Source organism: Beta vulgaris, chromosome 4 (assembly GCF_026745355.1).
Source record: "Beta vulgaris subsp. vulgaris cultivar EL10 chromosome 4, EL10.2, whole genome shotgun sequence".
In the NCBI taxonomy this organism is placed as follows: Eukaryota; Viridiplantae; Streptophyta; class Magnoliopsida; order Caryophyllales; family Amaranthaceae; genus Beta; species Beta vulgaris.
Window position 1 is genome coordinate 34165731 of NC_079205.1, and position 72089 is coordinate 34237819.

At 35.4% G+C, this 72089-nt stretch overlaps 3 protein-coding genes and 2 long non-coding RNA genes across 6 annotated transcripts; all 5 read left to right on the forward strand.

The window, feature by feature from the left end:
- Positions 1–4079: 4079 nt before the first annotated feature.
- Positions 4080–5130, forward strand: LOC130590973 (uncharacterized). The gene is made up of 2 exons (XR_008968862.1): positions 4080–4345; positions 4899–5130. It is a non-coding gene; the product is annotated as an uncharacterized LOC130590973 (long non-coding RNA).
- A 5556-nt stretch (positions 5131–10686) lies between these two features.
- Positions 10687–15068, forward strand: LOC104884752 (probable inactive leucine-rich repeat receptor-like protein kinase At3g03770). Its single transcript, XM_010669440.4, has 7 exons — positions 10687–12371; positions 12724–12857; positions 13010–13250; positions 13335–13528; positions 13628–13674; positions 14252–14363; positions 14501–15068. The coding sequence occupies exons 1-7, from the start codon at positions 11045–11047 to the stop codon at positions 14753–14755; spliced, it is 2310 nt and encodes a 769-aa protein (XP_010667742.1). The 5' UTR covers positions 10687–11044; the 3' UTR covers positions 14756–15068.
- Positions 15069–17637: 2569 nt separating this feature from the next.
- LOC104884753 (protein FAR1-RELATED SEQUENCE 6-like) lies at positions 17638–20906 on the forward strand. The gene is made up of 4 exons (XM_010669442.1): positions 17638–18925; positions 19371–20503; positions 20590–20679; positions 20775–20906. Exons 1-4 carry the CDS (start codon positions 17638–17640, stop codon positions 20904–20906), a joined length of 2643 nt encoding a protein of 880 aa, XP_010667744.1.
- Positions 20907–52838: 31932 nt separating this feature from the next.
- Positions 52839–55682, forward strand: LOC125496944 (uncharacterized). The gene is made up of 3 exons (XR_007273390.2): positions 52839–53631; positions 54641–54703; positions 55576–55682. It is a non-coding gene; the product is annotated as an uncharacterized LOC125496944 (long non-coding RNA).
- Positions 55683–55764: 82 nt separating this feature from the next.
- On the forward strand, positions 55765–62132 carry LOC104884751 (60S ribosomal protein L10a). Of its 2 annotated transcripts, XM_010669439.4 has the most exons (6): positions 55765–58646; positions 58746–58775; positions 59819–60038; positions 60702–60867; positions 61125–61330; positions 61507–62132. In XM_010669439.4, the coding sequence occupies exons 2-6, from the start codon at positions 58771–58773 to the stop codon at positions 61558–61560; spliced, it is 651 nt and encodes a 216-aa protein (XP_010667741.1). In that variant the 5' UTR covers positions 55765–58646; positions 58746–58770; the 3' UTR covers positions 61561–62132. The 2 variants fall into 2 exon arrangements, with proteins under 2 accessions (XP_010667741.1, XP_048499001.1); XM_048643044.2 differs by having other exon boundaries at positions 55765–58775.
- Positions 62133–72089: the final 9957 nt, after the last annotated feature.

Consider the following 72089-nt stretch of genomic DNA (forward strand, 5'->3'; position numbering starts at 1 on the left):
TGAACTTAAAGTTTATTAACAATTGGGTAAGCTAAAAAATGTCATAGGATCATCTCCAAGTCTTTGGTGTTAGATTATTTTATAAACTTCGTGTAGCCTCACAAAGGGGTTTCATGAATCAGGATATGAGGGCATTTATCAAAGTCAATCTATAGGCTGTTCTTAAAATCCTTGAGGTGTTTCCAGGATGGACTTGGACTTTACCTCTATACTGCTAATTTTATTGTAAATTAGTGGTCTCAGGTAGGGGTGTGCAAAAATATTCGATCCGAAAATCCGCCGATCCGATCCGAAATTGCGGATATCCAATTCGATTTTAAGATTTCGGATATTTCGGATCGGGTATCCGGAAAAAATTTCGGATTTTCGGATCGGGATTTTTCAAAAATTTCAACGGACCCGATCCGAAAACCCGGTGATCCGATCCGAAAAGTTCGGGATTTTCCCGATCCGAAATTTTCGGATCGGATCCGATCCGATATCCGACATTGAACACCCCTAGTCTCAGGCAGTGAAATACTGAAATATATGCTTGGTTGGTGTAATAGAGCTTGGTTGGGTAAAGTGTGCTTACCCCGTCATTTCTCCTCTATGCTAAAGTCACAAGTGTAAGAATCATTGTTGTGACTATGATATCTGTGAGGAAGCAGAATGTTAGAAATATGATATGTGCAGTTGTTCCTCATTTATGAAATTGTAAAAAAAGAAAATGGAAATATTGCCCTGTTATATTAGATCTAAAGTTATGCATGCAATAATGCAGTTTTTCTCACTTGTTCTCCTAGTTATATGCTAAATAATCATTTGCTATATTTGTAGAAAGGGTTCACAGTACAAAAAGACAGTAGAAAATGGATATTTTCTCGTGCTAATGATCGATGGAGGATTTTCAAGACAAGATTAAGAAAGTTATGGCTGTACAGGAAGTCCACTGGAAGGTTGAGAAAAAAGCCACCATGGAAATATCCTTTTTATCCTTCAACCTACTTGGGATAAATTTAAGGAAATGTGCACTACCGAAAATTTCAAGGTTTCATAATTTTTAATATTTTTTCATAGTCTTTATTTTGGTTATGCAAATAGAATATTATGTGTTCTAAGTTCTAACTTTGTATCTATACTATTTCAAGGAGCTTAGTGAAGAAAGTCAAAGACGATCAAGTCTGAAAGTTTCAAGCTATCAAGGAAGCTTGGTACCAATACTATGAAGATAAGATTGTAAGTTATGTGAATATCAGTTATATTATATGGCATTAATTTTGTTTAGTATTCTAAATATTTTTATATATAACGTTAGGCGAATGAGCTTCTGAAACAAGGGATCCACGTCGATCAAGTGCCTCGCCATGAGTTATGAATTAGAGCTCATTCACTTGTGAAAGATGGAATAGTAACATTTGAAAATCCAATCGACCATGAAACTGCCAATGCAATCGTAAAATAGATTTCCTTTTGACATTTTGTAAAATCTAAAATCTTTGTCCTATATATATACTATAACTTGCTTTTGTTTCTTCACTGTTATCTTAAGAATGCATTGAAGGAGCAATCGAAAAAAGGTGAAGTTGTCATAGAGGGTGGTCGAGATGATATTTTGGCTAGAGCACTCAAGAAGCCCGATCATGGTGGACGTGTTAGAGGTGTTGGATCAGGTATCACAAATACAGAGTACTTTGGATTTTCTAGACCAACACCACCCAGCCAAATGCGAGCCGAAATAACTAACTCGAGGTCAGAGATTAGACATATGAAAGACAACCAACAATTTATGATGACTTTTATGATGTCATGCTTAACCCAAGAGCAGATGAAACAATTTATGGCCGGTGCAAGTCTAATGGGGACTTTTGGTGGCCAAGGTGGTGGGCAGTTTAGGGGTTTAGGTGGTCATAGAGATGGCCAAGTATCTGAAGGGAAACAACAAAGAAGCTTACCATCGACAAGGGTAAAAAGATGGCTTCTTCACTCAATTACTAACTAGAGGTGATGGGTTTTCTATATTGTCTAAATGTATGTTAAGCCCTTTGAAATCTCAACCTCAAAACCAAGAGTGAGAGCCCAAGATCGAGCCCGAGCCATATGTTGTTCTTTGGCCTGAGGATGTTGTGAGTCAACAAGAACCTGAGCTTCACTATTAGATGCCCAAACCTTCCCCAACGAGCTGAGTATTCATTTGCACCAGATGAACTACGACACTCAACCTATTAGTGAACATAAATTGCCTTAGGTATGAAGACTCTATAGCTCCTCCATATCTCTCTTATTACCTTTGTTTCCAATTTCTACTTAGAATGTATCTATAGAATATTATGGCTCTGTAATAGGTTTGGAACAGGCTAGATGTGCTAGTTATTCTGAAAAAGATCATCACCCATTGCTGATGTTAAACTGCCAGTGATATCCCATCCTCCCAATTTTTGTGCCTGGTATCTCTTACAGTTTTACCTGTGAGTCTTTGATTTTTTTTTTATCAATCTTAATTTTTTTTCTTTCAAATATAAAAATTTATGTAATTTAAATATAGTAGTTAGTTACCCCTCTCTTTTTTCTCTTTTTTCCTTTTTCTTATTTTTTTGGTGTCATATCCCTCTTGACATATAGAATAGAGATTAGCTGCGGGACTGCTAGACAAGGAAAAATATCTATATATATGTTGTGGGCTAAGGCTGCGTGGATTTTAAAGAGTTGCTCAGTTGGAGAGATGTATAGGCATTGGCTTATGCTATTATAGATACTACTAGTTGAGGACAGCTTCCCTCCTATCCTGTACACCTGATATATTCGTTTCTTGTCTATCAAAATCCGACCAGGGTATTCATGATTGTTGCTTGGCGATTGAGAATGAGTTTGAGATTCAAATTGTTGCAATTAGACAAGTGCACATACTGGGGTCAACAGAAGTGACTTTGAATCACTTCACCTCTTTATCACACGATTATCGTCGAGTCTCTATTACCAAAGATATTGTGCCAACTACATCATTGCCATGTCCCAATGAGGAGCGTAGTGTAGTGTGCCAAGCAAAGTGTGCCTTTGTTTCTTGGCCTGCTCACTTAATTTTTCAAAAGACAAAGGTACATTCATATCAAGGTTATGCAAGTACAAATGCCTTAATTACAAATGTAGCTTTTGCAACTCAATTAATCATATTTTTTTGTTTGCTTGTAAGTATAAAAAGCAGGCAGCAAATGTCGTTGTCTCACAATCACCAGCTTCAAAAACATCAACTACTCAAAAATATGGCACTACTGATGAGGATCATGCCAAGGTGACCACTAATTTGTTGAGGACTTTGAAGAAAGAAGCTATGGTGATGAAAAAGACACGTGGAAACATCATATTGTCGATCCCGAATAGCGTATTTTACAATGAGCAAGAGGTAAGGCTTGATTATGAAGACATGCTGGATTGGTGCTTCCAAGTTCCAAAGAGAGATGGGATCAGCTCAAATGTCGATTCTCAGGAAGTATGTATTTTTTTTTCGAGGGACATGAAGTATGTATTTTTTTTTTTCGAGGGACATGAAGTATGTATTTAGTTGACTTTTAATTGTAATTTTTTTTTCTGAATAATTGATGATTTCAATAAGTGTCTCCATGAGCTTTTTTTTTTTTTTGTTATGCTAGGCACTTAAGTGAACCATGTCAGAAAGATGGCATATACGGGGTGTATGGATTATGTGATCCTAATTATCTAGCTCAATGACTTCAACTGTAGACGAAGACCGATGTGACTATTTATGTCGTGTTTTCGGGTGCAATGGAGGCAACAACCTTAATCAACTATTTTTGCACCTTTCCATGAAAAGTAAGTGTGTATGCGTAATATTTTGAAATTTGATCTAAATTAGTGTATATGAGTTTTTTTTGCCTTTGCTAATAAGTTGCATATAGACGACATTGGATGCTAGCTGCCATAAGCCCTTGGAACGGAACAATTTTTTGGCTTGATCCTAGTGGAGCAGAATATATCCGTGAATTTGCTGAATGGATCATCAATGAGTATGTGACCTAATCATAGTCTATTAATATTTATAGTTATCTAATTAGGTGAGAATTTCTTAGAGGTATTGTAAATTTAGCATGGTTCATCGAAAGGACGTCAAGAAATTGAAAAAGAATCCTGTAAGGTGGAACAAAATACAGGTTTGTGTAATAATATATCTAAAAATATACTACATGTAATGACACATTTGAATTGAAATAGTTATGTCAGTTGTTGATTTACCTGAACTTTTTCATGACAGTATCCTCGTCAAGCTCTGGGTTCCAAGGATTGGCGCTATTATGTTTGTCATTACATGATTGAAACTATCACAAGTAGACGGCAATTAATTCCTGATAAGGTAACTTCATCACTCGTTAACATCTAATTTTTTTTGGGATTGAAAATATTTGTGAGGAACGAGAAGAATGTTATTGTTGCTCATACTTCATTTACAATCGCATTTTTAAAAAAAAAAAACACAATTAAAAGTCTGTTATATAAAGTTTGTGCACAGGTAGTTGATGTTCTTTATCTTTCATGTACATATGACCCCGCAAGTCACTTGAGTCATGCATGCTCTTACCTTGTTACCTCTGTATGTGTTGGTTTTTGAAACAACGAGATTATTTAAGAAGTTGGTTTTGTATATGATTATTGACGTTAAAAGCATTTTCCTTTTTTGTCTTTATTGATTTGGTGATCCATAATGTGTTTGAAGCACATCAGACGTGAGGTACAACTGTTAGACTACCTTCCATCATGAATTAGGAGCTAGCCTTACATGATATGAGTTAGGAGCTAGCCTATATGATATGAAATAGGAGCTAAATCATTATCTAATTTGCTCTTGAAACTTATAAAATACATATTTATACTAATTCTAATTATAATTATCTGAAATTATTTTGTAGTGCTTTCAGGGATTCCTAGCACTTATTCCCAAGAGATGATTGACGAGCTAAGAGATATGTGGGTGAATTATTTAAACAATCAAACACAAGACGATGGAGATTGAAGACGACGGTCAAGTTTGAATTGTACATATTATTTGATTATTTTAGAATTTTAGTTTTAGTAGCTAGCATTAGATTATAGAAACTTCATTTTAAGACATTATTAGAAGAAATTGATGCTTTGAATAAATTAATTGGTTTTGTATATGAATTAAATGTAGCAAATATTTTTTGACATGATGAATAAAGCAAGCAAGAATTTATATTTAATAATATTATTGTGGCTATTTATAAATTGTTATACAAACTTGTCAAAAAAAAATTGTTTTATTAAAAAAAAAGTGTATATACAATGAGCCGTAAATACAGGATAATGTATGTATATTGTAATATATACTTAAAAAAATGTATAATAAACCTAAGCAACCGGTTGTGGTCAATAAATTATTTCAAAGGGTAAGGTAAGGAGACTGATTAATGTTAAATGGTTTTCTAACCTCTTCACATATTATATATACACTTATCTAAGAGACTAGTTTTACTTGTCAACTGGTCTCCTAAATAAACAAATAAACCAGGCATTACAACCGGTCTCTTAACCTAGGACACCTGTGAGATGGAGATGTGTTGTAGTCCGGTTTTCTAGGCCATACATTTTCAACCGATTTCCTAGGCCTTTTTTGTAGTAGTGGCGCTCATTTCTATTCTGTTCGAGCTTTTGCAAGCATGTTGTATTATTTACTTGATGTTATTTGATTTATAATTTGTTTCTTCCTTGTTGTCGTTCAATAATTAGTTTTGTTATCATCATTGCAACTTTAGGAAGAAGACAACTCAAGTCGATTGGGTCCGCCTATCCTCACTATAATGCTCGAAAAACATTTGCACCCTTTTATATTAAATGAGTCACATTTGTATTATGTTAATGCCTTTGGGAGTGCATCACTAGTAGAATAAATGCTTATTGTTGCGGTCATTAAGTAGCCTATTGCGACGGTTTTGGCTGCGCAGCAAGTAAGGGCGCAGCAAAGATAATTAGACTATTGTTGCGGTTTTTAACCGCAACAATATTACAACGTATTGTTGCGGTTTCTAGCGAAAACTGCAGCAATATGGTTATTTTTTATTAGGAAGATACAACGTATTGCAGCGGTTTGCGCTAGAAACAACAACAATATACTGAATTTTTTTAAAAAAAAATATTTGTATGCACTTATGTTCCATCCAACCTCCTCGTGCAAGAAGCAGGATGCAACAAGTAGAATGCAGTAGCTGCAACAATATTTTTTGCATAAATTTCGGTAGAGCTCTGTTTGTAGATTGGATAAACACATAATTGAGAATTAGCCCTGTATAATATTATATGCAACAACCAACATCTATCATCCAAAATTCATCCAACAACCAAAATCTATCCAAAATTCAACCAATATCTAAGAACCAATTTTCCTCCAACATTCACCATCCAAATTCCAAGTTCAATAAGAAATAAATACGATTCAATGCAACACACACACACACACACACACACACACACACACACACACACACACACACACACACACACACACACACACACATAATAAAATCCAAGTCAATACAATAATGTTGGTTGGTACAAGTTGCATTAAATTATATTCGTTGTAAAGATGGAGAAACAAAGAAAATTAACATTAACTAACTTACGCAATGCAATTATCAATAAAGTATCTTGTCCACTTATTTTTCACCTCATTGATTTTCAGCTCATTGATTTGATCTTCCGTATAAGGATCAATAAACGTGTAGCCTCCATACCATTCTCACAAACGGAACATGCCTTTTTTCCTTTGACTTTATACCCCGACAAATTGCCATAAGCTAGATAATAATTTATAGTACAGAATAACATAACACGAAGCCTGACATCTTCATTAGATACACATCAAACACCATAACACTGTTGTCCGACATCTTTTTGAGATCTTCGATGAAAGGTGCAAGATAGATGCCTATATCATTTCTCGGCTGCTTTGGCCCAAAAATTAAGAGAGACATAATATACTTCCGCTTCATGCACGATCATGAAGGAAGATTGTATATCACTAAAAGAACAGGCCAAGTACTATGTTGACTACTCAAAGTACCGCAAGGGTTCATTATGTATGTACGCAATACAAATCTCAAGTTCTTATCTTCCTAACCAAATTCTCTATATCTGGAATCTATAGCCTTCCATTGAGGAGAATCTTCTAGATGCCTAAGCATTCCATCTTTCTTTCTCCGATCAGCATGCTATCTTAGGTTCTTTGCATCTTCTTTGATAGAAAAGAGCCTCATGAACCTTGGCACAATTGGAAGATACCATAACAATTTTGCAGAAGGACCCGTATTGCCCGGCCTAGGCTCAACCCCATCCGGCAATTTGTAGCGGGACTTACCACACCTTGGGAACTCATCAAGGTCTGCATACTCATTTCGATACAACAAACAATCATTCGAACATGCATCAATCCGCTCATATTTTAAACCCAAAGGACACATTAATTTTTTGGCATCGTAGGTGGATTTTGGTAATAAATTATCCTCAGGAAACATGTCTTATAAAGCTTCTAAGAGTTCTATGAAGTCTATATCAGTTAAATTATTTTCGCTTTTATGTTGAAAAGAGTTAAAACCCCACTCTATTGAGTGTATTTTGTACACCCTGGATAAAGGAGTTTCCCAGCAGCTTCAGACAAACTGTCAAACGCACGTGGCCGCTCATTAAAATGGTCACGGGGCCCTTCCAACATCTCACCTAATCGATCATCATCACCAAACTCTTCATCCTCGGTGTCATTATTATCTCTATGGTCATTTTCATCACCTACTACATTATCACCTTCAATGCTAACATGATCTTCAATCACAACTTCATTCTCAACCCCAACATTTGACATATCAATCTCTAATGAGTTACTAGTGTCAACATCAACACTAAGCCTATCCTGAGTATTTTTTCCCTTCTCACCATGCCATAACCAAATATATTACTCAGCCCTAAATCCACGACGAAAATTATGATCCATTATGGTCCTAATATCGGAAATCATATTCACATTGTAGCAATCAACACATGAACGATAAATCTCATCCTCGCAAGTAAGTTGTTTATGTTCTACAACAGGTTTACGAAACTCATTCACGCCTTGTACGAACTCCAACGTATTCCTCTTTTCATACATCCAACTTCGATCAATTTCTAAAAACCCTTACACATACATCCATACATTAAAAAGTTACTATCAGTTAAAAAATTCACATAAATATAAAACAACAAGCTAATATTCAATTCATGCTTCCATTGGGTCCTTATCACTCCAACCTAACACATCCTTAAACGTCCATCCCACTATTGAATGCATGTATCATCTTTGATTCTCAGTAAAATTCGGCAGCATTTTCCTCTAGTTCTCCAAGTACACAAAGAAGATAATTGTTTATCTTATATGTACTCGGAGAACAAATTAGGGAAATGATTAACCGTATTTCACTTAGAATCAAAGAATCAATACATATTCACTACTTAAGTGAGATGTGACGTTTAAGAACAGTCCTAAAACGGGGACTATTCAAGATTTTCTCCTAATGAGTAAGTCTTGAACGCGTATCTAGGCAGTATGATGTACATAAAAACAATCGCATTCAAGCGATTCCAAGTCATCACGAAACAAGAATCGTATTCACGCGTTTTCAAGTTATCACCAAACAACAAGTACCAAATTCAACCATTCCTTAGATTTCCCTTCCACTCCCATTGGTGAGTCTATCAATATTAAGACATTGCATATCACTTGAAATAAAGTATTGCAAAAATATCACAAGAACTTAAGCAAAAACTATCCCGTATAACATTTTAGGACATACAAAAACTTAAGCAAAATCATCATAAAATCAGTTTTTAATCCTCAAATCTTATAACTAATTATATGTATACCTTATACTAAGCATTTTAAACTACTATTTAAGCCAAAATTTCCAGTAAAATACTATTAATTAAGAGAACTACAAAAATAAAAATAAATATTATGAAAAACTAACTTAATATGACAAGGAGAGGGTGGCGCCGGCGGTGAAATACAAAAGTGCGTGACGGAGGATAAGGTGGCGCCAACAATGAAAAACCCGAACCCACCGAACCAAAAAAGGGAAAAAACGCAAACAAAAAAGTGTGGGAAGCGGAGGAGACGGGCGAAAAACGCGAAACCAAACCCAAATCTGGAACCCTTATTGCCGAAAACCGAAACCATTTCGCCGGAAACTTAAATATTTTTGCTGGAAAGTGTAAAAGAGTGAGAGACTATGAAAGTAGAGAAAGAGAGTGTGAGAGTAGATAGAGAGAGAGAGTTGAGAGAAACAGTGAACGCAAAAAAGGAAACCCATGGTCCAATTGCCATTCCTAAACTAAAAAAAATCAAATTCGAAAAGAAAAACATATAAGAAAGAAAACAGAGACTCGGAAACCTACTCTCATTTTTCTTTTATTTATGCTTTATTAATATATTTATTTTTCCATTTTGTTTTCCTTAATGGTGGGTATATTAGTGTGGGAACACGATCAACTGAATAAAGGTATAGATTAAAAAACATATGATGAAGAGGTAGTGATGTTAAGAAATTTGGCTAAATCGGAAGAAATGTCATTATTGATATTTGGTTTTGAAAGAGAAAACTAGTTATTAGGCCCGGGCTATGCCCCGGGTAAGAAAATTTTCATTTATTAATATTGTACTTTGATATAATAGCACTAAATACTACTTGGTCTAGTGGTTAAAACTTTAGTACATGAACTTGAGGTCACAGGATCAAACACATATACTATACAATTTTTATTTTTTTTTTATTATACATGGATTACATGATCTAAAACTCCTTAGGGAGAGTGCCACGTGGCACCGTTCCTGGTTTACGCACGCCTTTTAATATATTAGTATAGATAACTTATACTTTATCAAATTGCATTGAGTTAATTCAAAGAATTTATGATTAAGGTAATTAGGTGATCGATTCTCTAATAAGATTTTGCTACCTTAGGGGACGACACACATCGCGCGTCGGCCAACAACTAGTATTAAGAAAAGAAGAGAGAGAGTAAAATTTGACTCAATATTCCATGCTTTTTACATGTGGGATAGGTAAAATGAGGATAAAATAGTCAAATTTCCTTAAACCTTTATTAAGAAAAGAAAATGTTACATCTAAATAAAAATACTTAAAAATATAAATTGTTGCTAACTAAAAAAGAGCATAAACATAATATTTCCTTCGTTTAGAAATAATTACATCATTTTATGTTTTCACGCTTGTCAATGCATGTTTTCAAACATTAATATCTTTTATTGTTAATAAGTAAAAATTATAGAAAGTTGATATTTAAAATTTATGCATTGAGACGAATCTAATAAGATCCTTTATAATTGTTTTTTCTAAAATATAAATCAACCAAGACAATTAAAGTGTAACATATAAATAGTAAATACTATACAAATGGTGTAACCGTTTCTAAATGTAGCAATATAATTGATGTCATCCTGTGTAGTCTAGAACAGGTGCAACATCTATCCCATAGCTTAGGATGATAGGTTTAGCTTTAGAAATCGAGTAGCGTGCACTGTGCACTATTTACCCCGTGAACTAACTGAAACGACATTGCCGCCAAAAAACAACAAAAACACAATAGAAAGGTGAATATGACTCCATTCTTTTGTTGATTTGATATCTACACAATCCAACAAATAATGCAGTACTCTATAAACATTTGATTATCATTTTTCCCTCCACAACCACATTTTAGCAAGTGGTAGTGCTGAATTCACAGGATTCCTTTCCAATTTTGACAGAAAAACTCCTCATTTTCTGACACATGCATCACACACACATGTCTTCTTTCTTTGCTTAATTTATTACTGCTCTTGTTTTCTTCAATGAACCTAAAATTTATCCAGCTAGAAGAACTCACAGGGTATTTCAATGTTTTTATTTACTAATTTAATTCAATTTTATCACTTCCCAGAAATTCCTGTCTTAAAGATTGATTAGCCCAACTCTTTTGGGAACTTACCCAACATTTCTGGGAACCTAAAATGGCTAAACCCTTTTCATCTCCATTTTTTCTCCTCCTTTTCATAATTTTGCTGCAAACCCACTTTTCAGTTCAGTTACCACAATCACAATTACAAGCATTTTTTACTATTCAGCAAATTCTCAACCACCCATTAAAGTTAAATAGCTTAGACCAAAACATTGATGTTTGCAGCACTGAACCAAACCCATATTTCACCATTGTATGTTATGAAGAAAATATTACTCAAATTCATACACAAGGGTTTATTGGGTTTGCTCCAGTTTCAGGTAATATTTCCATGGAAGCTCTATTTACTGCTTTTGCAGCTTTACCAGGGTTAAAGGTGCTATCTTTGGTGTCCTTAGGTCTGTGGGGTCCACTCCCTCAAACTATAGGTAACTTGTCTTCTCTTGAAATGTTAAATCTTAGCTCAAATAACTTGAACGGTACAATTCCGGTGGAAATGCTGGGTTTAAGAAATCTTCAGACTATTGTATTGGATCATAATAAGTTCACTGGAGAAGTACCCTTTTGGATTAGCTCATTTTCTGGGTTAACTGTTCTTAGTTTAAAGAATAATTCACTAAATGGATTATTACCCAGTTCATTTTCAAGGTTGGGAAACCTCAGGATTCTTCAACTTTCTATGAATAATTTCAATGGTGAAGTTCCTGATCTTAGTAACTTGACTAATTTGCAAGTTCTTGATTTGGGGAATAACTCTTTAGGACCAAAGTTTCCCACTTTACATAACAAATTGGTCACGTTAGTACTCAAAAGGAATAAGTTTAGGTTTGGTATGACACATAATTTGAGCTCTTTTTATCAACTTCAGAAGCTGGATGTTTCTTCTAATGAGTTTGTTGAGCCATTCTTGCCTTCTTTGCTTTCGTTGCCTTCGATTGGTTATCTTAGTATTGCTGGGAACAAGTTCCATGGAATGCTTCTTAAGAATATGAGTTGTGGTGCAGACATTAAGTATGTGGATTTATCATTCAACTACTTAACTGGGGACTTGCCTGCTTGTCTGAAATTGGGTAATAAAAGTCAAATTGTCCATTATCGAGGGAATTGCTTGTCGAATGGGAGACAAAGACAGCACCCATATGCATTTTGTCATAATGAAGCCCTGGCAGTGAGGATATCGCCGCAGAGAAGGAAAGAAAATGAGCCAAGTTCCAAAATTGTGGTAGCCATGAGCATAGTAGGAGCAACTTCACTTGCAGGTCTAATGGTATTAGGTGTCGGGTTTGTATTCTCCAAACATGCCTTCAAGAAACCTCGAACAAGAGTAATACTAGAGAAGGCAAAAGTGTTGTATCCATCAAAGCTGTTTCTGGATGCGAGTAAGTGATTTCTGTGTTGCAACTTTAGTAATTTTATTCTGTTATTAGTATGTTAGGGAGAAGATTGTGTATATTAGAAAGTTACTGACTTATTGATGGAGTTAAAACCTGATCTTCTGCTGTCAAAGAGCTTACAATTTTCGTTATAATGGGTGCTAAATGTAATGTGCTTGGAAGTTTCACTATGATGACTAGTTTCAAAAGGTAATGTGCTTGACAGTAGTGAATCAGTGATTATAAACATTACCCTAGAAAGACGATAAGAAACGGCTGTGAGTTTTGTAAGGTGCTTGTAATGCACCATAAACCTCACTTAACAGAAAGTTAGCATTTTGAATCACTCTTGTTGCAGGGGAGATATGTCAAATGGCAAAGCTTGGACCCCTCGGCCTTCCTGCTTATCGCAACTTTCTCTTAGATGAGATTAAGGAGGCTACAGCAAACTTTGATGTATCAAACTTAATTGGGGAAGGTTCTTATGGTCAGGTATGACTCTTCACACTGTCAAATAAAATTTCTTATCAGGAGACTTTTTCTCAGTAATTAACTAACAAAAAACAAACTTGTATTCACACATGTCGGAAATGTGTGTAAACTTTTCATATTACTTACACTACACGTCTCTTAATGATTATCAGGTCTACAAGGGCATACTTGGCAATGATAATATGGTTGCCATTCGATGCTTAAAAGTGAGAAAACGACGTGGAATACAAGCCTACACTCATGACGTAGAGCTATTATCAAAGCTTAGGCATATTCATTTGGTCAGTGCTCTAGGGCATTGCTTTGAGTATAATTCAGAAGACTCAACTGTAAGCACAATATATCTTGTGTTTGAGTTTGTACCAAACGGAACCCTAAGAGACTTCATCTCAGGTAAAAACCTGAATGGAAATCTACTGCATGGATGCGTGATTCATGTACTTGCTCCTCTCACTTGAGTTTCAATCTGTTATACAGGACAAAAACCTATCTGGTCGAAAAGAATTGCAGTTGCAGTTGAAGTTGCAAAAGGAATTCAATTTCTCCAGACAGGAATGATGCCTGGTTTATATTCAAACAATCTCAAGACTACAAATGTCTTATTGGATCATAGCCTTCATGTGAAACTAAACAGCTATAATCTGCCTTTGTTAGCTGAAAACAAGAATAAGGTATAACATCATGATCTTCCTTATTATGTGTCAAATGTTTCATTTGAACAAGTAAAAAGAAACGCTTAGAGCTGACACCATGTACTTTGGTTCCTCTAGGTCAATATGCTATCATCCTCTGGATCCAAGGAAGTTAGCAAACCAATGTAAGTACCAAAGTTGAACTGCAGTTATATTGCAGATTAATATAAAAAACTTGGAACTTAGGTAATACATGTAACCCTTCCTTTGAGATATTTTGTGCAATTTAAATATAAAGCTATGTTACTCGGACTCTTCATTTTACCCCAAATACCGTGTAGCCTGTTGGATCCTTCAACATGAGTATGCATACTTCGACACTTGATTCTCGACCAAAATTGTGGAATGCTTTTTATAGAACTGACAAGTCGACACTCAAACACAAACTTGTGTTTGGCATGGGTACCTAAGTCCGAGTAACATAGGCATAAAATATTCAATCACTACCAGTTTTTCTTTTAGAAAGAAAATTGATACTGAAAAGTGATACCACCTTGAATGCTTATAGACAGTTGACCAATTATATCTCAAGAATCAATTTCCTCTGCTGTGAGAGAACACAAATTCTTGGGTATTATGCCCACTAAATTTTGTTTCGTGGCCAGTGTCGCCTGAGTTGTCATAATTTGCCATTAGTCATCCTCTTTGACACAATAGTGGATTGAGGAGTACATAATCTTGTAATATTCTGCATACATGCAGAGTGAAGCAAGATGACAAGAGTGATGTCTACGACTTTGGGGTGATTCTCTTGGAAATCATTGCAGGAAGAGAAATCACATCGGATAATGATGTATCCGTTATGAAAGATCTAGTAAGTATTTTGGCTTCCAAAAATAAAATACTTTTGCTCAATCACTTGACAGACTGAAGAAGTTGGAAAAGAAAAAAATTGGAAAAGAGAAAAAATCTGAAATCGCTAGAATGGTGGTGTTCTTGTTTCATCTGCAGTTTGAAGTTGGCATTAAGGCGGACAAGATAGCCCGAAAGCAAATTCTGGATCCAGCAGTACACAAAGAGTGTCCAGACAACTCGGTGAAGACAGTGATGGAAGTCTGCGTAAAGTCACTTTCAGAAGACCCTAATGATAGGCCGTCCATCGAAGATGTACTCTGGAATTTGCACTTTGCAGCTCAGGTTCAAGACTTGGGGCAAGGGGATTCTCCAAGTCGCAAGTCCTCGTCCCCCGTTTTCACTTCGCAATGAGAGAATACATCCTCAGATTTAAGATTAATGGTGCTTGCTGACTCAGCTCATATTGCTCCTCTACATTTTTGTTCCCCTGTATTCCCATATTATGTATATACTGTGTAGAACCAGGATCTCAGTAAGTTAGCAACTGAAGTCTAACGTGACATGATCACTGAAAAAAACTGCTACAGGGGTGGTTGGGGATGGAGGGACGGGGGAATTATGTATCGGTTATCCCAAGCATAAGTAGTTTAAGTGTGCAGTTGAATGCATTTCTCATTTCTGAGCCACAATTTGCATATATAGATCAAGTGTACAGTTAAATGCATTTCTCATTTCTGAGCCATAGTTTCGTTCTTCGTGGTTTTTCACCTCCTTCCCTTTTCCTGCAGTTAGCACTTTCTGTGATCACCACTGTTCCAAATTGATATCTGGACAGAGTTCATCAAATAAAATAGTTTGTGAACCGTCTGAAAAGATATGAAGGAGAAATAAAACATCAGTTCTTATTTCATACTCCTCCCCCCCCCCCCTTTCTGGAAGACTGGAACATCTTAATTGCATATTGTTAGTTTTTAATGATTACCTTTGACCATCATATCTTAATTAAGCATTTATTAATAGTATAGTAAAAAGTTAGTAGTTCATCTCTATTATATATGGGAAAGAGAGCAATGGTGTCCTTTTTTGAAATGCCTATTTTAATGTCAAAATCAAAATCGACACTGAAAGAAAATTACCGAAAATTAATTTACAACACTCACTCATAAATCACTTAAAAGAAGAAACTTTACAAACCACTCATACAATTGAGAAGATCATGTTATAAAAATCACGCAAATCACTCAAATAATCGAAAAACTTTATTAAAACTAATTAAAATAAACATACAAACTAAAACTACTAACCTAGAACGTCAATACATACAAAAACATTTACAAAAATTTACTTACAAATCACTATTATCAAGAATCATTCACAATTAATGATAGGCCATGATAAAAAAAATAGAGGTGTATTTGTAGTGAAATCAGTTAGAAGTTAGAGAATTATTTACTTATTTTATAGTGTTTCCTATATATAATATAACTTTTACATATATTTGGACCTATCTTTTTCTATTATATACTAGCGATTAATTATCAAGGTAAAAAAATTTATGTAAAATATAATTCAAGAAATAAAGTACAACATATCTCTATTATATAAGGAAAGGGGGAGCCATGGACCATGGTGTCCCCGAATGAAAAGACTATGTTACTCCCTTCCTATTATAAATTACAAATTTACTTACAAATCAAAGGGGGCATCAAACAAAAATACCAAAAATATAATTATAACAATCACTCACAAACTACAACCTATGAAAAAATTGACTTGAAATCAAAGTGTCCGCTTTCTTTATAATTTATGAAGTACTGTACTTAATTCAAAAATCAACTAAAAAATTGTAATATTAGAAATCATAAATAAATTCAATAAAATTTCTATTTTGTTCATAGAACTTAACTTTCAAAAGTATAAAAGAATGGTGAGAGACTTAAGTGACAGAAACTAAACCACTCAAATTTTGCAACTAAAAACAATTATACTTCGTATGTCTAATGTTCAAATTTCGACTCTTATGCCGAAGAAAATCGAGTTTTTGATTTGACAAAAAATTCTAGTAAATACATATTGGAACAAATCCAACAAGATCATGATGTGATTGATTTTTCTTATTTTAGAGTATTAGGGATATGCAGAAACAATGTCATGAATTTTTACACAATGAGTTATTAGATGCTTTAAGAAAGAGAGAATAATCAGTGAAGCATGACAAACCGATATTCCTAAAAACAAGTTACAACCATTGGAAAGATTCAACAATATTTAGATCAAAATATACATGGGGTCATGCAGTGGAGTCAATGAGTCATGGAGTGTGTACTGGTGATAAACAACCTATAAAGATAAGAGATTTGAGAATTATGAGTCGCAAGGGGAAAATATCAGAATTTAAGGGTGAGAGTATAAGAGAGAGAAAAAAAAGTGACCACGAAGTATTTTATATTGGAGTTTGATTTGTTCAATACGTAAGGTGTCATAATCGAAGAAAGTCGCAGCGCATACCCGGTATTGGTAGGCAGTTATCAATACCGGGGTATTTTCGTAATTTCAACGCAAAAAGACAAATGTTGACTTCAGCAATTAGTTTTCTGGACTTGTTGACTTAGGCAAATAGATTTTTAGGTTAAGAGAGAGACAGAGAGTTGAAAAAAACCAGAGAATAAACAGAGAATGTCTGAAAGGAAGAGAGAAATAGGAAGAATTCCTCATAAGTAATTAACAAAAGAGAATTGTGGTATTTAAAATTGTCAATTTGCGACGATGATGAGCACGATGATGATTTGCGAAGGAGAAGGAGGAGAGAAAGTTGCGGTCAGCACAGAGGAGAATAGCGATGGAAACAATGTAAATGAAAAAAGGTTTGACTTTGTTAAATTTGTGGCATGCATGGTGTGTAAGAAGGGTTGACTTTGGTGAATTTATCAATGAATTTTGTTTTGCATTTATTGTTGATGAAAAGGGAATGTGAATTTAATAGGTTGGCAGAAAATTGTCAATTTTTTGAGGGCAAAGAATTGAATGGTGTAATATTGTTATGTATTATGTATAATTATGTATAAGAAAACAAAATTTGTGTTGATGATAATAAATAAGCAGCAGCATTGATTTTAGAAGTAAATAGGGCACCATTAATAAGCAGCAGCATTGATAATTTTTTGAGTAGTAATATTGTTGATAAAACAGTTGTATGGGTGTGCATTAAATATGTTACATATTTCTGACAAATGAAAAAAAAAAATTGTGTTCTTCATGAATAGGGTCCTGAATTGTATGAGATTAACGGAGAAATGTATGTTGGGAAAGGTGCTGTGGTAGAGTCATTACATGTTGAGGGTAATGATATAGTAGCTGTTACTCCGGAGGGGAGAGTAACTGGATGTAGAATAGGTGAGGTTAGTGTGTTAGCCCCCCTGTATGTTGGTATGGTTTTTCCTAGTTGGGAAGGGACTGATAGCTATTATAAAAAATATGGTAAGCAAGAAGGGTTTGGTGTTGTTCGGGCATCTTCGGCATTTAGACAAAAGAAAGTAGGTGAAGAAAGGAAACGGCGTAATGGGTCATGGACATGTGAATGTTATGGTAAGCCTGAAAGTAAGAAAAGAGTCAGTGGTTCGATGTTTGTGACGGATTCACTGGTTAGTGACGAAAGTGGTGTGAAGAAGTCAAAGAAGTGTCAATGTCCTGCCATGATCTATGCAAGTTTGAATGAAGATGATGAGTGGGTGATTAGGAGGGTTGTGTTAGAACACTTAAACCATGATCCTACACCATCAAAGTCCCGACACATAAGTATGTATCGCAAAGAGGAGTTGTCAAATCATGTAAGGAGAAAGCTATTCAATGATTATAATTCAGGAGTGAAGATACCCCAAATACATGATTGTTTGGCTAGAGAGAGGAATGGTGTTGAGAATTGGGTCGTAACGGAAAGAGATTTGCGCAATGAAGTTAGCAAGGTTAAGAGGCTGAGGCTTAGGGATGGTGATGCTAACGCGATGCTTGAGTATTTCAATAAAATGACTGCAAATAATCAGAATTTCTTTCATATGCATAGGTTGGATGAGAATAATTACTTAAAGGACATAATGTGGGTTGATGCTAGGAGCAGAGTTGCATATGAGGAGTTTGGTGATGTGGTTTGCTTTGACTCTACCTACCTCACTAATGAATATGAGCTTCCATTTTCTAATTTTGTTGGTGTAAATCACCATGGGCAAAGTATTCTACTTGGTTGTGCTCTAGTCTCTCATGAAAATACTGAGACGTTTGAGTGGCTATTTAGGACTTGGCTTATATGTATGGGTGGTAAGTCTCCTGGTGGGATATTGACTGACCAATGTGCAGCAATGCGCAAAGCGTTGCGGACATCGATGCCTAATGCTCGTCACCGTTGGTGTCTTTGGCATATCACTGAAAAGTTTTGTGCAAAACTAGGAATGATTGAGGGGTATGAATATTTCAAGGACGAGCTTTTGAATGCCATATACGATAGCTTGGAACCGGAAGAGTTTGAGGCGAATTGGAGTTCAGTTATATTGAAGTACAAGAAGTTGTCCTCTAATGAGTGGCTGGCAGGTTAGTTATGAATTTGTCGTATATTTTGCATATTTGCATGGTTAGTATAAATGCTTAAATGCTTATGTTTATTATAATATGAAAAAATTTGCATATTTGCATTAGTATAAATATGCATCAGTTTTGGGTATTTGCATTAGTATAAATATGCATTAGTATAAATAAGCATATCACTGAAAAAATTTGCATATTTGCATATTTGCATTAGTATTAAAAATGTGACAGTAAGTAAACTTAGTGCTTAAATGCTTCAAAATGTGAAGCAGCAGTGTGCATGGTTAGTAAACTTAATGTGCATCAGTGTGCTTCACAGTAGCATGTAGTATCACTCACCTAGCAGCAGTGTGCTTCACAGTAGCATGACAGTAGCATGTAGGTTTTTTTGGTGTATGCTTCACAGTAGCTAATGTGGTAAAATGTGAGCTGATTTGATATTTTGCTGTAGGTTTATATCGGGAGAGGGAGATGTGGGTCCCTGCTTACCTAAGGCACATGTTTTGGGCGGGAATGAAAACAACACAAAGAGTGGAGGGCATGAATAGTTTCTTCGATGGGTATGTAAATAAACATACGAGGTTGTATGAGTTTGCTGAGCGTTATTGTGAAGCAATGGAAGTACGTGCGAACACAGAGAAGCTTGCAGACGCAAATTCCGGGAGATATGTCCGTGAACTAGTGACTGATTTTGCGGTAGAGAAAGTATTCCAGCGTGTATACACTGATTCTAAATTCAAGGAGGTGCAACGAAAGTGCAATAGAACAATATATTTAATGTTCCATGGGAAGAATGTTATATCTGATAACATTGTAGAACATTTTCTGGAGGATAGAGTATGGATTCGATGTCGGGAAACAAAGAAGGAAATTCCTTCGAAGAAGAAGCGGACATACAAGATTAGGGTGGACTTGGTTTTGCATGACGTTAGCTGTTCATGTAAATCATTTGAGTGTCACGGAATAATGTGTCGGCACACCATCATGGCATATGAGATGCATGATAAGTTGGAGGTCGCTGAGAAGTATATACTTAGGCGTTGGAGGAAAGATGTGCAGAGGAAGCACACAAGGGTGAAGGTTGCGTATCATGATCCTTTGAAAACAGATGAGGTACGTCGTTATGATTTTATAATGGAGAAGTTTGTTCCTATTTGTGAGAATGCATCGGTGTATGAGGAAAATATATTTGTTTGCGTGGAGTTGCTTGATTTGCTGTCAATAAGGGTAAGTGAGAGTAGTGCGATGGTTTTGAGGCGGTTGAATGGAGAGGAGGAGGAAGATATTAATCCATCCTCAGTAGGTAAGAAGAAGAAGTGCACCCCTGATTCAGTAAACAAGGGGGGTTTGAAAAGCAAAGATGCGGAAAAGGTAAATGTGAAAGACCCCCCATGTCGAATGTTGCCTCACAGAACTCGTGATGTTCGATTCTACGGTGCTGTTGAAAAACCAATAAAGAAGAAATGTCGGAAAGGGAAGAGAGTGACAGTGACGAAGAAGAAGAGGGGTACTCCATCGCTGGACATGCAGCTGGGTGAGAGTGGTTTGAATGGTTCACCAATGTTGAACCCGTATGCTTTAAAGGTAAGTTATTTAATAACATATTTTTGCAGTAGTATAATTCTTTGAAAGTGTGTGATATATTTAAGAAGTAATGTAACACTGTGTAGACACCGGAAAGCGGAGGCGGCGACATGAGCATGACTTATGGGTCTGCCATTACATCAACACCAAGTGGTGGGTTTGGTGTATCGATGGAGGTATTGCATATTTTAACATTTAAATGTTTTGTAGTTATAAGTTTTGTGTTATGTTATGGAAAGTGTTAACGAAAAATTGGTGCAATTGTTAACAGTTAGGAGAATCGCACAGTGGTATTCCAATGGTAGATGCAGATGGGTCGATAGGGTATTTTACGCGGCTGCTTAGTAGCGGAGGAGTTGGGAGTGAATTCACTAGTGCATCTGTTGCGGGGTCTAATGCATAGATGCATAGTTGAATTTATGCAATGATAAAAAACTTGCAAACATAGTAAATTTTTTGTAAATGTCACATAGTTAATTTTTTGTAAACTTGCAAATGTCGCAATATATTTGTAAATTTAGAAGTTAAGAAATTTTTTGTAAACTTGCAATCTTTGATTGAGAAGTGAAAACATTTGGGTAAAAATAACCCAGATTTCATTCATTGAGTTTGTAAAAATAGGCCACATTGGAGTGGGTTAGATTTCCTCAAAGGAATGAAAATAGCCCACTGGCTTGCTTTGGCTGTTGTAAAAAAATCACACTCTTTGAGTATTTGAGTAGATGAACGAAGCCCAAGAAAGCAAAGAAAGAAAACTCCTCAAAACTGGAAAGAATTCATTGTAAACGGGCCTAATAAGCCCATAACGCACTGGCAGCCCAAGAAAGCAAAACAAAGCCCTGAAAAGGCAAAGAAAGAATTAGATGGGCCTAATAAATGGGGCTAATAAACAAAGCACCGAAAGTTGAAAGAAATTAGTCATTAAACTGAATAATGGCCTCCAAATTCATTAGTTAAAATATCTTGAAAATACCTGCTCTACAATAACAATAACTAATAACTTTGAGAGTGTAATTAAACTTGGTAGAGGAAAAGGTGTTATGAAGTAATAAATGTAGTAAATGTTGTTGGATTATATAATAAGAATAGTGAACTGATTTTATACACAACAAAAAATCAGTTGGGATACTCCTTTGAAGTTAAAAAAAAAATCATGAGTACTCCAACTCCGAAGATTAAGATACTTGTGAAAGCGGGTGATCTAGCGGATAATGGTGTTGGTTACGTGATATCTCCACACACGCAACTTTCTTCACTTTATGAGTTGTATGCAACACGAGTTGGTGTAGATGTGAATGATTTGTATCTTATGTGTCGGGGACAATATCTTCGACAAGATACAACATCTTTCGTGTACGGGTTTGATGACACCGAACTCGTACTAGCATATTCCAAGGTACGTTCCACCATAATCAGATCAAACTAATTTTACCTCAGATTGTGGTTTTATTAAATCAAATCTTAAAGTTATGTACTTAGATCAGATTGCGGTTGGCACTAAGCTGTGGATTGATTTTCGCATATATAACTTATAAGATGAAATTTTAACATTATTTTAACATTATTGTTTCATGTGTAGTCGGGAGTGGCTGTTGCTGGTGATCCGGACATTGATCCGGACTACTACTTTATCACGATGCGGGACCTTAAGAACAAGCCTAATGTTGAAATATTCAGGATGAAATGCACAACGAAAATCAAAAAAATGGCAATGTTATGGGCCTTTACACAAGACGTTGAATATGATAAAATAAAGTTGTACCAAAATGGTGATTGCCTTGATTTGGATGGTAATTTTATAAGTGAAGGTATTGTTGATGGTGACGTCATATACGTCGTGTTGGGGTAGTATCAACGGTACTATTATAGTAGTAACCATTTTAAAAGCACTTTGTAAACATTACGGGTGAAAGTATCAACGGTATGATTTGCGGGTATGAAAGTACTAAAGTAGTAAGGGTTTGTATGTAAGTGTTTTTGTTAGAAATGAAAGTAGTAGTAACTTTTGTATTACAGGAACATAAGTACATTTTGTAAACATTTTAAAAGCGTATGAAAGTAGTAACGGTTATTGTTTTGTTAAAAGACCGAGTGTGTTGTTATAATTAGTAGCTAGTATAAGAAACCGAGTGGGATAAAATATGAAAGTAGTAACGATTATTGTTTTGTTAAAAAACCGATTGTTTTGTTATAATTAATAACTAGTAATTATCATATATTGATTTTCATATCTTCGGTTAAATAATTCAGATCATTTATGAAGTATATCTAATCAGGGATGAAATAATTCAGATCATTTAGGAACATAAAGAAGTTATATTAATTTGCAAGTAACTCAAATCAATATTGTTTTATCTCATATCGTATTGAAAGTAAGTCAAATCATTATGTAAGTAAATCAAATCAGTTTGAAAATAACTCAGATCATGGGTATGAAATGAACCAACATTTGAAAGTAATGAAGTGAGATTATGTAAATCACATCATTATGTAATGAACCAGTAATTAGCTTATCTTAATTAGTTATTACATAAGTTTTTCGACACTTAATTAACTTATCTTAGTATGTAATGTAATGAACCAACACATCAAGTAATCGAGAAATAAGCAAAGATAGGTAGTTATCTTAGTTATCTTAATTGAAACAACGTAATTGATTCCATTAGCATTTCATTGATCGACATATCGGTAAAACAAAGTAACTGAATCGTTAGTAGGGGATCATTTCATTGATCATTTCAACCTTTTTGAATCATTAGTAGGGGATCATTCATCATCATGGATGATCGACCTTTTTGAATCATTAGTAGGGGATCATTCATCATCATGGATCCACCTTATTGAATCATTAGTAGGGGATGATCATTGGTAGTAGGGATTAGCAATTCATTCATCGACGTATACAATAATTAGTAAGGGATCATTTCATTCATCGACATGATGATGAATGATCCCCTACTAATGATTCAATAAGGTCGATCCATGATGATGAATGATCCCCTACTAGTAACCTAATTAGATGAAATCATTAGTAGAAATCATTGGTAGTAATTCATCATTGGTAGTAGGGATGGGATTAGCAATTCATCAACATATCGCTCGTATACAATAATTAGTAAGGGATCATGGTATACTAAATCATCATTCATCAACATATCGCTCGTATACTAAATCAGATCATGGTATACTAACTTTATAAAAATTGTTTAAAAATATACCGGCCATTATATGTCATACAATATTACGATTTTATTTCATTTTATATTTGCATAGCTATCATTTTATATTTTAGTGTATTAGTCTAACATTTGTCATTGTCTATTATTTTCTATTTAGTCTATTATTTAGTGTATTAGTCTATTAATTAAGATCATAACATACTTGTCATTGTCGATAATCTTAAATCATATCATAACATACTTAAATCAGATCATAAGAAACTTAAATCAGATCATAAGAAACTTAAATCAGATCATAAGAAACTTAAATCAGATCATAAGAAACTTAAATCAGATCATAAGACACTCAAATCATAAGAAATTAATAACAAAATTCAACAATTAAGTAGATCTTCCAACATTGCAAATCAGTCCACTACATTAATATCTAATATCTTAATAACTTAAGAAAAGTAAAGTGCAAATGCAAAAACAATCCAAGACATGACTAATGCAACCACAATTGTCCTCTCTCTTCCAATTTGCTGGTCAAGAGTCACTTGTAATTCCTTAATCTCCTTTACAAATGAGTGTTGTTTCCCCTTCAACCTTAACACCTTCTGTTCGAGCAATTTGTTCTTGTTCATCATATCTTCTATAACTGCATCTTTGTTTTTCGCCAATGCCTCCATTGTCGGAGTTAGCAAGTCATCCTCCCATATAAAGAAACCACAGTCGTCTTCCTGGCATCGGAAAAACAATTTAATCTGAGCAGAGAACAGAGGTAGTTTATAATTTTGCAAATATTGAAGTTGAAGTAACAGATTTTACCGGCCTTGAAGCGCAGCCAAAAAAACTCCGGCCACCATTGACACCGCGACTGGCAGTGCGCTTTTTCGCATCTCTCCTGTGGTAGCATTTGAGGACATTCCTCTTCCTCCCTCCCGAATTCGAAGTCGCCGGAGAATCAGCCATTGTTGTACGCTCCAATTTTGTCAGTGTGGGTTGGGATGTGGGTTCTTATCTTTAGTTGGGTTGTGGGTGGGTTGGTTATATTTTTGGGTATGGTTTGTGGTTTGGGCCCTACGGTTTCCATGTCACCTTGTATGATTACTTTATTTATTAAGCTAATTAATTGGTACATCTATCCAAGTCATGGATTTGCATTAAAAGAAACAACAACACACCTCTTCGGTTTCCTATTTAAGGGAGTTAAGCTTGCCCATTAATCTTAACCTCCTAAATCTTCTCTAAATCTTCTCTCTTACTGTTCACATGGCATATCCAATCCTCCCCCCTCCAACTGGTTTCCTATACCACCCAGCCCCTGAAAATCTCATAAATCGCTGCCACCCATTCACAAGTAACGCGCCATTGGTTAACGTGAATGAAACATTCTATTTCATTTTCCTTGGAGAGGACAGAGATGAAGAAAATCGTGTGTTCTTGAGTCCCACGCATGTGAGACACCTGATGAGGACTCCTTTTGTTCGTTGGCCAAACCATATGCATAATTTGTATATGGTTACAGAAGATGGTAACGTGATGCCCGGTTTCATTCCATCCTTGAATGACTTAGGCCGCCTTCCAGAAGCTGTTCGGGTCCTAATCAAGTGGGAAATGAGTGTGATGGATGAACAACATGTCGAACATATAATTGTTCCTTCGCAATGGGAACGTTATATGGACCCATACCCAAACAGCCCAACGAGAGGGTTTGTTTTCCTTCTCCGTGCAGCGAGATGTACTGTTGGCATGGCAACGTTCGAAGATGAACAAACCATTTTCCACGTTATGGGGAAAGTTAATCGTATTAGATTGCTGTTAACCGAGTATGGCACACCAACAGGCAATGTTACGCCCTTCACCTTTGTCAAATTACACCCACACATGCTTGGGAATGCTGTGACAATACCTCTCCACACCCCAATTATAATCTGGAATGTAAGGGGTGCAACAAGGCCAGGTTTCATAGATCATCTTCTACATGTCATAAACATCCACAAACCGGAAAAACACAACTTTGTCTCCAAGCTGTTATGACTGCCCAACTACCGCCCAACTATGGAGGTATCTATTGTGGCTCTATTACTTGAACACTAATGGTCCATTTCCCGCTAAACGCGCAAGAACATTAGCAGATAAAATAAGTACAATATACGATTCCGGGGAAAATCCACTAGACAATGTCATTGTCAAGCAAGTCACAACTCCTAACGAAATGAATGTTGTTTTACATAATTTGAAATCATTGATAAACAACTCAATGGAAACAACCCGCCCATTGCGCATGGTCGTTGTTGATTCAATCACTGCGCTTTGTAGGTCCTACTTCGCCATGGATGCACTATCAACAAGGTCCACTTTCTTGTCCTCAGTTGCAAACGAACTTCTCGGTTTGGCTAATCAATACAACATGGTCATTCTAATCACTAATGAGGTGTCCGACGTAATTGACCCAAGTTGGAGGACTGTAGAGACTATGCACTCCTCTGGTCGGGAAGTTAAACCGTGTTTGGGATTGTACTGGAGTGGGTTTATTAACACAAGGTTGTTCCTAACAAAACACGATTTAGGTCACACAACCCTTAGGCATGCAACTATTGTCCAGTCCTCTTTTCTCCCTCGTGCTACAACTATTTTTCGTATTACAATTTCAGGCCTCGACGTTATTGAAGATGATGATGCCGGCCCAAGTTGTTCTTCTTCTAGCAATTGCTAATCCTAAACTCATCTCACTACTACTAAAGGCCTTTTATTAAGCTTTTGTAATGTCCCTTACTATGTAATCGGAATCTGATGTAATGTGTAACATACTATTTGCATTTTCAATATTCAAGATGTAATGTTTCTTCATTTCAACCTTCTGTTACTTTTCCAATTTAACAATAATTAGCATTCTACAATATGGCCCTTACAAAAACTGTGGGCCATAAAATGCCTATATGGCTGGACATATACAAAACTATGGGCCATACAATGCCCATATGGCTGGCCATATACAAAACTATGGGCCATATAATGGCCATTTGCCCTATACAAAACTACACAAAATATTGTTAGCAGCCAAATTCACCTTTCCTTCACCTTCTTTCAAACCCTGTCAAGCATTCCCTTAACACTCTCCTTCACCTCGTTCTCATCGGACAATACATCTTCTGTTAGCAGCCAAGTACTCTCCTCCTTTATGTTCCCACCCTGCACATTCACTTACTAATTATACTATGCCCTGCCCCCCCTCCCCCCTAAATCAAACACTATACTATAATATACATAACCACATTATACTAAATCAAACACTATACTATAACTTACAAAGCAACAATCAAACTTCAAACGAGCTGCACATCCCTTTATAGCAAGCAGCATATGAATCCCGCTTCTGTTACAACCATTTCATGTTTATTAACCATAGGACAGGACAGGCTTATCTTAATGAACCACCAATTACTTACCCTTGATGAGAAGAGGCCATATGCACAGCCTTTGACCCCATATTCACAGCCTTTCTGGGCCAGTTGCATAGCTCACCACTTATCCAACTTACATCAAATGAACAAAAAAAATTGTCCCCTCCCATTACCTAACACAGTACCACACACATTACATTAACAATAAATTACACCATTTTCAACATTACATTAACAATAAATTACACCATTTTCAACTTTATTACTTATCAGTTTGTCAATAGCTTCACAATGCGCCTCAAGCGGTCTGTTACATTGTGAATCCATCACCCATATTTCCTCTGTATTCACAGATACGGCAAGACACCACCAATGACTTCCCTCTAGAACTGGAATAAAGACCTAAAAATAAAATTATAACTTTCATTTTCATAACTACCCACAGCCTATTTAGTAAATATCACAAAAATTTAGTAAAGTAACGATATTCTTACCACAAAAATTCTTTCAGCACGCACCCCTTTCAACTCATTGCAGCAGGTCCACCGCAACTCCGTTTCGTCTCCCAAAACACCACTCTGCACCATCATTAATTTTTTCAATATCAACTCATACGCGCTTATATTTTAAAATATCAACACAATAATTAGTTAACCTACAGCAATAATCGGGTCAATCATAACACGCACGCTACGAACAAATTTCTTCCTCCATGACTTTGTATACATTGCTGCCACAACCCTAACATACTAACAAGTCACAAGAAAATCCATTAAATTGATATAATAAATAAAATAACAACATAATCAATTAGATTTTTAAACAAACTAACATTTGCGTCAACACAAGCTTCATCAACACAAACAACACTCTTACAATCCCGCACCGTGGCAGATAATGAACCACATCTCACCATAACAGGATCGTCACTGCAAATGCAACCAATAACACCATCACTCTTGCAAAAAACAATAAACTTAACTTAACAATATTACTTCGATATCTTCACTTAGTCAGAGGAGTAGTTGCAAACAAACTTCACAATCCTTAACCTATAATGCGGGTAGACTTTAGGAATAATTTGCACATCAAAATCACTACCAAGCTTCACACTTACCCTTGTGCATCTCCGCCTCCTACTCTTCTACACATTACAAACCACATCTGTTGTTTCGGGTTGCGTCCCCGAAAGTGCATCATTACTACCCTGTTCCACATTTACACCGCTACCCTTGCTATTACCATCCATATTGCTACCGCCCAAACTTATATTATCACCACCCCTGAAGCTTGATCCCCACTCATACCTACCCGCATCAATTGGCGTTGTCTCCGACAACCCAATATTCAAACGCCTAACTAGGCTTCCCACACTAAAATTACTAGTACTATGTGCCCCCTCCCCCTCCTCATGTTGTTGTTCCCCTAGCCTCACACCCTCCATGTCTCTAACAAAGGGTTCTTCTACATAAGGTTGTTCCCCCTCCCCCTCCTCATGCTGTTGTTCCCCCTCCCCCTCCTCATGCTGTTGTTCCCCTACACTAAAACCCTCCATGTCTTCTTGCCTCACACCCTCCTCTTCAATAATTAAAATCCTACCAACAGGATCCCTACCTTCACTCACTTCTCTTCTATTTGTCCTATGCCTCAGCTCAACCCTTCCACCCCTACGTCGGGGCCGAATAACTTCACCTTCTGATTCTACTCCCATGTCACCTCCCATAACACCACCTAATCCAAAACCAACACCTCCCATAACACCTCCCATGCGTGCACCAACTCCACCAACTCCCATGCGTGCTGCTGGTAGTTCTATACCCAAACCACTCAGAACAAGCCCAGCAATCTGCACATATTTCGCATATTATCATAACATCTTGTAATAATAATTTCAGTTAACGCCCAAACTTATATTATCCTAACCATGATGTAATAATAATTCAGTTAATAACAAGCCCGCCCGCAGGATCATACCTTATAAGCCATGTGCTCTGGACCCATCGTGTCCCTCGGCATCCATCAATGCACTATTAAATACATAAATTATTCACACACTTTCAAAATCTCTAATCAATGCACTACTAATAACTAAAATGATCATGTGTCAAAATATTACCTTCAGGCTTCCATAGTCACCACTTCCAATTTTGTCCTCAGCTTTAGCTAAGTTCACATCTTGCACTGACCATGCTTTCACTCTAGGAAACATCCCCCAATTCAAAGGACGACGGTTCAGCCTATCCAAGTACAGAATCTGCAACACATCAATCATTTTAGCAATCTGGAAAGCACATCAATCATTTAGCAATCATATTTATATTTTCAAAAATACAAATTCACTAACCGCAAGGAAGTATGTGCATCCCCCACATCCCTTTGCATAACTATCCTTATAAAACTTCTCTGCAAAGTGCCGCCCATGCTCAACTAACTTATCCAATACAAGGGAACACCAATCATAATTCACTGCATCCATCGCCACAGTACAAGCAACCAACAACTTACTCTCTAGCCTTCGACAAGTTGTCGGGCACAGAAATTCCCCTAACAAAAGCATCAAAAAAGCCGTCTTGAATTCATGTTCTTGATCTACACATACGGAGCCCTCGACAACATCAATAACTTTAACCAATGGTACACCAACATCACTTGCATACCTCTCACGAATATTGCTCACTGCCATCTTCCTTCCTAGGTCCATGCGGAATTCACAAAATCCAATACACTTGGCTCTTACCCAACGGGTACTTAACACCCCCCGGCAACATCAATACTTTGTTAAAAGGATCAAACAAAGACATTATCCAATAGCACAATGAACGTGGCAATCTCTTTCTCTTCAAATGAAGGATCCCCTCAAACCCCATCTCCCTAACCCACTTAATTTTCAAATCATCAAAACCACCTACTACTCTCCCTAGAGTCTCTACCCTACAATTCACATTTGGGTGCGATCCATTACACTTATCTAATTGTGTTTTAACAACCTCTCCCCGTAATTTTACTTGTCCACCTTCACTGTCATGGGACTGCAACACATTACATATACATAAACATATTCAACATTACTTACTAATTATATTAAATGTCAAAAAAATTAATATCCTTACCCTCAACATAGCTCCAGGCAAAACAAATTTGCTGCTCCTCTTGCTGCTCTCACCTGCATCACTCTTCCTATTCTTCCCTCCCTTGCTTTCTACAACCTTCCTTTTCCTCTTACCCTTCCTTCCTCGCTTCCTCAAATTGCCCTGCCAATCAGAAACATTAACATTAATCTAACTAAATAACTCATACACTCTACTAAATAACTCATACAAAAACATATACATGTACATCAATCTAACTAACAACCTCTAAACACTCAGCTTCTTCCTCCAAATAGCTTCCACTACTCGCCTCTTCCTCCACATAGCTTCCACTAGTGGCCTCCTCCTCCACATAGCTTCCACTACTGGCCTCTTCGTCAACTATTGCCATATAACGTGCACTATTTCAATCAACACCTAAATCATAATCATAATAACAAAAAAAAAAAGGTTCATACAATTATATAAACTAACAAATATCATAATAACACTTCTAGAGTGAGTAGAACACCTTTAAAAATAACTAATTTCTCAAACAACAACATATTAATCAACCTTAATAAATTCTACTTATGAAGATCTTAATTCCAACAATTGCAAACAAATCAAACAATTGAAACAATTCTACTTCTTAATAAATTATAACCTTAATAGTATCTACCTAGCTTAATAGTATCTAATTAATTAACTTACCAATTTGATTTCGCAACAAAATCCTAGTGCTTCAACCAAAACACCACCGCTTCACTTTACTTTCAGCTGAATTATATGAGGATAACCAATTCCACGGTTAAATTAACACATGCAAATGAGAATTCCGATGCTTCTTTGGTGTAAATGTATAATTTCTCGCCCGAAATTTCACGTTCTCTCACTTCTCCCTTCTCTTGTTCTCACTTACCTTGTTTTACAAATAACCCCCCAAAACTGATTCCTGGGTGAAATGACGAAAATACCCCGGTATTTACAACAACCCACATATAACGGGTATGCGCTGATCACGGCTCGTCATAATCGTCTCTTCTTTTTCTAATCCTTCAAGTAGATCACTTACAATTTACAAACCCAAAAAAAAAACCCTCATACAAAGCTGCCCGACTTTTTAGTTTAACCCCTCAATTCTGTCTCGCTTCTTCTATGATTAAACCCTTTCTTTTCTCTTATATTTCACCAAAACTTCACCATTTTCATGCATTTAGTACTCAACTCACATAATCAATGGGGAACTTATTCGTGTTGTGTGCGGTTGGAGGCTCAGTTTTGAAGGAAGACGAAGTGTTGCAAGTCATGAAGGTGAATGATGGGAAGATATTGGAGTTTAGAGCTCCCATGAAAATGAAGGATTTATTGATAAATTATCCAAATTTTTATGTGGCCTTACTTAGGGAGGCCACCCAACCTTTGCCTCTAGAATATAAGCTGAAAATTGGAAAGATATATTACCTTCTTTCTTGTTTTAGTGTTACAATTTTTGAGCCTACAAACGTAGAAGATGTTTCTTTAGCGTCTTCTACCAAAACCAAAGAATGGGGCTATAAGGATCAAAATTATCATAACAAAACATCAACTTCGACAACTCTTGTCGAATCAAATGAGAGTTGGGACCATGCTACCAAGGTTCAGTTTGGAATCGAATAGCGTGACTGATTTACTATCCACTCGTTTGCAAAAGCTAGAGTCCATCGCTAAAGACTATGAATGAAAAAGTTGCAATTAGTACTACACACTATTAACCAAGTTAATTGGACTAAATACAATAGAACGAATCGGTACAAATATAGCTTAAGAGCTTGTATCTTGTCGATATGTTTTTTCAAAGAAAAAAACTAAAACAATTTTCATGTATATATATATAATTGCGTACATATGAGAATGCATACTTACATGAGAATGAATTCTATGTGCTATAACTCTTATGAATAAGTGATGTAACTTTACTGAAAAAAGTAATGTAGCTTAAAAAAAATTGAACTTTTCTTTTTTTTGGGCTCAAAATATTTTAAGGAGGTATAATTCTAATGAACAAATGTTGTAACTCTAATTCAATCGTGTGGTTGAGATTCATTCTCATTTTTCATATAAAGAGCATTCTCATGTGATCTTGAGTTCGTATGAGAATGCATACTTACATGAGAAATGAGAATAGATTTTACGTGCTATAACTCTAATGAAAATGTGATGTAACTCCAAGAAAAAAGAATATTAGAGAAAAAAAATAAAAAAAAAAGTTTATTTGGGCTCAAAGTTTTTTCGGATGTATAACTCTAATGAACAAGTGTTGTAACTCTAATCCAATCGTGTGGTTGAGATTCATTCTCATTTTTCATGTAAGGAGCATTTTCATGTGATCTTGCCCTTATATAGAGGCAAGATCATGTGAGAAAGGAACTTAGGTGAGAAATGAGAATGAACCACTTCCCTTAGATTAGATCTTATCAATGGCCAAGATTCGAAAACTAATATTAGCTTTAAACTACCTTTTTCATCCAATTTATGCAAAAACCTAATTTTCTCTCTCCTTTGTTCTCCTTCTTCCCGAGTACGTCGTCTCTCCTCTCCCACGCACATCCTACTACACGTCTCTCCCGTTATCTACTTTTGGTCAAGAATTTCATGGAATCCATTACCCAACGCAGAGAGGTTAGTTTGTTTTCAAAAATATGTATGCTTCTTGGTTTTCGAAATTTGTTTGGTTGTTCATAATTTATTTTCGAAATTTATTTGCTTCTTCATAAGTTGTTTTCGTATCTTTTTTTTGCTTGTTCATGTGTTTTGTGAAATTTCTTTGCTTATTCTTGATTTCTTGTTCAAGTCAACTATCAACTAAATAGTATAATCGGTAGATTATGTGATATTATATTATATGATTATGTTGTATGATGCGAGTTTGATTTCAATATTGTATGATGATAGTATAACTTGTAGAGTATCTCGTAATACAAGAAATAGTTCTTTAATTTGTTCTGTATACTGTCAACATTGTAAATATTCCACTTCTTGTAAATATTATTATATGATGATAGTATAACCTGTAGAATATCTCGTAATACATGATGATAGTAGAACCTGTAGACTTTGTTCTCTATATTGTCAACATTGTAAATATTCCACTTCTTTCCAATTTGTTTGATAATCTTGGTTAATGCATGATTTTGTCAAGAGTTATAAAAGTTACTTATTAGTGTTATAACAACATTTATTAGAGTTGCAAAAAAGTACTAATTAAAGTTAGTGCAATATTTTTTTAGGGTAATAGTAATTATTAATTAGAGTTATGGCAACACTTGTTTAGAGTTGTAGGAGATAGTAGTGAAGCGTTACACCAATACTTGTTTACGGCTATAAGAAATACTAATTAGACTTATGGCAACAATAATTTAGAGTTGTAGGAAGTAGTATTTAAGAGTTATATCAATGCTTGTTAAGAATTATATGAAGTACTAATTAGAATTATGGCAACACTTCTTTAGAGTTATACGAATGAGTAGTTAGAGAGTTATAAGAAATACTAATTAGAGTTATGCTAACACATATTTTAAAGTTATAGAAAGTAATGTTTAGAGTACTACCAACACTTGTTTTGAGTTATACGTAGTAGTACTTAAAGTAATACCAACGCTTCTTTAAAGCTACATCAACACTTGTTTAGAGTTATAGGAAGAAGTAATTAGAGTTTCAGAAAATAGTAATAAGAGTTGTACGATCACTTCTTTAGAGTCATAAGAGAAATCATTAGAGTTATGCCAACACTTGTTTAGAATTATAGGGAAAACTAATTAGAGTTATCGTAACACTAATTTATTTATTCCAAAATAAATTATTATGATTGAGATATATGGTTTACCAACTAGCCTCCAAAACGAAAGTTTAGCTATTCCAACTACATAATGTCCTTATTAATTATTTTTTTTTTTAGAGTTTTAGCTAGCTCGTATTAATTAGAGTTATAGGTAGTATTCGTTAGAGTTATACAAAAATGTTTTTAGAGTTGTAGGTATTATTAGTTAGAGTTATACCAATATGTTTTTAGAGTTATAAGTAGTATTAGTTAGAGTTATACCAATATGTTTTTAGAGTTGTAGGTATTATTAGTTATAGTTATACCAAATCAATGTTTGTTTAGAGTTATGCCAAATCTTTTTTAAGAGTTTATAGGAGGTGGTCATTAGAGTTATACCAACCGTTCGAGTTGTAGTAGTACAGTAGTACTAGTTAGAGTAATAACAACATTTGTTTGGAGTTATAGAAGTAGTAATTGGAGTTATGTCCACACTTGTTCAGAGTTATAGGAACTAATAATTAGAGTTATGTCATGACTTGTTTACATGGTATTGTAATTACATTTGAAACTTGATAGCCTGTTAGCTCAACTGGTAGAGTATTGTGGTGTGCAAATACACAAAAATGTGGGTTCGACTCCCACACAGGCTCTTATTATATATTAAGCTTCAAGCACTTCTTAGTCAAATGATCTTCTTACGCTTGCAGGATGTAATTTTGCTTTTCAACCGATAAGGTGGTATCAAATTAAAAAAAAAATGACACAATTTCAGTCAAAATAACGACAACTTTCAATTTTGATTTTAGCGTACATGAGTGTTATTATACTAAATTATTCTCTTTTATGTTTAGTAACCTATCATTTCATAACCTATGTGGGAATTGAACCCACATCTTGTGCATAGCACAATGCTCTACCATTTGAGCTAATAGGTCTTAAAGTACGAGTAAAACCACATACAATACTTACTTTTTCTTTGTTCTACTCTGTTCTTTTAGAAGCTTCATTTGAGCTTATTTTATAAAAAGACCCCACATCTCCTACATATTGGAAATACTAGAGCTACAAGAATCAATTAGCATTCCATAGGCTTATGCCATATTAAAGTGCAGACTAACCATCAAAGAAGGCTAATAAATCAGTAGAGAATTTCACATGGAAAATGAACCAAGTACATGAAAGCAGGGAGGAGAGACCAACAATTTTTCAAGCAAATAGAAGAGATAGATAAAAGCACAAAAACAAGGCTTAACGTAACCAAGCTCGAGCTTGAGCTGTTTAATTGTACATACTCATTGAGCATTGTATATAGGGGTGTTAATGAGCCAGGGTGGCTCGCAAACTATTCGAGTTCGGCTCGGTCAAAGTTCGGCTCGAGAGGGCTCGACTCGAGTTCGGGATCGGCTCGAGACCTTAACGAGCCGAGCCTGAGCCTCCCTAAGTTCGGCTCGAGAGTTCGTGAACAAGCTCGAAAGTATTTTAGATAACTTTTATATAAATTTATATAAGATATTAATGTCCCACATCGACATAAAAGGTGAACAACAACCTTATTTTCATTATAAAATCTTACTACCTTTCACTAAACTCCATTTTAAATTATGTCTTATTTGTATTATTGGACTATTTATAAAGTCTTTAATTAACTAGTTTAATTATTTTAAAATATTTATATAAACATTGAACACATTATATCTAAAAAAAAAAGATATTAAAAAAAGGTGGCACTAAAAAAAAAATTGCATGCTACACAGTACAACCTACAACATACAAAATTTCAAGTGTCCCACATCAGAAGTGCAACGTGTGATTGCACCTTTGTTATATGATATTCTTGAAGTCCCACATTGGTGAGGAAGGAAAGGAAAGAGTGAACCTTTTACATTAAAAGGGCATGTGGATAAAGAGTGACAAACTTCAATGGAAGTTGGGCCTATTTATTAAATGGGCATGACTTGACTTTCATATTAGTTTAATCTTGGCAAAAGTATGTTGGGCTATATTTTTATCAAAAGCCTAATGAATAAAATTTTTGCTGAACTTTTTTTTAATATCTGAAAAATTTTGTTTGCGAGCCGAGCTCGAGCCTTTCAAACTCGAGCCGAGCCTAGTTTTTTAGGCTCGACGAGCTTCGAGCTTGAGCCGAGCTCAATCTCAAACATTTTCGAGCCGAGCCGAGCCTGGACATGTTCGGTCTCGGTTCGGCTCGTTAACACCCCTAATTGTATAGAACTTTGTGGCAACCACGTACAAAATGAGTGCTAAGAATGAAAGGGCTCAAGCCTTTGAGCTATGATGAAGCAATTTTATCTACAAAATAAGCAAAAGTAATAGTGGCACTAAAAGTTTGAGCCTTGTGCCACTATAGAGAACAATACATATAGGAATCATCAATTTTTAGAATTGTCAACAAGTCGAGAGGAAAACACAAACAACAAAAAAATCCAACTTTAAGATGTAGCCCTTGAAATAATGATCTCACCATAATTCACTTACTGCAAAAATAAGTATTATATATTTAATCTTACTTTTGTTTAGCTATAGCTGGATAAACTCGTACATATGCAACAGAACCACATGAACAGCTTGTACAAAAATAAAACTTGTGATATCAACACCATCATGAATAACCTGTCAAAAAATGAGTGTGGTTTACATGCTCAGAACCACAAAAGGACATTGAAAAATATAGCTTGAGCCAATTCACGAACTTGATGACTCTAAAGGCTTCCTGTAGCAATTGAAGTGAAAAGCAACCAACAGAACAAGTATACCCTTCAGGCTTCAACCAATGAAATTAACTAAGTAGACCTGATAATAGTTACTACAAAGGAGCGGAGCAATGTGATATTATTGATAGTAAATGTACAAAACAAATTCATCATCGCCAAAATAGGCAAAGATGATATACCTGGTTAATGTTGGCCATCACATCTGCCACAAATCCTCCAAATAATCTGTAAAGTGTCTTATATATATAAACAACAATTATGCAATGTAAAAAGAATTCTTTAGTTCCCCAATTCCAGTTAAACATAATTTCAATTATAATTCTAATCACATATTGGCATAATTCTTATTACTATTTCCTATAACTCTAAACAAGTGTAGAACAAATAGTCCCACAAGCGAACTAGCAATCCTAACAACGATACGGCCTGAAAATCCCCCAAAACTCATCCCAGACCCATGTCCACCAACTGCCGTCTCCGACCAATATGATTCTCAATTTTCAATGAAATGAAACATACAACAAACTACTGGATGTTAAAATTGCAATGGAAATAAGATGCTACATGTTGGAGTATAAATCACAGTTAGGGTTGAAGAAAAAGGGGAAAGTTCGAATTGAACTTAAAATTGAAGAAGATATGACAGAGTATTTAATTGTGAAATTCGAAGGTGAATAATGGATGACTGGAGAAGAAGCACTTATCTTCGTCCGCCATTGAATCTGTTGTGAGGAGGAGATAGTTCTGGTACCAAGGAGAGAGAGAGAGACAAGGGGGAGGGGGGAAGAAACTGTCAGGATTTTGACGCTGAGAGAGAAGAAAGGTTGAGGAAATAACGCAAAGGTCGGAGTTATTGACGCAACAGTGCAAAATTATAAATGTGCCATTAATGATACGGGTGGCGGGTGGCCACTGGATTTCGCTCATCTAACGTCTCAGATTTCTTCTCACTTCTCATCTAATGAGAACCCTCTTATGGTGAGAACCGTGAGAACCGCTTAAAATGATCAATAAAAAGTGGCATAAACATAAAATGGGCGAACGTCTGGCCTAGACGTTCGCTCCATGGGGCAAACGTATGGCTTAGACGTTCGCTCCATGGAGCAAACGTCTAGGCCATACGTTTGCCCAATGTAGCGAACGTCCAGGCCAGACGTTCGCCCCATAGGAGAGAGAAAGAGGAATGAGAAAAATGGAAAGAAATTAGTGTTAGGAGTCGTGGTGATCTAACCGTTGTGAGTTAGGAGTCGTGGTGATCTAACGGTTGTGAGTTAGTTCATCTCATTAATCTAATGGTTGATTAGGTGGTTCTCACCATAAGGTAGTTCTCACCATAAGGGTGGTTCTCATATGAACCCAATTCTCTCTCTCTCTCTCTCTCTCTCTCTCTTTCTATATATATATATATATATATATATATATATATTTCCTATATAGGGGTAGGATCCGCTGAAAACAGCTCTTAGTTTGAAAACTGAAAACAAGTAAGGGTAACTTTTACCACTTTTAGGGTAACTTTATATACTTTAGGGGTAACTTTTGCCTCTTTTAGGGTAACTTCATTATATTAAGGATAACTTTATATATTTCAAGGACAACTTTATATATTATAAGGGTAACTTTTAGTACGTTTAGGATAACTTTATTATGTCATAGTTAATTTTTATCTTTTTAGGGTAATTTTGAGTATTATAAGGGTAACTTTGAGTATCATAAGGGTAACTTTAACTAATAGTATTACAGTAACTTTTAAGTCTTGATATCCCCACCTTCTTCTTCAACCTTCATCTTCTTCAACCTTCTTTTTCTCCCTCAACTCTCATAAAAAAATCAGGATACCAAAAATCAAAAATAAAACCTCTGCAAATAGAAAACAGCAGCACTGGATGGACAATTCCTAGAACATTCTGCCATGTATAAGTGTTAAAAGACAATGAGTTTTTAGAAGTTCCATACTCACAGAACTTTCATGTGAATGTTTCTTTTGCTACTTCATGTTGGCTCTTTGATTGTCAAACTCTGTTTGTTCGCTATTTTCAAATATTTTTGTCCTGACGTGAATGACTTCTGGCTACGGCTTGATAATATATCTCATTTTCTTTGGTTTTCAAAAAGTTACAAGTTGGTCCACTTGGGCAAAGACAGATTTAACAAGCAGTTACCTGAGTACCTGTTTTTAGACATGTTTTTCAATATTTTGAAGCCAAAATCAAAAATAAGTAAAGATCAAAAAATAAAACAAGAATCAAACCTCTAAAAATTGAAAAGGAAGTCGAGAAAACCTAATATGAACAATCAATCAGACACAATAATAATTGTTTAAATTCGCAAATGAATAAGAGAGAGAGAAAAAGAGGGCAGAGATCAGAAAGAAGAAGAAGAGCAGTGTCGACTGTGAAGCTCGTTGCTATGGTGGTGTTCTTTATTTTCGCCATTGGTTTGTTTAACCCACAAGTTTTCTAGGATTCGAATTCAAGCATTAGAATACATTAATTCATCTGAAATGGCAGATTTTGCCTTTGAATTATGCATACTTACCATGAATTTGATGAAGTTCATAGAAATCAAATGGTGAGAGGAGAGAGAATTTGGGTTTTTTTGGGGGGGGGGGGGGAGGAGGATCGAGAGAAGGGGGGTTATTTTGGATTTTATGAGGGGAGGGACAAAGAATTCCAGCCCTTAGATCATCTTAGTAATATTATTTGATGGCCCAGATCTTCTGTTTTCAGTTTTCACATTAATGAGTGTTTTCACAAGATCCTATTCCTATTCCTATATATATATATATATATATATATATATATATATATATATATATATATATATATATATATATTGTCTATGCTGATTTTTGCCTTAACGACACAGAACAATGTTGAGATGTCAATAACCATATTTTAAAGATTTGATGATAGAAAATGCAAGGGGAATCGAAGGGGAATGACACTAAGGAAATGATGATGCCGAAAAACCCCAATAAACATGGGTAAAAAAATCGCATGTGGAGATAAGTTTACCAATCTACTATATACAACTAATATACATAATGAACGACAATCAGTACACCTTAGGATGTGACATCTAAATATAAGATATGAAATGTGAATAACAATAATGTGATAATATAGAGAATGCTTGTATCAACTCTTGCTTTTTCTCAAGTGTTTGTAGTTAATGGCAATGTGTACGCTCGTAACCCTTTTTCCAATTAGCTTAATGATCTTTATATACTCCTCAAAGCTTAATACAATCCCAAGAATCTCGATAGTAGTTAGCCAAAATCTTGCATGATCTCCCTATTCTCATGCCACTACGCTTGACCAAAAGCTTGAATGCTGAATTGGTGACTGAACAATAACTAAGTATTCCTTGATCTTTGGCGGTCCGTTAACTGCGTGACCTAGTCTTAACGTGATTTACTTGTTGCTTGCGTCTAGGGGTGTAAGTGGATTGGGCTTTGCCAAATCCAAATTCATCCAAAGGTTTTTGGAATCGAGAAATTCAGTCCAAGTCCGATCCAAATAGTTTTTGAGTCCAATCTATTATTCCGATCCGATAATTTTCTCTTGAGTCTGAATCCAGTCCAATCCGATTTTATTATTATATTATTTTCTTTCCCAATTTCGATTCAATGGTTCACAGTGTTTTTTCACAACGTTCATTATAAGTATTAAATATATATTAGGAAAATTTGCACAAATTCACCTTAAGTTTTCACTTATTTAGAAACTCCCACCTTTATGTTTTTTTTCCCTAAATTTCCACCTGAACTTTACAAAACCTTTATAAACTCCCACCACTTAACGGATTTTGCCAAACTCCGTTAGTGGTGGGACCCACATCAGTTATTTCTTTGTTTTTCCCTCCAAGCAACTCACTTCCCGGCATTCATCTCTACATAAATGTTGTCTGGAACCCAGAAATTTACCCAGATTTCAAGAGAGATGAATGAAGAGAGAGAGAATGGAAAAAAAAGGAGAACTTAATGGTGGGAAGAGGAAGACGACATCATTTTTGGAGAGATGAATGAGGAAAGTGAGTTGTTTGGAGGGAAAAACAAAAGAAATAACCGATGTGGGTCCCACTACTAATGGAGTTTGGAAAAACCCGTTAAGTGGTGGGAGTTTATAAAGGTTTTGTAAAGTTTAGGTGGAATTAGGAAAAAAAAACATAAAGGTGGGAGTTTCTAAATAAGTGAAAACTTAAGGTGGTTTTGTGCAAATTTTCCTATATATTATATATATAAATATCAGTTTTTTCACCTGATACCCCCGAGTTTTCAAAAAATTCACCTGTTACCCCCCAAGTGTTCAAAATACACGGGATACCCCTAAATTTCAAACTAATACACTCAGTTACCCTTAATGACTAATGACGTTAACCGCCGTTAGTCATTAACTCTAATTTTCTATTTTATACCTTAATTAACCCCCTAATACTAGTCTTAATCCTAACCCCTACCTCTAACCCTAACCCCAAACCCGTAATCCGAACCCTAACCCTAAACCCAAATCCTTCAAACACCCCCTATTTCACCCTCCCACCACCACCGCAGCCCCCCACCCCCATCCGTCGTCGCGAGCCTAGAACCCCACCTCCCCTTGCGAGCCTAGAACAGCCCAGTTGCCAGTGAGCTTCCCGATGTGGCGTGCGCTCCCAAACACCCTTCTCGCCTTCGCCTTCGAACTAGAGTAGAGAAAAATAGGGGAATTTGACGAGGGGTGGGGGAGGGGTGCGAAATATGTCGAATGTGGGGGGAGGGGGCTGCCACGGGGTGGTGGGAGCGAGGGGGCCTGCTGGGGTGGGGTTTGCCAGGGGGTGGTGGGAGGATGGGGGAAGGGGGTTAGGGTTAGAAGTGAGAGGTTAGGGATTAATTAGGAGTTAGATTTTAAGGTTTAAGGTTAAGACTAACGGTTAATTAGGGTCAAGAACAACGTTAATTAACGTCTTTTGTCATTAATGGCATTTGAGTGCATTATTATGAAACTTAGGGATACCCTGTGTATTTTTGAAAAGTTGGGGGTACCTCGTTTTTTCTAAAAACTCGGGGGTACTTGGTGAAAAAATCGTAAATATATTTTTGGATTGGACTGTACTTATTGGACTCCAAAGGGGTGAGTCCAAATCTAGTCCGAAATTATTAGAACTGGAAAATTTGAGTCCGAGTCCGATCCTAAAAAATTACAGTCTAGTTCAGTTCGACTGGATTGGACTCTTGAATTTTCGCAGTCTGCTTACACTCCTACTTGCGTCAACGTCACATGTCGTATGTGTATATAGGTTTTAGTTGCATTTAGGTTGCATTCTAGGAGCATTTAGGTGCATTGTAGTTCATAATTGCATGCTTTTACTTAATTTGCGAAATATTACTCCTCTTGTGCGTTTTTGGTATTCTTTGATGAATTTCAGGTACCAAGAACATAATTGGAGCATTATTGGACAAGCTTGAGTATTTAGGAGCAATTGGAAGCAAGCTACATTGATAAGGATCATTTTGGATGTATTTGAATGCAGATTGGAGCTAAGTTGGAGTTGAGATTCATTGATAGAATTGTGGAAATCGAGTCATGTTCCCTCTTTTATCCATAACTTCTGACTTGATGCTGATATTGGTCTTATTCCAGTGGCGTTGGAAAGTAGGTTTGAAGCGCTTTCCAATGATAGGTCACACGGCCCAAGACGGGTTGTATTTTGAGAGATATGGGCTTCGAAAGTTGGCCCAGTCTGCCAGAAACTTCTTACGCGCACGCGATTTTAATGATTTCGGCCATTTAATGATTTATTAGGCTTCCTTATCTTGTAATTGGTTCACTACTAGTTTTAGGAGTTAGAACTCTATACTAGAGGTTTTCTAATTAGAATAGGACATCATCAAATTACTCCCTTTTCAATATCACGTTATTTTTCCTCTCTAATTCTCTCTCTAGTTTTATGCCCTAGTTTATTTTCTGCTGCTACTTTGGAGATTAAAGATTCAAGCTTTCATATTCTTCTTCAATTCAATCAAGTTTTATTCTCTCATCTCTTCTTATTATTATTTTAATTATGTTTCCTATTATGTTTATTGTTCTTTTTGCCATGATTAGTGAGTAGTATTTTTACCTAAGATTGAGTTGAGCCCTAGTATGGCTTGATCATGTAAATTCTTCTCTAATTCCCATATATGTTTAGGGTTTGATAAGATTGTTATTATTGTCAATTGTGCATCTTGATTTAGCCCTAGTTTTATATTATCAACGAAAGTTGGAGTTGGAATTAGGAATATTTGTTCGGTGCTAAATTGTTATTTTATTAATTGAGTTCATCAACGAAAGTTGGGTCTTAATTTAGATAATCTTGTTATTGATTCGAATTCTCCCATGAAAATAGGTGAAAAACTAGCATTGGGAATTATTTGACATTGGTTCTTAATGCTTCTAATTATGTGTGTAAGCCATGAAAATAGGAGACATGCATGTTAGTTAGGCCTTTTGCTATCACGAAGTGAGTTCTAGGTATTGAGGAATGATCGAGTATTTAGTTTCGGTTCGCAGCTGTGCTTTATTACTGAGTCATAAGGGAATGTCAATCTCGCCTAAGCTATAGTTGAATAACTAAGATGTGAGTTATGGTTTGATCAATTCATATTAGTGGTGATGCTTAATCTTAGTGCTTTAATTATCATATTCATATACTTTGCTTTATTTAATTTTGTCATTAGTTTAGCCTTTAGTTTATAGATTATTCCTCATTTCTGGTTTGTGTAACTATTTTGTAATCTAAAATCAAGTAGTGATTAATCTTGCACCTCCCTGAGTTTGACCAGTATGTGCTACGACACCGTACACTTGCGGAATTAAAATAAAACACTAACACAACCCTAACCCTCTCCCCTGCTGCCACCCTAGCCCCGCCTCCCTCCCTCCCTCGCTTGGTAGCTACTGCAACCATCCCCCTCCCTTGTTGTCACCCCTTCCCCTCCTTAACCCCTGAAACCAACAAGCCCCTGCCACCCCTTTCCCTCCCCTCCCCTCCCAACCCCCGAAACCATCCCCCAGTCATTACCACCCCCTCCCCTCGCCTCCCCGACCCTAAAACCAACACTAGTACAAAAACATTGATTTGCGTCGGACCCTGGACCCCCATTTGCGTCGGACTTGGGTCCGACGGCACAGGTCACGATGCAGATGACTTGAAATTGAACTTCGTCGTATGCGAAAACGACGCTGATTAGTTAGCTATTTGCGTCGCACGTTGTATACGATGCGACGCAGATGGCTCTCCCCATTCCAACACCAAGCTTCAAAGGGTAATGTACGTCGCACATCGCCTAGGGTGCGACGGAGATGAGTGATTTGCATCGCACCTTGGGCTACGCGTGCGACGCAAATTGCAATTTTTTTTAAAAAAATAATTTTTTTTTTGTTTTTTAATTAAAAAAACTAGGAATGAGGCTGTTGCAAACTTGGTGTTGGGCTGAAAATCAAGAAAAAGAATACATAAATTACAAAAAATCACAAAAATTACAGAAAAAGAGATAATTACATAAAAAAGAATACATAAATTACAGAAAATCAATTAAATAAAATTACAGAAAAATAGAGATGATTACAGAATTACTGAAAATCAAAATCATAAAAGAAAGAATTGCATAGCAACTACAGTCGAAATTTCAGATGGTGGTGCAAATCCAGATCTTCACCTCAAACACAACTACAGTCGAGAAGAACCAGATCTGAAAACGAGAAAAGATTAACAATCAAAATTCAACCTCGGTGCAAAGGAGAAAAGATTAAGAATCAAAATCAAAGTTCATGAATGAATTTCGAGGTAGATTGCCGGAATACCTTCATCGGACTAGGAAAATACCATCCTTTTATTGAAAATTTCGGATATGAAAACGAGAAAAAATGAACAAAAATAATCAGATATAAATGCCATAAAAACAAACAAAAATAATCAGATATAAAAAAATGAAATGATATTAAAACAGATAATAAAACTCAATTCCATAGAACTTAGATCTGAATTGAAATCCATGAATCACATGCAAAACACGAAATGAAACGATTAAACGAAGAAAAATAAAGAAAAAGAAAGAATACCTGATCAATTTCCTTTGATATTATTTGCGTTGTCGGTGAGCAGCAAAGGGGGAGGAATCTGATTCGTTCATTTGCTGAAAGTCGGTGTCGTCGTTGGCACTTGAAAATATAACCTAAATTAAGTAACAAATTTAACTATACAGTTCTTCTTTCCTCCTCATACAATTAAACTCGAACGAGTTAGGGATTGAAGCTTCTTTCAGCATAAAAAGCGAAAAAAGGATCCATAAACTAGGGTTGGAACATGAATTTAGCAAAGGAAATCAGAGAAAAACCCGTGAATTCGACGATTATTGATGTCGATAGAAAAACAGAGCTTCTGGTGAAGAATTAGGGCTTCAGCGTAGGAAGAATCGGACTTGGAACCTTCATTTTTGGGCGATTTTTGAGGTTTCGCCATTTTTGTTTGTCTTGAATTTCTCTATCTTCCGTGTGAGCTGAGCGCGGGATCTCACAAGCTTCCGAAAAATGGAGCTTAGAAGTGAGGGAGGGTTGAGGGTGGGAGGGAGGGAGAATTTAGGTTGGAGGAGTAAAGAGGAGTGAAGAATTTGAGAGGTGAAGCGCCGCATAGAGTGAGAGAGAGTGAGAATTTGAGAGGTGTGAGAGGCGCATAGAGTGAGAGAGAGTGAGAGAATTTAGGTTAAAGGATAGGTTAAGGGGCGCGGTGGGATGGAGTTGGTTGGGCTGCAAATCTACGTCGGATGGGCCATGAGGTCCAACGCAATTTGCTCTTTTGCAACGCACTAAAATACGATGCGACGCATATAGTGAAATTCATTTGCGTCGTATGGGTCACGTGGTCCGACGCACATTGAGCTTTTGCAATGCACCTTTGTTCGATGCGATGCAGATAGCTCATCCTGGTGCTCATTTACACATGATGTGTGTCGCACTCTCCTTCATGTGCGACGCAAATAACACTTTTTGTCGTTTTGCTTTACATCCGACGCACTTCGGGCGACGCAAATCGTTTTTTTTCTACTAGTGAAACCCCCCCCACCACTGCCACCCCTCCCTTCTCCTCCCCCACCCCCGAAACTTCCTTGTTGCTTTTGATATTAGAGAGAAAGAAGGAATGGTTTCTAAGGTGGGGAGGAAAGATTCGGCTGTGTGGTGGTTTCAGGGGTGGGGGAGGAGAGGGAAAGGGTGGTTTTGGCTTGGGGTAGTTTTGAGGGCGAGGGAGGGGGTGGGGCTAGGGTGGGAACATGGGAGGGGGTAGGTCTGGGGTAGAAACAAGAGAAGGGGTGGGTGGGTTGGGGGGTACAATAATTTAGGTTTTTTAAAAGTTTTAATTTGAATCAAGGGTCTTAAAATTTAATTAACCTCAAAAATAAATGGTAAAAGTCATTAATGTCACTTTTCTTTGTAGAACAATACCATAGGGTCACGTTGCATAATCCGAATTTCAAGAATTTACCATGTAGAATTTTCCAAAACCAAAGGGTCAACACTTAGAATTTCCCTTATATAAAAGGTCGTGCCAGTTGATCCAACACTACACTCTAAATCCTCTTTCCTCGAAAATCCTTGAGCACTCCATCTTCTCTAGAATTCTCCAAAGAAATTTAACTGAAAACGTCTCAATTTTCCAGGTAAACCCCGCTGTCTTTAGCTTCAATTTCACAAATTTCCTTTGTTTTTTTAATCAATGGCTCCAAGTTAGCGTAGTATCAGGAACATCATTAAGAATCATAAGAAAGCCAAATCAAAAATAATAGAGGAGAAAAACGAATTTGATGATGAACAATCAACCATGTCCGAAGATGATTTGATGAAATTTTTAGACTTAGGAAACTTGCCCACCGACACGATTTTGAGAACATTGACACAGACAACCGTCCGGAGGATTGTCCTGACAATTGGGTTGTACTCTATGAATATCCATTCAAGATAGGTTTTAAGCTGCCCTTTCCCCCTATAGTCAGAGATCTTCTATAGATCTACAAAGTTACCTTAGGACAAATAATGCCCCAAGTCTGGAGGGTCCTTAGCGTAATTGTTAGAGTGACTACGTCATGGGATGATCCTTTTACTCTTAAGGACCTTATGAACTGCTATGAGGTTAGGATCAAGAGCAAAAACAGGTTAGCATTTCACGTCAGAGCGAAGAGGAACGCATTGGTTGAAGGGGTTCAAGCGACAGAAGCTGGAAGAACCGATATATCTTCGTCAAAAAATTATGTCTCACGAATTTAGGAAGTTTGTTTATTGGAGGCTGGAATATAGAAGGTTCATGAAATTTCTTTTTCGCAGATTTGAATGCAAAACTGCTCGACTGTGAGATATTTCTGAACAGAAGTGTAAAGAGTTATTAGAAGTGGCAGAAGAAGAACGATCATTTAAGAAGGTCATTATTGCTGATCAGGGTAGTTGTTCTTTGATGGCATCAAGTATTTACTCTTCTTCACAACATGTCAATCGTTGCTTTCGATTCCATCGTAATTTGACTTTAACACATCAACGTCTCCAAATGACAGATTCAACTCAATCAAGACACATAGGGTACATGGACCAACGATCAATAGTTGAAGCTTTGAGGAAGATGAAAAGAGATAAATAACGCTTAGCCGGTTTGTCTCCCACATCATCTGACAAAAAAATGAGTCTTGAAGTCGTCCACGTCGAGGATGATGACAGAGATGCTCCTCATTAAAAAATCTGCAAGCCTGAGTTCACTGCTCCTCCTGACAAAGAGGGGCAATCATACACCGTGACGATCGTCAATTAGCATAATAAGTTAAGTTTACCTTAATTATAATGTTGTTGATGACTATTTTTAATCTCACGTGCATCAAAATTTCTTGATGGCAAAGCACGAAATGTCCTCGTTGTTCAAGAGTCATCAATCGATGAAAAGGAGGATGAAGAAGAGTGAATCAACCCCCTCACCTCCGAAATCCCCTCCCTTGCTCTAAGTACCACCCCCTCCCACGCTCCCGAAACTCTCTCATTCGCCCTTGAAACTCGTCAACCCCTCCCTTTCCTTTTGAAATGATAAAGTCAATAAGTTTTCAAATATATATGACTGATTAACCTGACCCATTTTGTAAAACATACCCAAAAGTTGGGACCCACTAAAATCAAAAGATGAGATTGATATTGCTTGAACATTCATAGTTGGGATTGTTCTTTTTAATTTTATCTTTTTTATTTTCATAGAGAGACTTGGCCACAACAAGAAATCTTGCAAAGCCAAGGGTTTAGTAGGGGTGAAATTTCAGTTTTCAGTTTGATTTAGGCCTAGTCCAATCCAATCCAATCTGAACAAATTTTGGATTTTGATTTTTCCAATGCCTATATAATGTAGGCTTTTAATCTCCTCCACTTCTGACGTGGAATAGCAAAGATCTGAAGCATACAATATATATTTTAACTAAACCAAAGTAAAATGAAGTTCCCCCCAATAATTAAACCCTAAATCACTAAAATCTCACAAATACCTTCACAAGTACCAAAAAAAACTCTTCAAAGTAGTTGTGGATTTGCCTAATCCTTTTGAGTAAGAATCCTAATTCAATTTTGTATGAATTGCTAAATGTGTAGGTTAACTTTAGGTTTATGTTTTGCAATTGTTCTTCATTTATACTTTCTCCTTTTAGAATAGTTGCACTGCTTCTATTTGGCACATTTCTTAAGGAGCTATCGTGGGGTCATGAGAAGGGTAAGTGTAATCCCCTACAATTTTAAAGAATTTTCATAAATATATTAAAGTATTAATGTAGTTATATTTAAATCCAAATGAGTTTGGAAAATGATTTGACTTTTAAAAAGGGTTGACTATTTTAAAAGTCAACTAAAAATATTTTCATAGCTTAATAAAATTTGTAATGTTTTAATTAAGCATGTTTTAATAAGAGTTTTAATTATTAAAAGTATTTTTGAAAAGGAAGCTTAATGGAATCGAAAGCCCAAAAATGATAAAAAGGGAAAGGGTTATTTGATGACTAAAGTCCTAATGAGCCCATCTTATTAGTCATCAAATTATTTTTATTAAAATCTCTTTTCCTAAGCCCAAAAGGAAAAGCCTCTATTTAAATATCCTAAAAACCCAAATTTTACCCTACCACTTTATTTCTCTCCCTCTTCCACGTGACTCTTTTCTCTCTCTCACTCGGCGCTTTTCTTCCTCTCCTTTTCTTGTGCGCCATCTTTGATCTTCTCTCAAAAATTATTTCTTCTTTTTCAATTAACGTTTCTTGTTGAACAAGAAACGTCACAAATCTTTGATTGAGCCAAGAAACCCGCTGCCGCCGGTCCTCTGCTGCTGCTATTGCCCCGCCTTCCTCTTCCTCCATTTTTGGTTGTTTTTTTTCTTCCTCTTAAGATTCCATTAAAGTACTATTTTTATATTATTTTATTATTAATTAGCATGTTTATGATTTAAATTACTGTTTTAATGCTAAAAATATTTCGGCCATTATGTTATTAGTATAATAAATTCAGATTTTATATGTTAAGATTATTTCAGTTTTTATTATGAAATTTATAGTTTTTAGGGTTTTTAATCACTAGAAACTATATTTATAAAGTATAAATCATGAGATTTGGTTAGTATATAATTTTATATGTATTAAATATATTTTCAGAAGATTTATTAAATTTTAAAATGTTGTAATTTCAGAAGATAAGTATTTTAAGGGTTTTAAATGATTTTTAATCACTAGAATAGTTGTACTATACTAGGGATTAAAAATAACGAAAGTTTGTACGAAAAACGATTTTAAAACACGTTTAAGGGGTTTTGATCGTTTTAAAGTTGCTGTAAATTTTTAGTTCGAGATATTTATTTCATTATTTATTTTCTAGGCGGAGATTTCGTAGTAGGAGACTTTTAGAGGTAAAAGTGGCCTACAGATTTGTTTATACAAGGTACGTACATTGTCTACTGCTATATGATTTAAACATGTTCTAAGATGTTTTATTTATTAGTATCATGTATAGGACTCTATTTGTTCATATATATGATTACTGGAATTGTTTTACATGTTATTTGCTGTGTGCTACATGTAAACTAGAAGTATTTATGTTATAAATGTTTGTATGGAAGTTTGATGCAAGCAGATAAGTCAAGTTCATTTATTAATTCGTGAGTGAATTAATGAAGTTAGATTGAATCATGTTACATGGATTCTTGAGTATTATTATTATCTTATAAGAACCGTGGATCTTATTTGGTAAGTACAAGTTATACCTATATAAGGTAAAGTTTATGTTGGCTAGGTTCAACAGCAAGTTAGTAAAGTATAAAAAGAAGTTAAAGGAGTCTTGATTGATAAGTTGTGAACACTTGTTAATCCAAAGATAAAAAGGAATTCTGTTATGATTGTTTGAGTATTAGTTATGTGTTGCTTGTTTGTTGTGTCAACACAAGTAATAAAATATATTCAACGTAAAGTGAAACGAGAATAGGTTATAGACTTTAGACTGGTGCACGTCTAGAGTTGGACACTAAGGGTTGGGTACAGTGGTAGCCCATGGCTTTTCTAGGATTGGATTGATCACCATTCCTCATTAGTTAAAGGTTCCTCGATATCGCAGGTCATTTTGGAATATGTGGTAGCTCCCATATTTCCTATTTTCATTTAGAAGCAACTCGTCCAATAACTATTCCATTTAAAGAAATAAAAAGTTTAGAGTCTAGTTCAGTAAGAGTCGTCTGCAGATTATTATTGTTTATTCCTGCATGTTATTTTGTAGTATCATGTTTAGGATTATGTATGTCTGATATGTAGTACTCAGCTTTGCTGATTACGTGCTTGTTGTGTTTGTGATCATGGCTTTGCCTATTGATCCTGTGGTGATCCTTCGGGGAGCAGAGTCAAGACAGCATTGACATTACAGGTTCGCAGATGCATCTCATTGGGAATCTGGAATGGAGAGACTTTTATTATTAGTTTCATTTAAGTTATTTTCGTAGGAACTTATGTTTTCAGACAATAGTTTAAGTTGGTGTGTTTTAGGTTCAAACATAGTTATTGGTTTCATAAGTTTTAATAAAGTTGTTTTTTTAGTAAGTTGTTTTCCGGTGCAAAATTCTGAATAAGCCGAAACATTATCACACGGGCGATAATGCCTGGGTAAAAAGAGAATTATCGGGGTGTTACAGTAAGTTAATGAGGAAGATTAAACAACAAAGGACCAAGTAGTAGTATTTAATGACAACTATTGTGGGGTCAATTGATGAGTTTTCTACTTTGCAAAATCTGATGCAAGAGAAATTGCAAAAAGTGCACATCCAACAATCCCTTCAAAATCTGAAGTTTTGTACATCCAAATAAAATTTTAAATTTCCCTCCAAACATTTAAGAGCATTACAATGACAAAAGAATTCTCACTATAAAGCCTACAACAGCAACGTGAACACAATATCTACAAATTGAAAAAGAAAACTCTCCCAACAAACACTTCTCACTCACAACCCAATCTTCACATTTTTTTCCACATCACTTCTTTGATGGAGGTTGAGGTTGAGGTTGAGGTTGATGAGTATGACACGTGGCTTGAAGATTTGATGTCTAATTCCAATGAAGACATAACAGTAGATGAACTCAACCACATTGAAGAGCAGATGAACAACATTGAAGATTCTGATAATGACAGCAGATGGACAACAAATGGTATGTCATTGATTTTGATAATGAAGAAGAAATAAATCATGCAAAAATTAATGAACAAATTAATATGAGGAATTAGGTAGGAGACAGAAGGCTCGCGTAGTGACTAGTTTGTTAGAAGTTGCTAAGAATTTGGTTGTACCAAGGGGAATTTCAAACAAATTGCAACATGTTTTGGCGTTAATAGAAGCACAATTTGTAGAATGTGGACAGAAGCTAAGAAATAAGCATTGAAATTAATGTGCACAAAAAAAAAACAATTGTGGCAGAAAATCAAAGTTCACTGATGATGAAGCATTAAGATCAGTTCCTTTAGAGCCGAGAATAACGCTCGGGTCTTTTGCATCAACACTTATGTTCAATCCTGCAATGGTGTATAGGCTGATGAAAAGGGGAATTTTGAGGTCTCATACCAACTTAATCAAGCTTAAAGTCACACAATTCACAATACAAAAGGTTGCATTTTGTACTCAGTATAATCTTACTAAGAACAGTGACAGAAATCCCTAAATTCTCTTGTTTGTATAACATGCTCCACATCGACGAAAAATGGTTTTACATGAGTAGAATCACTCAAAGATTTTATCTCATGCAGGTGAAGAAGACTCATATAGATTTGTGCAATATAAAAAACTACATCACAAAGGGATGTTCATGGGTGCTATATCAAGACCAATAATTAGTAGTAATGCAGAGGTCATATGCGATGGAAAAATTGATATTTCCCCAATTATTAAAGGTGTGGCAACTCAAAGGTGGCCTAGGAATAGAGATAGAGGAACTTTAGAGAACAAAGCAATACAACACATCACAAAGGAAGTCATCAGGAACATATGATCATCACAAAGTTACTACCAATAATCAGAGCTAAATGACCATCTTATATATGGATGTAAAACTATTTGGATTCAACAAGATAACACAAGAACCCACATTCAACCAAATGATCCACAATTTTTAGAGGAATACAAAGGATGTGTTTGATATGCATCTAATTTGTCAACCCCCTTAATCATCTGATCTTAATTGTTTGAATTTTGATTTTTTCAGGACTATACAATCTAACAACATCAAAAGTTCCCAAAAAGCGTGGACAAGTTACTGAAGAGTGTGAAACAAGCATATGAATGTTATGATCCAAAAATCATAAATTACACTTTGTCATCACAGAAAATGTATGTGATGGTTGAGATTCTAAAAGTGAAGGGTGGAAACAACTACAAAAGTCCTCATAAGGGAAAGAAGAAGCTAGATAGATTGGGATTCTACCAACTTGTAATATCCCGAAATTTTTAAACTTTCTTTGATTAAATAACAATAATTAGTGGCTAAAATTTTTCTTTAATAATAAGTTATGTTAGATGATTTCATTAGTTAAAGTAAGAAGACAAATAAATAACAAATTAATTACTAAATAAATTCATGACATAAAAAGGAAAAAAAAAAAGAGAAAAGGAAAGAAAAAAAAAAGAAAGAAAAAGAAAAAGAAAAAGAAGAAATTGAAAAACATAAAAACGTGAGTTTTCCTTCTCCATAGCTCCATCTCAGTTTTCTCTTCACAAAAACCCACCCATGGATTTCTAAATAAAAAATGGGTTATTGAACACAAACAAACTTATTTGCAAATAAAATTCATTAATCAAACCAAATCACTCAATCACCCATTCAAAAATCAAAATGAGTTTCTTGCACACAATCAAACTCATCTTCAAATATATATTCATACTCAACCCAAATCACCCAACAACCCATTTTTGGTAATTCAATTCCATCAATTCATTTGGGCAGAAATTGAAACTCAACCATGGCTATAAATAGCCATGTTCATCTCCTCAAACCATTCACTCAAACCATTTGAGTTTTCGTCGGAAAACCGCCACCCAAACCACCCTCAAATTCATCTGTTTTTTCGCAATTCTCTCTTTCTCTCTCTTTTGTTTTCGCTCAACCACTGCAGCACCACCACCCACCGCCACCGTCGCAATAACCACTACCCCCTGATTCTGCGCGAAACAAGAACCACCCACCGCGGCGCCAACCCAGCCGTATTTCTTCTCTCTCTCGCTCAGCTCCTCTCTTCCTCGCCCAATTCGTTCTCTCTCTCCTCTGTTTTGTCTGCTGCTCGCACCGTCGAGCCACCACCGCATCCGCACCTCTCGTCGTGCTGTCACTTTTCTGCCTCGCCTCGCCTTCAGTCGCCGGAGCTTCGTTGTTCCTCCACTGCTCTCTGGTTCGACGTGATGTCGTGATTGAAGCAGAGGTATGATGACCTCCTCATCTACTGCTTATATGCTTAATCTTCATTTGGTACTTAAAGCCCAAAATATACTATTATAAATTCCTATTATTATTGGGCTTATGTTTTGGACTGATTTCATTAAATAAGTAAATGAAATAGATTAAAAGGATGGTTAAACTTCTAGTTGCTGAAAATATTTGAATATTGATGGGCTCTTTAGCTATAAGAACTCAATATAACTTTTGGGATAAGAATGGTTTATTTATAACCCTAATATATATATATCAACCAGAGAATAATGCAAAATATAGTTTATTAGATTTACGCAGGCACTCACATGTATTACACGAATAAAATAATTATATTACGAGGTCTATAATTATAAGTTATTAAGCTGGATTCTTGAATCATGGAATTAATGGCTATTGTTTCGATTAAATAACGAATATGTTTAAAGGGGTCTTATGACTAATAAATGATTAAATGACGATGTAGTATGTTTTAATATTATATTTTATATAATTATAATATATCAATTAAAGAGTAATAGTAAATAAGTATAATTTACTTGTTAAATTTGTATATGTTAAGGTAGCAGTTAATTAAATTACAAGAACGTAAGAATTCTATTACGAGTTTTATAATTACAAGTCATTAAGTATAATCATGAACCATAAGATTAATGACCACTGTTTTAATTTATAAAACACGAATAATATGTCTAAAAGGACCCTATGACTAATATAATGAAGTTTTAAATTAAAGGTTAACAAAACTATAACGTTGTGAATTTATAAAATATGAAATGGTTATAGTAAGACGTTGTCTATAAATAATCAATTACGACTTAGACGCTAAGTTGTTAGGTGGAAAGGGCGCCTACGACCTTTTTATCAACCACCCAAGACGTTAATATATAAAACTCCTAAATACCTCCTAAAGTGGATACATGATGGAAAGGGGACAGTAAACCCAGAATTCCGAATAAAATATTAATAAGTCTTTTATTAATCCATGAATTGATTATTAGATTAAAAAGGAAGAGATATTACAAGCGTTCCCCTACGATCAAGGTTGTTAAGCAGGATTCCAGGTAACGTCTACTGCTAACACCCGCACTCCCCTTCCAACTCTGTTTTATAGTGATTTTATATAATGTTTATGTTATGTTTTATATGGTGTGCGGGATATGAAAGGTTTTGTGAATGATTTGATGACGTTGTGCAATGACTTTATTATGATTTCTGAAAACTACTCAAAAGACACGAAACATGATAAATGAAAGTGAAAGATGGTGAATGGCAGTACTATGTTCTCTGGGCCGTAAACGTGTCCTTCTGTTACCTGGCGGCAACGCCACCTTCTGATGGGGGACAACGTCCTCGGTGGCACCCGCATTATGGCATTATATGCCACCTTCTGATAGGGGATGAATATCCTCGGTGGCTTTGCCTTCTGTTACGATGTATGGCATTATATGCCACCTTCTGATGGGGGATGAATATCCTCGGTGGCTTTGCCTTCTGTTATGATGTATGGCATTATATGCCACCTTCGTTCTGATGGGGGATGAATATCCTCGGTGGCTTTGCCTTCTGTTACGATGTCTGGCATTATATGCCACCTTCTGATGGGGGATGAATATCCTCGGTGGCTTTGCCTTCTGTTATGATCTACGATGTTATATGTCACCTTCTGATGGGGGATGAATATCCTCGGTGGCTATGCCTTTCTGTACTCGCCAAAGTAACCAAAGAAAGTTTTCTGATAATGAAATGTGATAATGGAGATAATATGAACGGAAATGACTTTTAAATTCCTGATTTGAAGTGTATGTTTACGAAATGATTTTTACTAATATTCTCTTCTCCCCGTTTGCAAATAAAATAAATTGAAATGAATTTACGTTGTTAGAGTAGTATGTTACTGAGCCTCGGCTCATGACGTTTTGTTTTTCTGTTTTAGGTATGCATACGAAGATGGGATGACGTAGCAGTGAGGATTAAATTACTTTAATGCGACTATGACGGTTATGAAATCCAAGTTTATGATCACTAGATTACGTAGCATCAGCTATGCTTATATATATATATATATATATATATATATAAATAATATATATATATATATATATATATATATATATATATATATAATTACTATAATTATTATAGAGGTTTAGTTATATGAAAGAATGTTGCCTTGTACTTTCCTGTGTGGAGAGTACGGCAGTGACGAACCGACTAAGTTAGGAAGGTCTTCCGCTGCTAATCCTTGTAACTAATTAACCTAATAGTGATGCTTAGAAGTCGGGGCGTTACACAACTAGAGTCACAATTCTTCTAGAGTTGGTAGATGACGCAATCTCATACCTAAGTGAGGGCATAGTTATTATTTGAAGGGAGCTTTGTGAAGATGTAGGTGGTTCAAATACAACATCTACAAGTGCTGTCATAGCATAAATGGGCAGTCAGATTTCACAATGCACATGTAGATCAATAAATTATCAAACTTGAGCAAGGTATGACTCCCTTATTTTGTTAATCATAAGCTTTTGTAACTAACTGGAGCAAAGGAAGGCTCCTTTATTTTGTAACTCATAAACTTATGTCCATGGAGCAGGGAAAGACTTATTTTTATATATCACACACTTTAGTAACTAGAGCAAGAGAAGGCTCCTTCGGTATCAAACATTCGATTCAAGATCTAGCCATGAAAGTAGTTATGTAGACTCCCCTTTATGCAAATATTTTGGACCATAGAAAAATGTATAAATCAACCAAGGAAGCCATTGTAAATCACAATCTCTAATTTAGAAATATAGATTAGCTAGCATATGGTATGAGCAAATAAACATATGGTATGAGCAAAAAATGAGTTCACGACAATAAAGACAACATTTACTAGCATATGGTATAAACAAAAAACAGAAAGAAAGCAACAGAGGGTAATTAAAATGAGATCAATTGACCACGGTTAATAATGTCTCAAACTATAAGATCAATTAATCAATAAAATAATTGCATATCAGTTTAAATAGCCTAAGAGAACCACAATGTCATGCATAAATTAATCAACTTGTAAAAGCACACTCTTGGAGTCTAGAACATCTACATATGGTCACTCTTTGAAACAATATATTGCTTCTAAATGATCCTAATTTCTGATTTTCAATTTCTTTTTCATTAATCAATTTCTTTCACATGGAGCATGACGTCAGGGAAAGGGAAACCCTCAATATAAACCCATGTAACAATGGTCTTCCAATAAATTTATTTACCTAATGATGGGATCATATTATTTTAAACACCTAAAACTAGCTAGTAAATACAAATCATGGTTCTTACAAACAAACAATCAAAATAACGCATAATACTTTCATAGATTTCCATCATAACACAAACCATACAATAACAAATAATTCCATAATTTTGTTAATCCATACAACAAAAAGTTCTTCCCAACCAAGAAAACTACAAACTAGTGTCTGGAAAATTTTGCTCACAAACGTTATACAATAACACAAAATTCCCACAAAACGATAGCAAAAAAAACCAAAATAATCCCAAAATCATGAGAAACTTTATACTACTACTGAAAATAATATATAGATGCTTATCTAGTTGAAGATTCTGGCCAATTATCAGGGGCTTGTGTTTCGTCTGAGTCGTATCCAATTGTCGGCGAAGATGGTGGTGGTGGAAGTTCGGTCGGAGATGGGGGTTGCAAATACCTTGTCCTCTTGTTACTAGTGTCTCTTTCGCACTCAAGTGTGTCGGGGGCTACTTCACCCACGAAACCCACTTCAACTGGTGATGTTTTTGGGAGACACACTTCAACCTTGCTGCAACTGTTGTCTTTGACATCAGATCTCAAATCAGAAAAATCCTCGTCTTCATGAGCAAGATCAAAGTTGACCTCCTCTTTTAAGCTAGATCAATGTCCCATAGGGTGCTTCAACTTCGTCAAGTTTACATATTCCTCATCACTTTCAGAAGAATAATAATAGTAGTAAGGATCCATTGATGAAATGAAACTTGATAGAGAGAAAGAGAGAGAACGTCGAAGGTATATTGGAGCAACGCCGATTTCTAGGGTTCTTGAAGAGTGAATTGAGCACATCAAAGGAGAGAACAATGGCGCATAGCAAATTGAGTAAGTAAATTCTCCATAGATCGAAGGAGAGAAGATCGAAAGAGAAAGGGTCAAAGTTTTAGGGTTCTTGAAGGTGAAGAACTGATTGAAAATTTAATCGAAAGAGAGTAGATGTTTCTAGATTCAGGGTTCTTATAATTTCAGTAAATTGAAGGAAATGGGAAAAAAGTTCACTTGATTTTATTTTTAAAGCTACTAGTAATGGGGATATAAGGTAAGTAGATTAATTAATAAATTGAAGAAAATGGTTAGTAGGTGAATAATTAATATTAGAAGTTAATAATAAGGGTAAAAAGGATAATTTCATGCCATGAAAAGCTTACTGAAAAAGAAAATGGTGCAACTATTATAACATTTTTGAAAAAGGAATACAGTGCAACTATTTTAAAACGGAGAAAACATTACACAGGGGAGTTACACGAGGGAGGAACCAACACTTTTGGTAGAAATTCATTAACTGCATGAAATAATAAGCTCCAGTACCGTTAGATGGAATGAAAAATGTTGTTAATTGGTGATGATTTTAAAGAACTTAGATGGTATAAGGTGATTATTTTGAAAATGTTGTTTTTTTTTTTAAATCCATATGAGCCACGAAGGCAATCGTTCACAACACCTCAATCTTAACCATTAGGACAAGACATCCTTGGTGAAAAAAAAAGAGAGTGGGTTCTATAAGAAGGTTATTGTGAAAACAAAAAGTCAAAAACCTAAAAAGAAAAACCTAGCAATCGCCATGGGTTCATCATATGTCGAATAAGGGCCTAAGCTCTAATATCGTAGTCCAAACAAAAAGGCCCAGATTACATTTATACTATGCAAATTAAAGCTGCTTCTCTTAGCTGCAGCACCAAACCCTAGCAATCTCTTTCCAGTCTCCGGTACACTCTCTCTCTCCTCATTCCTCTGTAATCTGTATTTTGTTGAATCTCTTAACTCCAATTAATTTTAATTCACCATTTTTGTGGTATTGTTAGCAGGTTTTGCTCCTTATAAGCTTTAATCATGAGGTATGTTTTTTTTTTTCTTTTCCGATTCTTCTATCTTTTTTAATGCTTGTGTTTATGTGGCTATTATAAGGATTTGCTATTTAGAGATATTGTCATGGTTTTTTTCTCATTCTGCTTTACTGTGAGAAATGGTTGTTCTTTTTTTCGTAAAATCTTAGATTGTATTATTAGGTGATTACTTGTGAGAGAATATGAAGTGCTTATTATTTGTTGGCATTCAAATTTGTTGCGTGAATTGATTTGCAAGATCTTGATAATTTTATCATTTATCCTCAGAAGTTATAGAATGAGTTGATTTTTTGCGTTCTTGTTGAGTAATTGAACATAAAGTAAGGTTTTTTTCGTATACATTTATATCTGTTTGAAACACTCCCTTTGTATTAAAGTAGGCCGTATGTGATTGGCATTTTTCCTTGATCATGCCATTTGGCATTTGATTAAGAGATTGCAAACGATCTGAACACTTTGTCGCAACGCTGTGATACCAATAGAGTAAGGATCATAGTAGCTTTTTTAAAATCTAAAGAGCGTCTAGGCTAACCACAGAGAAGTTCATTCTATCAAGTATGTCTTTGCCTGGTGGTTAAGATTGAGGTGTTGTGAACAATCACTGGTTTGAATTCCCCTCCCCTTCTTTGTACTTTGTATTGCCTTCGTGGCTCATATGGATAAGAAAAAAACAGAGAAGTTTATTCTAACACGGATTAGTAAAACCGAAAAAAAAAGAGAGATTGGCTAGGTGGTTTAACGATTATGATGTTGTTTGAAGATAGTAGATTGCAAAAAGCCTAAAAGCAGGCCAAGTAGGAGCTACTTGTTTGAAATTGTTTTTTTATTCTTGATGCAAGTTTTAATAAATATTATGCTCAACATTAGCAAGGATTGATACCAAAAACCCAATGCGTTCTATTTTACTAAATTGTAGGTACCATAATCAAAGACTGTATTCCTCTGTTTATTACTTGATTTATTTGTCACATCCCCTCTAGTTATCTTTTAGTGTTGTGTGATTGATTGTAAATTATATTATTTCGTCAATGCAGTAAGCTTCAGAGTGAAGCAGTGAGAGAAGCCATCACTGGGATTAAAAGTGATGCAGTAGAGAAGAATCGCAAGTTTACCGAGACAATTGAGCTCCAGATTGGACTGAAGAATTATGATCCACAAAAGGATAAGCGTTTCAGTGGTTCTGTTAAGTTGCCACACATTCCTCGTCCTAAGATGAAAGTTTGCATGCTTGGAGATGCACAACATGTGGAAGAGGTAATTATTATGTGCTTTCAGATTTCTCTCTCGTCATTTATGGTTTATGGAAGCTTTAGACCTGTTGTGAGATCCCTAACAATTGTGGTTTGTGGAAGCTTTTAGACTTGTTACTTGTTAGCTCTTGTTAGGCCATGTTGAGCAACAACTTCATAAGTTGCTTCTAGAATGGTGTTTGTTGAAGTATTGAAAAATCTCTTTTATTGGTTGAAACTGTGTTTGGGAAATACTCCAAAAATAAGCTTTTGGGAGGTAGAGTTAGCTTTTGGAGTAGGATTGTGGATGTAAATTACAGCTTGTCTTTGGTCTTTTACTAATCCAACACCTCTTTTAACTAAGACTACGATTATTTAGAAAGGTTTGTTGACAGTTAATCTCAAACAAGGTTCATATAACAACTGCAAACAGCTACTATGACAACCATGAACATGTCCTTATTTCCATGACAATAATGGCAAATTTTTAAGTTACCTAAGGATTACAAGAACATGCTTTTGGATTGATCATGTTTCTTTGATTCCAGTTTTGGGTTCCTTATTTGTTGATTGTAAAGATATTATGTGCTTTTGCTGACTTTCCTGTAATATGTTTGGCTGTTGAAGCCATATGCCTGGGCTTTATTCCTATTTTCATTGCTGATACAAGTGTGTGATGTGATGATAGGCTGAGAGGATAGGTTTGGAATGGATGGATGTCGAAGCGTTGAAGAAACTTAACAAGAATAAGAAATTGGTTAAGAAGCTTGCAAAGAAGTACCATGCTTTCCTTGCATCTGAAGCTGTTATTAAGCAGATTCCTCGTTTGCTCGGTCCTGGTCTCAACAAGGCTGGCAAGTGAACTGACTAATTCCTTGCTATAAGATGATTAGCTTATTACATAATTCTACTAGGATTACTGTGATGTTCATTTGTCCGATGAAAGAATATTTAACATTAGTCTCGCTGCAGACCTGCAGTTTACTGGCTTTAGATGACATGTTGCATCAATCTGATTATGTTTTAGTTCATCACTCATCAGTGTACCTTTTGAAGTCAGCGCTTGTTTAATCTTTTGTTTCTTACTCCTGGGTATCTTTTATGTTCTCAGGTAAGTTCCCAACTCTAGTCACCCACCAAGAACCCTTGGAGAACAAAGTGAATGAGATCAAGGCAACTGTGAAGTTTCAGCTTAAAAAAGTTCTCTGCATGGGAGTTGCTGTTGGTAATTGTAGTATGGATGAGAAACAGATTTTCCAAAATGTGCAAATGAGTGTCAACTTTCTCGTATCGCTGTTGAAGAAAAATTGGCAAAATGTGAGGATCTATATTTCTCAAATTGCTTGTAGTTACATTTTTTATTTCAACAAAAAGAAATGGTTTTGTTTAGGTGTCATCTTCTCTGCTGCAAGAAAAAAGCTTTATATTTCCAAAAAACCGTTAAACTGGAACCTCCTTATATTTGAATTAACTTACTTTCTCTGTATTGTCAGGTCCGATGCTTGTACCTGAAGAGTTCCATGGGTAAGCCGTACCGCATCTTCTAAAACAGACCCTATCTATCGTTGTATTTGGTTAAAATGCTTTGTAGGAATTCCAGTTTTGTTGATTACCTAGTAGTACACTTTTACTTGTTGTGAGCTCAGGTATACACTGATGATGTCGTTGAATGAAATGGCCAAATCTTTTCTACTTAGTATTGTTCTCAGCAACATTTGATGTTATTTTTACCCTTTTTTGAACTTTTTGATAGTTATATTTTATTGGGGTTATGTATCTGCCATTAGTTTCCTGTATGATGTGGTTGTGGCAATTTTATGGAAGTAGTTGATGGTAATTGGTATGACGAGTGACAGACAATCATATTCCATATCCTTTGTTTCTTATTGATGCATCATATTGATTGGACATACTTTTTGATGTACATTTTTAACTACCAATATTTTTAAATATATATTATTAAAAGTCATAAAAAAATAATATATGCATTGAGATTAACCAATTAAAAATTAAAATTATGATATTTATCTTTATAAATTATTAATTAAAAATGGTCAAAGTGAGTATCTAGAAGGGGTAAGATGTTAATATGCTGCATTTATTAGGAAATGAGGATGTATTAACTAGTGTATTTTATCACCTTTTAGTAAAGTGAAAGTATAGGTCAAATTGTTCGACTCAAATAAGGTTGTTTGCGGTTTGGGTTGGTGCGGTTTGTGATATAACTAACCCAAATTGGAAATATATGGTTTGACATTTTTCCAACATAAACCGCACTGCACTTTTGTCCAAACTAACCTAAAACGAATTGTGCAAAATGGTTTCGTGTGGTTTAACCATTTTTTTCCTCTACGACATTAATTTTGTAATTTAAGAGTGAAAAAAATTTGTTAGTAAAGTATAGAGCGTCCAAATAAATATGAAGTTAAGCCCTTTAAAATCGATCGGATATTTCTCTTTTTTAATGTAAACTCCATCGCGAGGTAGAGGATAGAGGTGGTACCACCTCGAATTCCAAGCATTGTCTAGGTTTTGAATTCTCATCTGAACAATATGTTGGGCATTTACTTCTGGGCTGTTTAGTCTTGTATTTTGCCTCTGAATTGGTGTGTTATGCTTGCTAGTAGTCTAGCAAGAGGTAGTATTTGGACCAATTATCTTTCTTAATAATAAAAAATTGTAAACTCAACCTTTTTCCTCTCCTCTAATTTCTTTACTTTCACTTCCGTTGTCATTCTTTCCGACACTTTCGAGACTCCAATATCACGGATTAAGAAATCATGGTCTTCATCAACTGAAAAATTGAGGGTTGAAAGCCTGAATTTGTGTTCAATTAGTAGATCCTGGACCAAGGTGTAGGATGAGCATCCTACACCAGCTCCAAAACGCAAGGCAAGAACAATGTAACGCATCATTCAACATGCAAAAAAGTAATTGATTTGACAGCTAATGTACATTCCCATTACATCCAGTGTACATGTTGAAAATACAAAAAGTAACTGATTTGACAGAACTGTTCACCATTTGATAACTGATTTGATGTCAACCGCCATCAATTCCCCCCATATACTGTTCACCACTTCTATCTTTTCCACACTCAACCTCCTTGTACATTCTTGGCTTCGTGGTTCATTAACAAAATCAAAATGTACAATGACAGCCCCCAGCTGAAAGTAACCCAATTCCTGAAGCTGATGTCAAGTGAGTAATTTGCAATCTTTGTACACTGGGTGTGTTGATGTTTGTTCACTAATAAGATTCAATATGTACAATTACAGTCTCATACCGAAATTCACCACTTATCTCTTTTCCACACTCAACCTCCTTGTACATTCTTCGCTTTGTGGTTGTTCATCAATAAAATCAAAATGTACAATGACAACCCCCCAGCTGAAAGTAACCCAATTCATGAAGCTGATGTCAAGTGAGTAATTTGCAATCTTTGTACACTGGGTGTGTTGATGTTTGTTCACTAATGAAATTCAATATGTACAATTACAGTCCCATACCAAAATATTTCAAGTGAGTAATTTCCAATCTTTGTACACTAGTGTGTTTGATGTTTGTTCACTAATGAAATTCAATATGTACAATTACAGTCTCATACCAAAATTCAATAAAATCACAATGTACACTAATTGTCATTGCTTTGATCACTGAAAATCCCCCAATGTACACTCGTATATTATTGTACACCAAACCTATGCATTTGTACATTAAAAACATTGTTTCACGTGATGAGAGAGAAAGAGCTGGCCCGCTTTCAAAAATATTGCCAAAAGCCAGCCACATGGGTAAGGTGTAAGATGCTCACCCTACACCTCGGTGAAGGATCTAATTTGCGATTTGTTTTGGGAGTTTGATCGCCTTTTAAATAGTGATCATGGGTTTCAGCATCCAACGAAAAGTGGGTTTGTTGTGGTTGATTTGTGGAAGGTTAAGCATTTGCAGGAGAGCATCATTAGACCACATAAGCTTATTAATTAAGGTTACAAAGTTTCTGCAAGGCTAGCTCTTTTGTTAGGTAAATTGAATATAACTTTTGCTACTTAATTCGAAACGTTATAATTTTTTATCATTTGAGAGTGCTTGAAATATGCTTAATTAAATAAGATCTATTTACAATATAGTTTTACAATTCATCATATATTTAACTAGATGGATGGTAAGACATCATTTAGTCTTTCTTTTAGATAAATATAATAATAACTATAACTATATTGAACTATATGTGACTATGTCATTTTATCATAGGTCCAATTTACATGATTAAACATATTATCTTTCAAAACCTCAGCCTTACGAATCCAAATCCTATAGAGTTTGAATAAAATTCTACAAGGCATAATTGTATATGAACCATACATTTTAAAATGAAAGGCTCGTATTGGTGGGGGGGATAAGGGGTTTTTTGATGAGAAACAATAGAGACGTTTTTTAATTCAGTGGTTGATATTTGATATTGCTCAAACTCAATTGATCCAAACACCAACCTTACTCAATTGAATCAAAGCAATTTAGTATTGCAACAAAATTTTATTGTTACAACAAAAATTAAGATCTATAACAACAAAGTTATATATTATAATATATATTATAATATATATATATATAAATATATATATATATATAGGAATGGGATCTTGTGAAAACACCCATAAAGCTAAAAACTGAAAACTAAAGATCTGAGCCGTTGATTGTAAGATCGACGATTGCACACCACAACAAAAAAACACACTCACACACCACACCCCGCTCTATTTCCTCTCACACTCTTACTCACCTATCTGTTTCTCTCTCTCTTATGTTCTTCTGACCTCTCTTGCTCTCACTATTCATCTTCCCTTAAAAAAAACCTAGAAGCAAATCCATTATTCAATTGTTCACCTTTCATTAAACGCCAGAGAAGTGTTTCGTGGGTGAGTCCGAATACGAGGAAGTTACACGGCGGAGGACAACGGCGTAAGGAGGATGCGATGGTTGAGAGTTCGACATGTGTCATGTGGTCGGTGGTGTTTGAGATGGATGCGTATTGGAGGAGTGCAGTGGAGATTTGGTCGGTGGTGGTTGAAGTGGTGGTGGTCGGTGGTGGTTGAGTGGTGGTAGTGGAGTTGAAGAGAGTGAGGTAGAATGTGAAGGTGAAGAGAGTGAAGAATGCGAGAAGCCATAAACAAGGAGATGATGATGTGGTTGGTTTGTAGATTGATGGGTGGAAAACGATGAGTTTTTGGGTGGGTTTCATTTTTAATTTTTTGAGATTGGAGGAGAGAGAAAATATGAGATGGGGATTTTTGAATTGAATGGGAGATTTTGGTGTAGATTTGTTGAAGACTTAAAAGTTACCCTTATAATACTCAAAGTTACCCTTATAATACTCAAAGTTATCCTTATAATACTCAAAGTTACCCTAGAAAGATGAAAATATATATTATGATATAATAAAGTTATCCTAAACGTACTAAAAGTTACCCTTATAATATATAAAGTTGCCCTGGAAATATATAAAGTTATCCTTAATATAATGAAGTTACCCTAAAACAGGCAAAAGTTACCCCTAAAATATATAAAGTTACCCTAAAAGTGGTAAAAGTTACCCTTGTTTTCAGTTTTCAGACTAAGAGATGTTTTCAGCGAATCCTACCCCTATATATATATATATATATATATATATATATATATATTTCCTCCGTTTTTTTTACTTGCAACACATTCTTAAAAGGAAAATAATTATTTACTTGCAACACTTTTTACTTTTGTTTTTCCTTTCTCTCTGTCTCTCTCTAATCACATGGGGCCCTCTTTTTTTTCCCCTCTCTACCTCTCTCCTATCCAAATTTAGCATTAGGGTTGATGAAAATAAAAGTGTTGCAAGTAAAAAAAAACAGAGGAATATAGAGTTTCGAATGATGAAAAAGTTTGATATGATTTTTAAAACAACCTTATAATATTATTGAGAGCTCCACCTAATCATGACATGTCATTCTTTTTTAATTGTTTTTTCTTTTAAAATAGTGTTAAACATAGATTTAAATGCACATAAGGTGTTTCTAATAAGTGAATATTACACTCTTATTTTAAATAAACTGTTGAACCCTAGTTTTGATAATGACAAAGAAACAAAGGAACAAACTAAGTAGTGAACTAATGAGTTATTTAAGTGTATGGTGTTTAAGGTATCAATGAAAGGAACTGGGAGAATACGAAGTCAAGGAAGAAGTCAAGAGAGGATTTCAAAGGCTAAGTAAAGAAGTTTCTATGTTGATACTGGAGCAAGCATTGGATCAAGAAGAATGAAGCTAGGCGTTTTATTTTCTAGTTCCAATGTAAAGGAACAAAGAAAGAATGGTAAGGAACAGTGGCAGCTATTTGAGAATAGAGAGTTTGTTCCTTTGTAAGGAACAAACTAAGTGGCACTAAACGAATATGTTAAAGGAACTTAGTTAATAAAAGGAACTAGACTTAGGCTGCAACAATATAACGGTTAAAAATATATTGAGTAAGTCATGCCTAAATTATAGGAAATTAGTTATATCTAATTTCAAATGATAAAATCAGTTTTAAAAAGAAAATCTGTTTAGAAAAAGATTTTATTTTTCGGAAAAATAAGAAAATAAATATCCGGTTGTTAGAAAGATTTTTTAAAAGATATTATTTTCTTAAAGATTAAAAATTCAGTTTTAAAGATAAAAAATATTTTTATAAAAACTGATTTTCGGATAAAGCTCAAGGAACTCCTATTACTTAGGAGTAATGGCTGAAATATATCCACGTTCATTTTAGTCATGGGATCATGGGACATGATGTGAAACGTGTTCCTTAGGGGAAGGAACATCATGGGTTAATGGACTAAACATGTATCTGTTTAATCCCACGTTCTTCATGATTAACACTATAAATATAGAAGTCTAGATAAGTTCCAAATTGTGTCTGACTAAGTAATTAAGTGAGTTTAACTAATTAAGTGTCAGTGCCTTCATTCTCTCATAATAGCCATTTGTTCTTTGCCTTCTTACTCTAATTCCACTAAGCTTATTTCGATCAATTGTATTTTGGTTTTTGGGGTAAGGGAACTTTGAGTGAAGTTCTGTAAGAGAAGAGGCTTTGAGTGAAGCTTGTATGTGTGAGAAAACTTCGAGTGAAGTTGAGAGGAACTGCTGTTAAGGGAACAGTGGCTCAGGAACTTGAGTTTAGGAACTCAAGGTGTGGCTCGAGTTAGAATTAGGTTGTAACAAAGTTGTTTGGCCTAATTAGTGAAAGTGTTGAGTTTAAAATCCCTAGTGGTCGAGGTTGTTTCTTCTTGTTGGGCCCAAGAAGTTTTTCCTCGTAAAAATCCCTTGTGTTCCTTTAGCTTGTTTATTCGTTTAAGTTTTAATTTCCGCAAAAAGTTACGTTTATTTCTACACCTACAATTCACCCCCCTCTTGTAGTGTTCCTAGGGAAATAACAATTGGTATCAGAGCTAGAACTCACGTAAGATAGGAAACCCTATTGAGAAAAAGATCCAAGGAACAATGAATACCACCGAGAAACTTGAAGAAGGTTATTCCACTCAAAGGCCTCCTATGTTCAATGGGAAGTACTACAACTATTGGAAGAACCGCATGGAGATATTCATCAAAGCTGAAAACTATCAGGTATGGAGAGTCATTGAAGTTGGTGATTTCGAAGTCACAACTACAAATGACAAAAATGAGGTAACTCTAAACCCCTCTCTGATTATGACAAATCTGATTTTGAAAAAATGGAAGTAAATGCCATGGCTATTAAACTTTGCATTGTGGACTTGGACCCCATGACATAATAGGATCATGGGATGCAAATCCGCAAAGCAAATATGGGATTTACTAGAAGTAACCCACGAAGGAACTAATGAAGTTAAAAGATCGAAAATTGATTTACTTATGAATCAATATGAACTGTTCTGCATGAAATCCAAAGAAAGCATCCGAGACATGTTTACTCGTTTTACTAACATTATTAATGAGTTGGCTTCTCTTGGAAAGTTTATTTCATCTGAGGAACAGGTTCGAAAGGTTCTTAGGAGTCTTCCTAAGGACAGATGGATGGCTAAAGTCACTGCTCTTCAAGAAACAAAAGACTTCACTAAGTTCAACTTAGAACAGCTGGCAGGGTCACTTATGACTCATGAGCTTCACCTTGATACTGAATATGGTGAAAGCTCCAAATCAAAATCAATTGCTCTCAAAGCAGATGATGAAGATGATTCGGACTCAGAAGAAGAAGAAGCAGCCCTCATGGTTCGAAAATTTCGAAAGATGTACAGGAACATGAAGAATGGAAACTTCAAAGGTAAAACTAAGAAATTTTCTAACAAAGCTGCTTGTCATAAATGTGGTAAGTACAGATCACTTCATCAAGGAATGTCCTCTTTGGGAAAATGACAAAACCAAAGAAAGGAACAAGGAACGCTTTGCTGAAAGGAACAAAGAATCAAAAGCACCTTTCTCTAAGGCAAATGTGCGCAAAGCTATGATAGCTGCTTGGGGAGATTCAGAGACGGAAGAAGAAGAGGAACAACCAACTGAAGAAACAGCAAACCTTTGCCTCATGGCAAACACTGACGAAAAAAGAAGAAGAAAAATTAGGTAGTAAGTCAACATGGCTTGAGTCAGACTAGATGGTAAAACTATGAAATATATGATCTTCTTTATGATGCAATTCTTGAATGTAGAGATGAACGTGAAAAACGTAAACAAACGGAACAAGCCTTAAAGTTGCAAGGAACACATAGAATGGCTTAAGAAAATGAGAACGATGTCGAAACAAGATTCTTTGATTATTTGATAAAAACTTAAAAATCAAAGAATGTTATGAAAGTTTGAAAAATGAAAATTATCTAATTAATTTAGAGATTTCACACTTGAAGGAATTTGTCCCTGTTCTGAGTTCCTTTGATATAAGATCAACCCTTTGAAAGGATACAGATCTGAGATTGAAAAATGAATAAAGAGAAAAATTTTTAAAGGAACAGATCTGTAATCTTAAAAAGGAACTGGTTGTCGCAAGGAACAGAGGCAAAATCATGAAAGTTCCTAAGTGGATTGAGAAACCACAGACCAAGAGGAAGGAAGGTCTTGGTTTTGAAAACTACAAGAAAAGGAACAAGACAAAGAAATATGTTGATCTACCTAGTGAAAGTTTGTATGTATTGTGGCAAGGTAGGTCATTACATAAATCAATGTCAATTAAAATCTGAAATGATTGGGAAAAACGTGGCAATTAGTAAGAAAAAATGGGTTGTCAAAACAAATCCTAGTCAAGAACAGGAACCCACGAAAGATGGGGTTCCTAAACTAACACTAGTTGATTTTTGCAGGTTGGAGTGAGGGGAACAACACATGGTATCTCGATAGTGGTTGTTCCAAGCACATGACAGGAGACAAAACGAAGTTTCTCTCACTCACAACCTATGAAGGTGGGAGTGTAACATTTGGTGATAATAAGAAAGGTAACATAGTTGCTATGGGTAAGGTCGGTAAGTCACCATTACACTCCATTGAAAATGTATTTTTAGTTGAAGGTCTAAAACATAATCTATTAAGCATTTCTCAATTCTGTGACAAAGGAAATACTGTAAAATTTGATAAAGAAAAATGCTTGATATCAACATTAAAACTAAGAAGGTTATCTTGGAAGGAACAAGGAAAGGGAACACATACATTGTGGATCTAGACCTTGTTCCTCAAATCAATTTAACTTGTCTTAGTGTTATTGAAGATGATTCACTTCTTGGCACAAGCGTCTAGGACATGCTAGCTTTTCATTACTTGAGAAACTTAGATCAAAAGATCTTGTTTTAGGATTACCATCCATAAAATTTCATATTGATCAAGTTTGATGCATGTGCACGAGGTAAGCAAGTAAGATCCTCTTTCAAATCTAAAACGATTGTAAGTACCACTAAACCATTAGAATTAATTCATATGGACTTATGTGGACCCATGAGAATTCAAAGCAGAAGTGGAAAGAGGTATGTACTTGTAATTGTAGATGACTACTCTAGGTACACTTGGGTTATTTTTCTCACTAGTAAAGATGAAACTTATGATGAGTTCCTTGTCTTTGCTAAAAGAGTTCAAAACTTAAGTGGACATAAAATAATGCACATTAGATCAGATCATGGCAAGAATTCGAAAATTATAAATTTGATGACTTAAGCAGAGATAATGGCCTAGATCATAATTTTTCTGCCCCTAGAACACCACAACAAAATGGTGTTGTAGAAAGGAAAAATAGAACTTTGGAGGAAATGTCTAGAACCATGTTAATTGCTAGTGAACTTCCAAGGAACTTTTGGGCTGAAGCTGTTAATACTGCTTGTCACATAATTAATCGTGCCATGATGAGACCTATCATTAATAAAACTCCTTATGAACTTTATTTGGAAAGAAACCAAATATCACCTATTTTAGAACATTTGGTGCAAATGTTATGTGCATAATAATGGAAAAGATAATCTTGGAAAATTTGATGCAAGGAGTGATGAAGCAACATTTTTAGGATACTCCTCACATAGTAAAGCTTATAGAGTATATAACAAAGAACTATGTGTGTTGAAGAAAGCATTCATGTAATCTTTGATGAATCTGACAAAATAATCCAAGCATACAGGTTGATGACTATGAGATAGGGTTAGCACAACCAAGTACAAGGAACGCAGATTCACAAGAAGAAGAAGAAGTGAAAGAGGAAAGGAACGAGGAATTTGAAAATAATGACATCAATGATGTTCCTGTTCCTCAAGGAGGAGAAGATGCTCCTGTTCCTCTAAATGAAGGAACTGAGTCCACCGAGGCTAACAGAGGAACAACTGAGCAGAGTTCCTCATCTACTCAAGGAACTCATGAGGAACAACATGTTCCTATAAGAGAGTTTCAACCAAAACCTTGGAGATTACAAAATCACATCCTTGGAACTCATAATCAGCGACATATCCAAAGGTACGCAAACTAGATCTCAGTTAAGGAACTTTTGTGCATTTCATGCGTTCCTATCAATGATGGAACCAAGAAATCATGAAGAAGCCTTAACTGACTCTGATTGGATTACTGCAATGCAAGCTGAATTAAATGAGTTTGAAAGAAACAAGGTATGGCATCTAGTTCCTCATCTAAACAACAAAAAGTAATTGGCTTAAAATGGGTGTTTAGAAACAAACTAGATGAATATGGAACCATTGTAAGAAACAAAGCTAGACTTGTAGTAAAAGGTTATAATCAACAAGAAGGAATTGATTATGAAGAAACCTTTGCTCCTGTAGCTAGATTAGAAGCCATTAGAATTTTAATTGCATTTGCTGCTTACATGGGATTTAAATTATATCAAATGGATGTTAAGTGTGCATTTTTAAATGGCTATCTAACAGAAGATGTATATGTTGAACAACCCCCTGGTTTGAAAATAATAATCTCCCAAATCATGTCTACAAGCTTGATAAAGTTCTTTATGGGTTAAAACAAGCACCTAGATCATGGTATGAGAGATTATCAAAGTTCCTTTTAGAAAAAAAGTCTAAAAGAGGAAAGGTTGATAAAACCTTGTTCCTAAAATCTAAAGGAACTGATATTTTGCTTGTTCAAATATATGTTGATGACATCATATTCGGAGCTACTAATGAAACATTGTGCAAAGAATTTTCAACTCGAGTCAATGAATTGAATTGAAATGAGTTGAGGTGAGTTAAATTTCTTTCTTGGACTACAAATCAAACAAACTGAAAAGGTATAATTGTTCACCAACAAAAATACATAAAGGAACTATTAAAGAAATATGGCCTCGAAAATTCAAAGATAAATCACACTCCTATGGGAACTTCAACTAGATTAGATGAAGACTCCATAGGAACAAGTGTTGATCAAACAAAATATAGAGGAATGATTGGTTCACTTTTATCTAACTGCTAGTCGTCCAGACATAGCTTTCAGTGTTGGTTTGTGTGCTAGATTTCAAGCAAATCCAAAGGAGTCTCACCTCACTGCTGTGAAGAGAATTCTTAGATATCTTAAAGGAACAGATGATCTTGGACTCTACTATCCAAGAAGTGATACATTCGAAC

What these genes read in the sequence shown, in the direction of transcription:
- LOC104884753 (XM_010669442.1), top strand. Translation starts at nt 17,638, where the DNA reads ATGTATGTTGGGAAAGGTGCTGTGGTAGAGTCATTACATGTTGAGGGT. An exon ending in CTCTAATGAGTGGCTGGCAG is followed by an intron (nt 18,926 to 19,370) that starts GTTAGTTATGAA and finishes ATTTTGCTGTAG; the next exon opens with GTTTATATCGGGAGAGGGAG. An exon ending in GGTTTGGTGTATCGATGGAG is followed by an intron (nt 20,680 to 20,774) that starts GTATTGCATATT and finishes AATTGTTAACAG; the next exon opens with TTAGGAGAATCGCACAGTGG.
- LOC104884751 (XM_048643044.2), top strand. An exon ending in ATGCACAACATGTGGAAGAG is followed by an intron (nt 60,039 to 60,701) that starts GTAATTATTATG and finishes ATGTGATGATAG; the next exon opens with GCTGAGAGGATAGGTTTGGA. An exon ending in TGAAGAAAAATTGGCAAAAT is followed by an intron (nt 61,331 to 61,506) that starts GTGAGGATCTAT and finishes CTGTATTGTCAG; the next exon opens with GTCCGATGCTTGTACCTGAA.
- LOC104884752 (XM_010669440.4), top strand. Translation starts at nt 11,045, where the DNA reads ATGGCTAAACCCTTTTCATCTCCATTTTTTCTCCTCCTTTTCATAATT. An exon ending in AAAGCTGTTTCTGGATGCGA is followed by an intron (nt 12,372 to 12,723) that starts GTAAGTGATTTC and finishes CTCTTGTTGCAG; the next exon opens with GGGAGATATGTCAAATGGCA. An exon ending in CCTAAGAGACTTCATCTCAG is followed by an intron (nt 13,251 to 13,334) that starts GTAAAAACCTGA and finishes TCTGTTATACAG; the next exon opens with GACAAAAACCTATCTGGTCG.